Below are 72,089 nucleotides of genomic sequence, written 5' to 3'. Positions count from 1 at the left end.
GAAGGAAAGTTTGATTTGTCCTGCCATTCCAAGCCAAAACGTCTTACAGACTGGAAGGGGAGTACTGTAGAGTTCGCTAGATCAGACCGGCGGATCGGAATACCGAACCTGAGACCTCTCATCCTGATATTCTTTCTGCTGTCAGAAATTAACTGCAATTGACTGCAGGATACTGATGTCATAATTATTCATGGCACATTTTCTCCAGTATATATATGTATCTGTAAAACCACAAAACTACTACTACTCAGTGTTATACACTATTTTGAATTTTAATTTAATTTTAAGTTAGTCACGCAGCTTTTGTGACTCTATCATTTTTCCGGAAAATAAAAATGTTTATTCTTATCTTCTGATTGTTTTGATGTTGTCTTTGGTTCCGTAAAAATGAGAGAACGCTATGCCTCGTTCCCCACATAATGGTGACCCGGTGAATTACTACGGTTGACCGAAGAAAGATAGAACCAACATATGGAAAACAGTGGTATCCAGTCATTGGATAATTTTATCTACTAAAGTAGTGTGTTGAAACAACTTTCATGGATATTTAAAATTTTAAAGTAAGTGAGATTTTGGTTATCTTTCTTGACCGATTGTGATGACTTATGTGAAGATTGAAGTTTGTCATTTTCCTGTTAGCCTCTTTTGATTAAGTAAAGTATTTAAACTTAAGTAAATGTAGGGCTAATCTGGTAATTTAATAGTTGATAAATTCTTACGTGTGTCTTGCATAATTGACAGTAAGACTATTCTTCTCTTTTCAATAATTTTATGCATAGTAGTTGTAGACATTTATAATGTCTGTTGAGGAAAAGGACACCAAAAATTTAGAACTTTCTCGTGTTGCTTTTAAAACACCTATTTTTTGGGAAGCAGAGCCTGAGCTTTGGTTCCGCTAATTGGAATCACAGCAGGAATAACAACCGATGAAACTAAATACCATTGTGTAGTTTCCGCTTTGGACAGTAAGGCTCTATCTTCTCTAAGAGATATAATTCGTAACCCTCCCAAATCTAATGCATATGAGAGTTTAAAAACCAAAATAATCGAAACCTTTTCTCAATCAGAATCGGCTAAGTTAAAATTGCTGCTGCAAGATTTGCAGTTGGGTGATAAACGACCATCACAGCTTCTGTTAGAGATGCAAAATCTCTCTTGCCAAAAGCTTAACAACGATATATTGCGTACCTTGTGGCAACAACGTTTGCCAGTTCATGTGCAGCAAATTTTGTCTGTTTGCAAAGACCCAATTAATGAACTAGCTTTAATTGCCGATAAGATATGCGAAATATCTTGTTTCCAATCTGTATCTGAAGTTAAAAATTCTCAGGATAATTTAACTCTTCAATCATTGCGTGAAAAAATTTCGATTCTTAGCGCTAACGTTAAGAGATTATCTAGATCCGCTAGACAACGTAATTATGATAGAAGTCGCAATCGTCGATACAGACATTCAAATTCACGTAGTCGTACTCCTGACAATCTACGTACGGGTAAATTATGTTGGTATCATAATCGTTTTGGTAATAAAGCACACAAGTGCATACAAACATGCAAATTTTCGGAAAACTAAACGGCTCATCTGATGTAGCGACGGCAGATGTTAGCCAGTCTCACAGTCGCCTTTTTGTTTATGGTAAAATATCTGGTTTCAGATTTCTCGTAGACAGCGGCGCAGCAGTTAGCTGTTTTCCTAAAAATTTAACCAGAAATAACATAATTCAGGAATTAAATTTGTATGCTGCAAACGGTTCTAAAATTCCAACTTACGGCAATAAGCGTTTAGAACTAGATCTTGGTTTGCGTAGAAGGTTCGACTTCAATTTTATCATTGCTGATGTGTAAATCCCTATTATTGGAGCGGATTTTTTGGAACGTTTCGGACTGTTGGTCGATGTTAAAAATCGTCAATTACTTGACAGTTTGACAACAGTTTTTTCAAAGAGCATTTCATGTCCTGGACCATCATTTGGATTAACTTTGGTCTCACCAGAGAACCGTTATCATGATTGGTTGATCAAATATCCAAATATTTTAAGTTTCAATCAAAATGCACCGCGCCAAGACTACGGTGTGACACACTGCATTGAAACATTTGGACCCCCGGTTTTTTCTAAAGCAAGACGTTTATCGCCTGAGAAATTAAAAATTGTTCGTAAAGAATTCTCCGATTTAATAAAGCAAGGTATTGTTCGTCCATCTAAAAGCTCGTGGGCAAGTCCGATACATTTAGTACCAAAGAAAAATGGAGAATTCCGAATATGTGGTGCTTTTCGTCGTTTAAATTCCAAAACTATTCCTGATAGATATCCGATACTTCATATCCAGGATTTTTCGCATAATTTAAATGGAAAAACTGTATTTTCTAAATTAGATTTAGTAAAAGCATATAACCAAATAAGAGTTGAAACTTCCGATGTTCCTAAAACAGCAGTTATCACACCAATTGGACTTTTTGAATATATATTTATGCCTTTTGGTTTAAGAAATGCCGCAAAAACATTTCAACATTTTATTGATAGTGTTTTAAGAGACATACAGGGTGCGTTCTGAAAGTAATGCGCATGATTTTATTGTGACGCGACAATTGATAGCAGCGCACTCAGATTGGTCAAAAAATGTGGTGGGGGATTTATCCTTCCAAACAAGCCTGGTCTCAGGTCGCTCCGAGCAGTAGGAGCGGTAGGACGTGTCTTCGCGCAAAGTATTTTTTTCGATCGAGTCACGGCGTGGTTGAGTGTTCGTTCGCTGGAACAGCGGTATGCGATAAAGTTTCGTGTGCGACTTGGGAAGAATGTGACGGAAACTCATCCCATGCTTCAAGACGACTTTATGAAGGAATGCATTTCGAGATCTCAGTGTGGAAGGTGGCACAAGGCCTCCAAGGAGGGTCGGGAGAAGGTCACCGTCGAGCCTTGTTCTGGAAGCCCAACAACAGCCCGACCCGATGAAAACGTCCAGCATGTGACTGAAGTTTTGGTGTCAGACAGTCGGTTAAGCATTCAGGTAATCGCTAACACCCTAAACTTGTCAAAATGTGTGGTACATGGGATTGTGACGGAGGATTTGCAAGTGCAAAAGGTCTGTGCCAAAGGTGTTGACAGAGGAGCAAAAAGAAGCTCGAGTTTTGCGCAGTGAGGAATTGCTGAGTTGGTGCCCCAGCCTCCCTATAGCCCTGACTTGGTGCCGTGTGACTTTTTTTTGCTCCCCCGACTGAAAAGAGAACTTAAAGGAAAGCACTGGGAGTCGGTAGAGAACATGCAAGCTCATGTTACTAGGTTCTTGAGAGGCATTCCTATCGAGGAGTTCCAGGGTGCCTTCCAGACGTGGCAGAATCGTATCCGCAAGTGTAGTGATGCACAAGGGAACTATTTTGAAGAATTTTAACCATTTGTACCCATAGGATCAATAAATCTATTTTTCCCAGAAAATGCGCATTACTTTCAGAACGCACCCTGTAGATTGTTGTATAGCATATTTGGATGATATTTCATTTTCTCTGAAAACGAAGAAAAGCATAAATCGGATTTAGACAAAGTTCTTAAACGTTTAAACGATTTCAATTTAATAATTAACTTAGAAAAATGCGTTTTTAGTGTTAATGAAGTTAATTTTTGGGATATTTAGTTTCAAAAAATGGTATTCAGCCTCTACCTGAAAAAGTAAAAGCTTTAAGAGACTTTCCATTACCTAAATTTGTAGAACAATTACGCAGATTTTTAGCTATGGTAAATTTCTATCACAGATTTTTTAAAAATGCAGCTAAAATCCAATCTTGTTTACACGATTTAACTAAGGGTAAAGCTAAAAAAGATAAAACATGGACTGATAGGGAAATTTCTGCTTTTGAGGCAGTTAAAGATGCGATTGCAAATGCTGTTTTGCTAGCACATCCCTTACCAAATGCAAATTTATCTCCTGCTGTAGATTCTTCAGATTTTGCTATTGGTGCAGTTTTGCAACAAAAAGTAAACAATGAACTACAGCTTTTTTTACAGTTTTTATTCTCGCAAACTTAATGCTGCAGAGCAAAAATACAGCACTTATGATAGGGAATTGCTTGCAATTTATTCAGCAATCAAACATTTTCGGCACATGCTTGAAGGTCGAAATTTTCTAGTGTACACTGATCACAAACCTCTCATTTACGCATTTCAACAAAAAAGTGAGAAATGCTCTCCAAGACAAATGCGACATTTAGAGTTTATTAGTCAGTACACTACAGATTTAAGACATATTCCCGGTAGTAAAAATATAGTTGCTGACACTTTTTCGAGAATTTCTTCCTTTAGTTTTAATAATTCAAGTGATATCAATTTTGAAGAGATTGCGGAGGCACAGGTTAATGACACGGAGCTTCACTCTTTACTTGAGTCTAATTCCGGTCTCGAACTTAAACCTATGAATCTCCCATATTCAAAAATGATCTTTTGTGATGTTTCTACTGGTGATATAAGACCATACATTCCTGAAGACTTTCGTTAGAGTATTTTTCAGACTTTTCACGGTTTATCTCATTCCGGAGGAAGAGTAACTTTAGACCTCATCAAGAAGAGATTCGTATGGAAATCCATGACCAAAGACATAAAGCTTTGGTGCAAGACTTGCCTCTCATGCCAAAAATCTAAAGGTGGACGTCACACGAAATCCCCTCTAGGAATAGATAGAATATGGACTTCCTAGTGCCAGATTTTCGCATGTTCATATAGACATTGTGGGTCCTCTACCACCGTCAAGAGATTACAGGTATTACATGTATTGACCGTTTTTCTAGGTGGCCGGAGGCATTTCCAATGCAGAATCGGACAGCAAATTTTTTGTTTTAGACTTGAAGGACAGAAATCTAGTGTTTCAATCGACAGATTAAAGCCTGCCTATTTTGTATCTGATGAAGTTGCAGACTCTACCAATCAGTCTCCTATGGTAAAGCCAGAAGTAACTACTAGGTCTGGAAGGAAAGTTTGATTTGTCCTGCCATTCCAAGCCAAAACGTCTTACAGACTGGAAGGGGAGTACTGTAGAGTTCGCTAGATCAGACCGGCGGATCGGAATACCGAACCTGAGACCTCTCATCCTGATATTCTTTCTGCTGTCAGAAATTAACTGCAATTGACTACAGGATACTGACGTCATAATTATTCATGGCACATTTTCTCCAGTATATATATGTATCTGTAAAACCACAAAACTACTACTACTCTGTTATACTCTATTTTGAATTTTAACTTAATTTTAAGTTAGTCACGCGGCTTTTGTGACTCTATCATTTTTCCGGAAAATAAAAATGTTTATTCTTATCTTCTGATTGTTTTGATGTTGTCTTTGGTTTCGTAAAAATGTGAGAACGCTATGCCTCGTTCCCACAAAATAAATAACTGAAAAATAATATGTAATAACAAAAAATGTGTTAACTTTTATTTTTATTTCAAATATCGGCTTGATTACATCCATTTTCAATTTTCCTGTCCATTTTATCTTCAATGAAGAACGTTTTTCGTTTACTGCTCACCATAGTTTAATTTGTGACACTTATTTGCAGAGTAAAAACGAGTTGAAATTAGGGCCTTGTCATCACAGATTAGTGTCCACCCCATTAATGAATAACTATGCACTCTCTCGCTGATAGGAAATCGACCCCACTGGCCCCTTACAGGTGCAACATTTGCTGGTGTTGGCCTCTGCTTAGGGATGAGAAAGTGAGATAAAAGAAGCAAAGAGGAAAAAAATGCTTATTGATACATTCCATGCTATATATGGCTTTAAAAATCGCTATATGTATTTATTTTGAAGTAGAAATTTCAAAATTATTATTAAAAAAATGAAGCAAAAACATTAGTGGAAGTCGAAGACAGAAAAAAGTTCTTCTCTTTTTTTAGTTCACAAAAAATAACATTATGCGTGTATATCAATGCACGGGAGCGAAATTTTCGTTCCCTATATCCGGGAGTTCGCTATAAACCGTGTTCACTATAACGGGGTTTGACCGTATTTATAAAAATTTTTGCACCATATTATTCATTTCCTCCGGGTATCATGTTAAGTTGAGCGCATCATATTTTTCAAAAATACCCAAATGTATCAAGATAGAAAGGGAGTGTGGGGCATATGAATAAGAAAAAGCTCAAGAATAAAACAAAATTCCAGTGCATCGAGATGAATTAATGTGACGGAGTGAGCGTTGTTGAAATAGAATTTATACATTTGAATTATGCAATTGAATTTAAATTATTTCCACGTCAGTCGCATCACCTATACATATTCCCTTCCTCTCCGGATTGAAGCATATTCTATCGTACCTTCTATCGTAGATTTCAATCTCAGTCTATTTGTAGCCACACATTTTACGTCTTTCCTATTGTTTTCAACTTGTTTACAATCTTCCTGTTCCAAGTATTTTTAGGTCTTCCTCTTTTTCTATTTGCCGGGATGGTTCCATTCAAAAACTTGTTTTACTTTAAATTTTTCAGGTTTACGTAGAATTGGACCAATCCATTCCCATTTACGACTTTTAATTTTCAGATCAACAGATTTCTGCTTTGCTTTTCTAAGGATTTCTGCGATTGATGCAATTGATGCATCAACTGGATTTTGTATCATTCACATGAATACTGAATCCCTTTTTTAACGACATTAGTTCCTCATTTCCTGGGCATCAATGCAATTTTGACAATGCCAAGATTAATTTCACCCTAATTTTATAAAATACTTTGATGTCCTTGAATCTTGTTTTATGTACATTAATGACGATTCCCCTGCAAATGACATTAGTTCCTCGCCATTTCTCCATTACATGTAGAAAATGCATTTTACCCTGATTTGCCCCTCTTGGCCACTGTGGCTTTGAAAGCTTAGTTTTTTTTAAATCATTTTTCGCTCTCGGTTACAGTGGTTTTTCTATTTTTGTTTCTCTTTAATTTTTTAATTTTCGATGAACAAGTTAACGTTTTTACATTGCAAATCACTTTTGTTTCATCTCATTTTCGTCAGGCAAGTCTTGAAAAAGGCGTCTATTTTTGAGCGCTTGAAACATGTCGACTGTTATACCCTATCTGTATATTTTTGAAGCGAATGAATTTTTTAATCAAGTAATACCGTACTGTTTCAGTTTATTGGGATGATTTATTTAATTAAGGTGGACAATTTGCGAATTTTTTTATAGCTTTTTGCACCATGTAGTTATTTAGAAACTGATTTAATATTAAAATGTGGGTTACTTTCACCGTAAATACCCATGCATAACTATTATTTAACACTAGCTTAAAATTTTTTTTCCACACGCAATTGATTCTTTTTTCTTTCTTTTATTAAATCCAGGTAAACGTTCATTTTGTTACGAGTTACATATTAAAAAATTATTTATACATACAATTGAAATTAACCTTATATTTTACAAACAAAAAGATATTTAAAAAAATATTAAATTGAAGGAGAAAGGAAACAAAGATCAATGAGGCCGCCTTTGGGGTTGGTTCGAGGAACGAGCAGGGGGCGGAGCCTCCTTATATTAAAAAATAATTAAAAAATATGGTTTTACGTACGAGTGTGGTTATTTGGATACTATTTTTTATTGCATTCTAAATTTGCAGTTTTTAAAAAAATGTTTTTGCATTTTAATCCATATTACTTTGAGAATTATGCTTTATATACAAACTTGGTGCAACTAGTTGTCGTAAAACAAGCACTGTCTGAATGTTACTGAAATCATTTTGGGGTCAGTTTTTTGCTCAATATGATATTCAGATAAATTACTTGATATATTCCGGTGATTTATGTTGCAGTGAAAAATAAAAATCAGGAGAATATAAACTTTCATGGGTGAAAGTCGGTAGTAAAATATTAGCTTACCATACTTTAATATTTATTTGATGTTTCAATATCCGATTAAGATAGATTTCGAAAAATATCGGTGTTGGGAATGCAGGACAAATGTATATCGGGCACTTGGCACTTAATCAGTGTAGTGAAAGTTGGGAAAGTGTACGACCACCCTCCATCTATATCAATGGGCTCGCCCAAGTTTTCATGGTTTCTCGCCCAGGAACAATGTTTTCATGGGCACATTAGGACCCGTAATCCTTATAGAACAATTCCTGACGTCTGTAAGCTACTTGAACATAGTTGCAGACCAGGTTCACCCATTCCTGGCAACAGTTTTTCCTGCGGGGGATGATGTTTACCAACAGGATAATGCACCATGTCATAAAGGTCGAATCTTCATGGATTGGTTCGAGGAATATTCCAGTGACTTTCAAGTCATGTCTCGGCCCCCAAATTCACCTGACCTTAATCCAATAGAGCATTTGTGGTCCTACTAGGTAAACGAAATTCGTGCTACCACGCTACCCCCTCGCAATGTGAGGGAATTGCAGGACCAGTTGGTGAGCGCTTGGTACCCGATATTTCAGACTACCTATCAGCACCTTGCGGAATGCCATGGTGAGTGCTTTTGAGGGTTAAAGGTGGTCCTACACGTTGTTAGCAGGGTGGTCATAATGTAATGGCTCTTCGGTGTATTTCGGTTATCAAGCAAAGCAACTAAGTGATTGTTAACATTCAGTGATGAAAGTGGACAATCACTAATTTTTGTTTTTCATAGTGACAAATACTTTCTTACTTCTTTTCATTGTTGTCATCAGGTAGAAGTGATTTAACTGATAGAATTACTTATGTAGTAATGCATGATCAGGTTGATTCAATGACGAAATACAAAATTTTAGCGAAATCGATCGAATAGTTCTCGAAAAATCAAATTTGAAATATATGATTTGTTAAAATTAGACAGCTATGAAACTTCTCACCTGATTTTAGTTTTGTCATTCCAAATTGCATACTTTAAAATGAGAAAAATTGTACATCTAAATGTACATTTTTTTATTACTATTCTTAAATAAAATAATAACAGATAATTATTAATCATTATTTTTTGCATTGAATTATCTTGCAAAAAATTTTGTTTATAAAGTATGTTTAAACAAGCTTTATAATTGAAATTGAAATCTTCTCGAAAAGTACTCTAGATGACGCGAAGTGTTTTAAAAAAAATTCCATTAAGGGGGTCTAACTTTTGACCACACTGCAGCTACTATAAGAACCATATTTTCCAGATTGCGACAACCCCCTCCCCATATTTTGAGGATCAACAGTTCAAATCCTTCGAAAAAAAATTTTTATTGAAGAAAAACGTTTTATGTCTGGTTTTATAGTTAAAATAATTGTCTGTAATTAATCAGCATATTTATATTTTGGCTCTTGAATCTTCAAGTTTGAGTCCTATTACGTAAAAATCAGATTCAGAATAGCTAGTTATTCAAAATATTTTTGGTCACTGTACAAAAGATCCTGAATTATCAATAAAAAAAATTTCATACTTGTTGTATACAAAATTGTTTAAAAAGTATTTAACACTCTATAGACCTGTCTGCTTAAAACCTACAACTGAGAAACCTACTACTACTACTACTGCGAACAACTAAAAAAAGCCTACAATTAAAAACAATTTCTCAACGAATTTCTTTTTAAATTTTTATGGACATGGGAGGGGGGCAACAGACCTTGCTACTGCATAGTAGGTGATTCATCGCACATAACACATTTTTTTGTAAATCGTTTAAGGCTGTGCATTGCTGCCAAAGATGGTTCAAAGTGTGTTTCAATTTTATCATATTATTTACAGTTGTTATGGTCACTTATTATAGTAAACTTTTAGTATTTAGACTCAAAATGTACCATGTATAACAATCAAATCAAACAAATCTAATCAAAGAATGGAACTGATTTACAAATCCAGAAAAAGACAAAATACGTAAATAACAATAACTAAAATAATATAATCAAAATTTCAGAAGGGGTCAGCACTATTTTTAAAGTTTTCTTAATGATTTGGCAATTTATATTTTATTTTGATTTGGTTATTCTAACTTTAACTTTATCTTTATTTATTTTTCTTATATGTGAGAGTATCATTATTAAATCTTACTCTGTGTACCTTTAAATTGTGTTTTTCTGTCATTAATCTTTTTCTGCATTTACATTTCAATTTTTTTTAATTGCTTTTTCTTACTTGTTTTTCCATTATGGGACCTCGGGGCATTGTAAGTTTTTGATATTACCAATAACAGCAGAAAGGCTCTTGTGTGTTGGCAGGCAGTGTGTCCCCTGATGAAGTGCTGTCTTGTCAACACTCATATCTTAAAATTTTTGTATTTTTTCGGCTAGAATTGTATAACAAATTTATACCACTTTACCATATAAAATGTATGTAAGAGTAGAAAAAAGAAGAAAATTAAAGATAACACAAACTGTATTCAACAGAGCTTTAATAATTACACATGACATTCGGTTTTAAAGCGAAGAACAATACAGTGAACTATAGTTTTACAATTTAATTATATGCTAGGTATATACCTATTCTAATAGCTTTTCGTCATGAAACATTAACATTGGCCGATTTGTTTTTATATTGTCCCATGATAATTGTCTACTATGATTTTCAGACTGTTGTTTCATAATAATAACTCAAAAAGTTTTTTTGTCCCATTATAATAAACTTAAGTGATGTTTTGTCCTTTGTTGACACAATCTTTTACTCAGTTGTCTCAATAAAATTGTATGGTGTGTTTTCTCCACCTTGTTTCACAGTTGGCGGTAAAGCGTTTTTTTGTCGTCTCATAATGATTGACCAATATGCTTCTCTTTAGTTGTCCTATTCTATTTTCTTTTGTTATCTTAAGATTTTCTGAGACGAATAGTTTGAGTGTAATGATAAAATAGGAATAAAAGTGCTCATTGTATAATTTTATCACTGCAATTTGATCATAAATTGATCATCATGCCATAGCCTCATGAAATTAGCCATAGATACCAGCAACACATTATTAACCAAAAACATTTTTGTGTTTAAAATAAATAAAATAATTCTGTATATTATGCTAATCAGCTCTATCTTCAAGTTTCCTGGACAATGAATCATAAAAATTGACAATTTGAATTATAATTAATCTTTTTAGCACAGAAACTTTCATCACCATGACAACTAAACTATTTTTTGTTTTTGACAAAAATCGCATGATACTATTATTAGCATAAGGACAAAAATTTTGAGCGAAACTATGTAAACTGTACTGAGCGTTTTCGTACTCTTATGTGGCACTACATTTCATACAGTTTCTAATGGTTTGTATTCTGTAGTTTATTATATTGGATTTTTCAATTAATCATAGAAGCAGCATATTTAAGAAGCATTACTCCATTATCTTAAAAAACAGTGTCCTCTCTAGGTACTTGTAATAATTAATGTTTGTTTTCCCCAAATCTGTCACATAATTGATCTTTAGAATTTCAAATTCCTACGAATTGCACTTCTTCTTTATCATACAGGATTTTTTTTCCAAATCATCTGAAGAGTAGCTTTAATTCGGTTTTCCAGGACATATTTATTTTAGTTAAAGAAGCAGAGGCTTGGGAAATCTTCACATTCCGCGATACTTCATTCAGAATTATTGCAAGAAGAAGAACAAATAAAATAGTTCTCTTTTCATTGACCATGTGTTCCTCATTTCAGAATGATTTGAGGTTCGGATTATAAACCTTTAAATTATCTCACCATAGGAATATCACTTTATGCATTCAGAATTGTTTCAGAAATAAAGAATAAATTTCAAAAAATTAATTCAGACTGATTTGAGATACAGATTAGAAATTCTTAAAATCTTCTCCATCGAATCATCAGTAGTTTAACTTTAATTATGTTTCCCAGAACTCATTTATTTTGATTACAGAAGCAGAGACTTGGGTAATGTTCACATTCCGCGATATTTCATTCAGAATCATTGATAGAAGAGGAACAAATAAAATAGTTCTGTTTTCATTGTGCGTGTATTCTTCATTCAGAATGATTTGAGATAAGGATTAAAAACCTTTGATTCATCTCACCATAGGAATACCATTTTACGCATTCAGAAGTGTTTCATAAATAAAGAATATGTTTCAACAAATTAATTCAGAATGATTCGAGATATAGATTAGAAACTCATGAAATTGTCTTAATAATATTGGAATATCGTTCAACACATTCAAAATTATCACAGAAACATGGAATATATTTCACAAAAATTTATTCAGAATGATTTGAGATAAAGAATAGAAGCACTTAAAATTGTCTCAAGTTCATAATATCATACAATACATTCAGAATTGTTTAGGAAACAAAGAATAAATATAAGAAACTATATTCTGAATAATTTTATATGTAGATTACAAACCTTACAAATTTTTTAGTATGAGAACATCACTGAATGCATTCAGAATTGTTTCAGAAATAAATAATTTATTTCAGAAATTTCATTCAGAGTGATTTGAAATACAAATTATAAGTATTTAGAATTGTTTCCCACTAGGACTATCACACAATGCATTCAGAATAAGAAACAAAGAAAAAATTAGAGAAACTCTATTCAAAATGACTTTAGGTGTAGATTAAAGTCCCTTAAATTATCTCACTCTTGAAACGAGCTTCAGTGCACTCAGAATTTTTTAGAAAAAGAGAATAAATTACATAAACTTTAATCAAAATTATTTGAAATGTAGTTTAAAAACACTTAAATTACTACAGTACAAGAATATCGCTAAATACATTTAAATTAGTTTCAGAAAATTCATTCAGAATGATTTGAGACACAGACTGAAATCCTTAATTTATCTCACAATAGGAATATCAGTCAATGCATTCAGAATTGTTTCAGAAACTGTAAATAAATTTTCGAAACTTATTGTAAGGGTATTAAGATTTGAAATTTGAATAATTCAAATATAAGATACGCTATTTATAGGACGTTTACCACACTTGCATTGAGTCACTCAAAAGTTCAAAATCAAAAATATAAAAAACTAGTTCAATTTTCGCGATGTTATATTTTAAGGAGATTATTAACGCTCAGCTAATAAACTCGCTGGAATCGAGTACTGTAATCTGAAATGCCTAGCCGAATAAAATCATTTATTAACTGAAAGGAATATACTTATTTCATTTAAATATATAAAAAATAAGAATTGTGCTTAATTGATTTTTCATTGACTCATTTTTTAAGCATTATCAATCATGAAATTACAGAGTCTTTAATTTTACTGTACAGCTATTCTGTATGATTTACAAACAGACTTGATCAATTTATAAATTATAAAAAACAGTTTACTTAAAGAAACAAAATGATCACGAACCTCGTGACCAAAATTTCTCGAACCAAACCTTCGCAATCGATCACTTTGCAAATACAAAACTTCTCTGGCACAAAAATTCACGCTTATTTTTTTTTCTTTTTTGAAAATAATATTAATTATGAATTTCAAATTATTAAAATTACATTTTATATAAATTATTTTCATTAAAACTAAAGTATAAATAAAAATTATAAGAAAAAAAAATTTTTTTTTTCTCAATTTAAACGAACAAAAATTAAAGCTTTAAAACGTAGCCTTTTTCAAATTAATATTAAACGCTTTTTATTCTGTATTCTAAATTAAATAGTAAAACGTAAAAAATATTTAATTTTATAATTTTATTATTTTCTTTTTAAATTAAATTTTTATGACTTTGAACTTATTAAAAATGTATAATAAGGATAATATTTTTTATGAAAACTGATGCATAAATTAATTATTAAACTTAATGTTAATTATTAATTTAAAATTTTGAGCTTGCGAAATTGTTCGCGTGAACTTTCGTCCATGTGAAGTTTTGCTCTCAAAGCTTAGTGCGATGAGGATTCGGTCGTGAAGTTATAACCCATTACCGTTCGGCCATTCGTCTCTATAGAATCTTCATAAATTTGAACAGATGGTTGTTTAATTTAGATAAATAATAAACAAAGTGAAATCAATCATTTGTAAATGGTTGAAAGTAGGCATTGCAAATAAGTTTACTTATAAAAAAAGAGGTTTCATTACTTTGTTATAATGAAAATCTAATACTATTCAAAACAAAGCATTTTTCTTAAGAATCAAACTGTAAAGAATAGTGGAGAATTTCACTGTTACAAATCAGCAGTACAACAGTTTAAGATTGAACAATACTTTAACACTATACAAGTTCAGAGGTTACATTTTTAAAAATTCGTTCTAACTTTTTACAAACATTTGTTTATTACATAGCATATTTAATTATACACAATTAAAAGTATTGGTACCTTTAATAACAAATATGTAACATTAATTTACAGTTATATAATTATAATTTAAACTTCTTACAGTTATAGTTTTTCATGAAAGCACGTATTTATTGAGATGTGTTATATACTAAAACCATTATTCTTATGGGAGCATTATTGCTATCATATATAACAACAAAAAAGATAAATTTTGCTTTAACATAATGCATTCCATTAAAAAATACACATTGTATAATACTTTTTTGTTCTGTATTAATGCATAGATTTCTATTAATTAATTCATATAATAATATTTAATGACATAGTTTTATAAAAATTAGGCTTCACATAGTGACAGGAGATTGCTTATTGACATCTTTTCAAAGGAAATCAATCTCTAAAATAGATGAAATAATTTGCAAAATGATATGCCATCAAAATTTTAATTAAATATATAGCATAGTTGTTCAAAACTCAAGACAATTTTCAAACAGCAGATGAAAATCATTTCATATCAAACTATATTGAAAAATTGTATTGAATTTTGTTATTAAAAATTTATGAAGTAGTAATTAAGGAAAGATTATTAGGTAAATTATAAAGGTAGAGTATATGGTAAGGGTATTTGATAAAATATATTGGTAAATATTGATATGTAGCGTAGGCTTAGTGAAATGATATCATTACTTTTGAGATTTCAGTTTATTTTAACTAGGAATTTATATATTTTACCTCTTTTTTAGAGAATTTCAGCAAATATTTTTTTCCAATGAAGTATCCTATTTCTACATGATGGAAAGAAAGATAGCACAAAGAAACGAATATATGGGCCTAGTTCATTTTTCCCAACACTCGGAATATTGACAACTTGATTACTTCGTTTGCCCAAAAACTCATTTGTTCGACAATGCATTCGACAAAAAAAATTACGAAAACCCTAACTGATTGACACATATTATTGAGTGGATTAATCTTTAGTTTTTGAAAAATGTGTAATTAGTATGAATATGTCTTACAAACAATAGCGAGCTATATTATATAAACGATAACAAAAAATAACAAAAAAATTCTATTCATTTCCTTTACATGCCAGCCCTATTGGGAAAACGTACCCTTCGGTAAAACGGAGTCGGGCAATTCACCGGATCCGCAGATATATAAAAAAGTACATGTGTATTTTAGTCTTCTTAGAATAGATTATTTTATTTACCTGAAGAATGAATTTTTGCAATGAAATAGGGTACGCAATAATTTCAAATGGACAAAATTTAAGTATCATGTTCATAAACATAGTGAGTAGTTTTTAGGTGTAGTTTATAAATCATAATTTTATTTTTTAATTATATTACTTTATTTTAACCATGATTAAATTATCTTTATGCGCACCTATTTAAATTTGCCAGAAGTATTTTTACCATGTTTTCAATTTATTTTTGTTCCTATGCCCTAAAACTCGACGAAATTTATGTTATGTTTTTTTTCTTATTTGCAAGAAGCATATATCTATGAGGAACGTTAGATGTTATGCATTCTTAAGATTTTTGACAAGTTGTTGCATTAAATTTAACTAGTGCGAAAAATTTTTTTTCCTATTTATAGATGGTTTTTGAAATAACGTTTAGAATTTTGACGTCTTTGAATAGTATGTAATCTGAAATATGTCCAGATTGTCAAAACATTTTTGAAAAATTACAACAGACTTGGGGAAGATCATATTGAACCAAAAAAAAAAAATTAATAAGATTTGCTGAAGAATGCGAATAAACTTAGTAAAATAGTTCTTAACTACGTTCCAGATTAAATAATTAAAAGATTAAATTATTAACATACATTATAAGTGATACAAATCTTTTAAACTTTCTAGATAAGTGTTAAAAACACATTAATTTTAAAATTATACTTGTATATATGACTTCATTATTTATTTTTGTTTTAAAATGTTGAATAACTCAAACAAGAAATTAGTATTAGTTTTGGAAGTTGAAGAGTGTAATTCGCTCAAAAATATTTTTAAATATTTATTTAAAAGCTTAGAAATTGAAAAGGAAATAAATTAGAAATAAATTAGAAAAAAATTAGAAAAAATTAAGAATAAATTAGAAAAAATTAGAAATAAATTAGAAAAAAATTAGAAAAAATTAAAAATAAATTAGAAAATCAAAGCTAATTGTTTTTACTTATTTATTTAGATTTACTCATTGAAGCTGTATTATACATCTTTTATCTAAAAACGATTAAGATTACATAAATTTAAAAAATAAGAATTGTCACTGCCTTACAGTATTACCTTTGAATGAATAAATTATATCGATATCTATAGTGTGTTATGATATCTATCGTGTGCCAAATGGATACAATAAAAGTATATCTTATCAATAAGATTATCGTATTGTAGAAAAACCTTTCTTATTGACGATACAATTATTGTTACCAACTTCTTTTGGTTAAATACAGAAAAATTATAAATATTCTTTTTTCTTGTATTATTTTTTTATGTGTTTTCGAAAATTAGTGTCTATAGTATAAACTTCATGGACATAATGTCAAAATTAAAATAGAACAAAATTAATTTCCGAAAAAAAAATAATAATTACATGCCCCCTAACAAAAAAATTTTTTTTACTGCTATATCTATGGTAAAGATGTTTTGCGCTAATAAAAAATAATAATTTAATAAAAAAAAAAGCTCAAAAAAGTACCTATAAGGTTTCAAAATTTTCAGCGATAGAGATTTTTTAAATAGCTCATCCATAAACAAAAATAGCGTACTTCTTGATCATAAATGTAATTCATTAACGTAGAAAAACTGTTTTGTCGGCATTTATGATATTTACAAACAGATGTCCCCTGGAATTTACAATTCATTTTTCTTTTTAATTATACCTGAAATCTGCAAAAAAAATTTTTTTTTTTAATTATTAATATTCTCATGACGAAAGAGCTATTTAAAAATAAATTTAGATTCAATTATTTTAAAAAGGTTTCAAGCGAATTCAATGAGCAAAAATATCTATCAGTTCACTTATTAAACATAAGATTCAATGAAATTTACTTGAGCCCTATTAGTAGGGAATTTGTAATTTGACATTCTCTAATCAAATTCGAAATGTTTTCTCAAAGCAGGAATGTTCAACTAAACTTACCAGCTTTCTGTCGATCATATTTTTGGAAAACGTTAAATGTGGTTCATTTGGTAAAACCGCGTTTAGAATTCCCCTAACCTCTTCAGGCTTCAGCGATGCAAATTCGTTTATATAAGAGCATAATGTGTCCATAAGTTTACTTTCATTACCGGTATATATGGCTTTGTGTATCTTTGAAAAAGCATCAAAAGAGTCTAAATTTTCCAAATCTTTTTCATTTAATAAGTTATTCAATTTCTCGGTGATTTCCAAAGCCTGAACCGTCGCATCGTAAGGAGAGTTTACGAAATTCCAGTTTGAAGCATATTTCTCATTAGTAAATTTGCGAATGAGTAAATCTAACAAGAGCAAAGCACCACTGACATCAACATTCGCACGAGTTTTGAATTCCTTAACTTTCATGTCTTCATTCAGTTTGTCGGGATCAGCTAATAGCTTAGCTCCATTTTCGGTGTGATGTTTTTGGGGAAAGTGTCTACTATATTCCCTAAACTCCCCTGTTTTAGGCTCTACATTTAAACTCCTTTTTTTAAATTTATTCCTTTTACAGCGACCTTGCTCAACCAAATAATCAAACATGAAATTCTTTTCCTTCGCTAATTCACACGATCGTGTATCTATATCTCTGGTATAGGTGTCATTTGGCAATTTCTGAAAATAACTTCCCTCTAACGATGCTATCTGTTTAACAGCTTCGGTTTGTTTGTTAAGAATTGCTATAGCAAGGGGTGTATAGCCTTCAGCAGTCTTTTTGTAAGCTTTTGCATTGCCATAAAGCATTAAGCTAATAATACCTTGTTTCAAACCAGCCTGTGCAGCTAAATGCAGTGGCGTCTGCAGATCTACATCAGGCTCATCTGCAGAGATTTTTCCTTTCGTCCCTACCCACAGCATCAAACCATCTACCAGATCATCGTGTTCGAAATAGGCTGCAAAATGAAGAGGAGTCCATTTTTTATCAGAACCAGGGGAGTTTAGATTATCAATACCGAATGCGATGAAACCACTGAACATACCGTTATACCCTTTCATTGCGGCATAGTGAATGGGGGCCATATCGTTTTTGTCTTTCGCGTATATGTCGCAATTTTTACTGCGCATTAAACTAAAGGAATTGTCAATCGAATTTAACAAAACTGCGATGTGTAAGGCTGTTAGTCCTAACGTATCTTTGGCATTCACATTTACCTTATCACTATTGATAAATTGTTCAACAATTTTGTTGCTCAACGAATTATCTGAAACAGCGATGTGTAGAGCAGTTTTTCCTGATTTTTCTACCTCGTTAGGTTTGATTTTATCACTAGCTAATAAATATTCTACGCTTTTTTCGGACTGGAAGCGCACTGCTAAATGTAATGGTGTTACGCCATGCTCATTCGTTTTTGCATTGACATCAGCACCCTGTTTTACTAGCTCGCGCACGAAATCATCTCTTTTGTTCTCAACAGCTATGTGCAAAGGAGTGTAACCTACCGAGTCTTTCTGATTAAGGACTTTACGATCAACTTCTAAAATTCGCTTCAACATATTCACTCTTCCTGCAGCAGCTGCTGCGTGAATCACGCTTCTTTTGCTTTCAAAAACGGCAGAAACGCTGGCACCAAGGCTTAAAAGTTTATTCATATTCTGCATTATACTGTTGTCATTGTAAGAGTTTTTAGATGCTAAATCATATAAATCTCTATCAAGATCCCTAAACTGTAACTGAGATCCAGAAATAACGCGAACCACTTCTGGTGGATTATTATCAAATTTTCGAAAAATAATTCTGTTTTTTCGGTTGGAGTTTCTAATTGATATCTGAGGGTTAGCAATGTCGAGCACTTCTTGAGTCACCCATTTGCTTATTTTAGAATATTTACCATCTTCTTCGTACTGAAGAGCGTAGCTAACTTCGACTCCTCTTTCCCAATCTAAAAAGTTCGTTTTGCTTACTTTCCCACCAGTATTAAAGATAATATCAATTTCATTTGTCGGCGTTTCTTCTAGGATATGCAAACTCATAATATGAAAATTTTGTTTTATCGATTTCAAATTATTTGTTTTGCTTACTAGGGCATTGTACAATTCTTTTTTAGCGTTTTTGATGTCGTGTTTCTCCTGTACTTCTTCCATAATCTTTATGACATCGTTAACTATGCCATTGTTAGATGTTGTAAAAATGTGTTTAAAAGTTGTAAAATAAAATATGAGGCGATCAAGATATTTATTAAATTTAATAAGATCTCGTTCCTGGTAATAATATTCGGCAACGTAAGTATACTGATCTAATAAAGAAAGTACAATATTGGAATATGTAACGGTTCCGAAACTGAGTGCAGTTAGAGCATTGTAAGCATTCTGGTGGTTAATATCTTTTGGGACCGCGTACTTTTTGTCGATGATCGAAAATAGCGCTTCGTACAACTTTCCTCCCAGTTTAACGTAGTTAAATAAGAGATTATCTCCAATCTCTTGCTCTATAAAATTCACATATTGATCTTTTGGAGCGTTTCCTCTATTACTTTCACTGAACGTAAAAGATTTATAAGCTTTGTTTATAGTTGAAACCAATTCATTCACATCTTGTCCTTCTAAAGAATTTAAAATGTTCCCAAATCCTCGATCCATTGCAACTCTCATATTTTCTACTTCCGTTAAAGTTTTTTTGACGTTGTCAGAAATGTCTTTTAATATTTCCGCTTGCTGATCTAATTTCCGGTTTGTTTCGCCTAAAGTTTTGTTTAGTCTCACTTCTAATTCATAAAATGGTACATCAGCGCAATCTCTTTCAATGGAGGCGGACCCCAGAATTCCTTTGCCTAACGCCGCGCCAAAACACACTCCAGACAGCGCCAATCCCAATCCGGGCAACAATAGAATGCCAGCAACCGCTGCTGCTGTTCCGAAGAATCCCATTAAAGCATCTGACCAATTCATGCCACGATCTAATTCTTTGCAACCAGCGGCTAGTCTTTCAAGATCAGTTAATCTTCTAAAACGCATCAGCGTGTTTATGTCATTGAAAATTACCATTTTCTCGGCAGTAGCATTACTGTTTCCAAATCGCCCCACCATTTTGACATTATAGCTGGATTTTCCAGCAGCTAATCTTTTGAAATCTCGTTTTTTAAATTGCTTTGGAATATTCAAGTCCCGCGTAAGCTCTTTACTGTAATCGGCGGTCATAATTTAAAAAGAAAAATATCTATACTTACTTTCCTTTCCAATATTTAGCAAGAAAAAACCTTTCGAAAAAGGCTGTCTATGACTTTTCAGTTTGTCAATATATATAATTCTTTCAACAAAAGATGACAACTCGAAGGCGGACAAAATGACTGTTTTTAGAACATGACAACCCATAAGAAATTTAACAATGAATGAGAGTTGACAGCTCTTTTTTTTAGCTATTTGCACAGAACATCTGTTTGTTAAGACATTTTTTCTAAGGAATGCTCACGTCGAAGAACTTGATATTTTATTGAATACCGTAACATTTCTACATCTGTTTGGATTGTTTGCCATAACTTTTTTAAGATTTCCAAATCTGTTATGTCAATCAATCTGTGTTATTCTATGGCACGTAAAAAAGTATATCACCCTTTTTCCAACACATGTGTGCACTAAAATGTCATTCTCTGATATTTACTACATTCACATCGAGAAAAAGTTTTTTTTAGTGAAGTAAATTTTAAGTTAAAATTCGTTACAAGTACGGACAGAAAACCTGCTAATATTCTTCTAAATTGAATTAAGCAAAAATTGAATTTCACTTATTTGTTTAAGTCATTTAATTTAATTTATTCGGTTCAAAAAGCAATTGATTTCTGAAAGGAGACTAATGCATATGCTGAAACTAGTGAGTAAAATATTATTTTAAATTTTTTTATTGCTTTTAGTGATGTTAAAATCTTATAGTTTTTGAACGACAGGGAAAATAAAATCCGAGTTTTAGGGATTAAACCCGGAATTTTGGGGAACATTGGGAATTTTGAAGGAAAATAAAACTGCTCTAGTTCCGAAATAAATTGAGACCGATACAGCGCACTCTTTGTCCTAACGGCGGCTGATTAAAGTGGTCACCCACCCGCTTACTGACCGCAGATATTGATGCTTGAATTCGGCGTTCTACTAGGAATCGCGTCAGTACGATTAGTCCACTGCGGGATCACAGAATCTGAAGAACTAAATTTTAACTATGAGCAGTAAAAATTACATGTTAAGTACAATATTAATCCGAAATAATAAATACAGTCAAATCCCGCTATAGTGGACACGGTTTATAGTGAACTCCCGGATATAGTGAACGAAATGCTCGGTCCCGTACCTTGCTGCACGCGTGTAATGTTATTTTTTGTGGATACAGTGAACAAAAAAGTGAGGAAGTTGGATATAATGAACTTTTTTCTGTCTTCACCAGATTTTTTTCTTCATTTTTTTTTTTGTAATAATTTTGAAATTTCTACTTCAAAATAAATACATATAACGATTTTTAAAACCATCTATAGAGGTGAGTGTAGCGATAAGCATTTTTTTCTTGTTTGCTTCTTTTTTTACCACTTTCCCATCCCTAAGCAAACCAAGCTGCAGGCACATGATGCACCTGTAAGGTGTCAGTGGGATCAATATGCATTTTCTATCAGAGGGAATAAATAATTATTCATTATTGGTCAAAGGGTTGGACACTAATATGTGTTGATAAGGCTCTCATTTCAACTCCTTTTTGCTCTCAGTTCAGTTTAAAAATTCCTGCAAACAAGTGTCTCAAATTTAACTATGGCGAGCAGTGAACGTAAAACGTTCTTCATTGATGATAAAATGGGCATAATCAGAAAAATTGAAAATGGATGTAATCAAGCTGATATTTTCAGGGAATATAAACTATTCAAATCTGCAGTTTGTAACATGTAGAAAAATAGGCGATTAATAATTTCTGCTCATGAAAAAAATTTAGATGGACGAAAAAAGTTGAGAAAAGCAGATCACAAGGATGTTGAAGAAGCATTACTGAAGTGGTTCACCAATCGAAGAAGCCGCAATCTTCCAGTATCTGGACAAATGTCGATGAATTTGCTAAGCGATTTTATGTGACTACATTTATGTGCTCGAATGGCAGGTTAGACAGGTTTAAAAAGTGGAATAACAGAATTTCAGGAAAAATTAGCTGAGAGTCGAGAAGTGTTTCCATATCTGATGTTGAGGATTGCTCATCAGCTAAAGATTACTTATTTTTTCTTTTGTACGCAAGACGAAGAGTAATGAAAAGTAACACATTTTTTGCTACTACATAATATTTTTCAGTCATTTATTAGGAGTCATTTATCAGTGAGTTAGGGAACCATTAGTTAAACTGCCTGCGTAACGGATATAGTGAACTCCCGGTTATAGTNAAAAAAATTTAGATGGACGAAAAAAGTTGAGAAAAGCAGATCACAAGGATGTTGAAGAAGCATTACTGAAGTGGTTCACCAATCGAAGAAGCCGCAATCTTCCAGTATCTGGACAAATGTCGATGAATTTGCTAAGCGATTTTATGTGACTACATTTATGTGCTCGAATGGCAGGTTAGACAGGTTTAAAAAGTGGAATAACAGAATTTCAGGAAAAATTATCTGAGAGTCGAGAAGTGTTTCCATATCTGATGTTGAGGATTGCTCATCAGCTAAAGATTACTAATTTTTTCTTTTGCACGCAAGACGAAGAGTAATGAAAAATAATACATTTTTTGCTACTACATAATATTTTTCAGTCATTTATTTGAATAATGTGAGATAAAAGGAAGGAGTTAGGGAACCATTAGTTAAATTGCCTGCGTAACGGATATAGTGAACTCCCGGTTATAGCGAACCAAAATTTCGGTCCCTTGAAGGTTCACTATAGACGGGGGAAGAAAGCGAGAAAAATTTCGAAATTTCTCTAACCCTATCACTCTCAAACATCGGGGGGGGGCAAATCATTACTTAACGGGATCGGAGGGGAGGACTCAAAAATCACGTTTTCTATACAATTTCAAAATTAACAGCATTCAATTTTTTTTTCTAATGGCAGGCACTGAACTTTTACGTCCTCTGCCAATGAAGATGCCGGAAGTGGCCACAATCACACAGCCCACAATAGAGAACAACATACAGAGAAACATCCATGCCCTGAGCGGGATTTGAACCCGCTGCCATTGGCTTCGCAGTAAGGCACGCTAACTGCTCGATCATCTGGCCGGCACAGCATTCAAAATTAATTAAATTGCGTCTATCAGAAGTAAGTAGACTTTTGGTATTGAAAAAGAAATAAAGCACCGTCATTCCGCAAAACCTTTATTTTTTTCCCGCAATTGGAACAAAATTTTAATTTGTACGCTTTTGAATAGATATACAGTGTAACCTCTAGAAAAGACCACCTCTGTATAACGACTTCCTCTATTTACGACCACTTTTAGGAGGAAAGGAATTTTTTCACATATACTTCGTGTTGAAGAACATCTTTAGGAAATACTATCAAAACCTCTCCCAGACTTCAGGCGAATCTCCACACCAAATGCGGGAAAGTCAAATAATAAAACAAAAGCAAAAAAAAAAATGTTTACAAAACAAATAAGTAGATTCAAATGTATTCAAAATATTTGAGCGAGGTTCTTATTTAGGGAGCTCTTTTTGACGATCTCTGAAAGAGGCTCACAACCTTATGTTACAGTCAGGGTGTACTAAAGACGATTCTGTCAATGATTTATTTGTAGAGTTGAAAATTAAATTAGAAAAAAAAAATAGTTCTTTTAGTAACACATACAATTTTTTACGATGTTTGAGATAACAATTTTTATCAAAAAATTTGAAGTTCTAATAAAAAATCATTATTTATAAACTAAAAAATGTAAAATAAGGAAGATTTACGTTAAAAAAAAAAAAACGATTTTGAAAATTCCTCAGATTGAAATAAAAATCTTTCATATTGTTTCTTCTTTCTAGTCTTAAAGTTCTTAATCAGACGTAGAAAAACCATTCTGTAGAGAACTATCATCAAATTAGGAAAAATAAATTATTTTCAAGTAAGCTTTTTATTATAAAAATCATAACACTTACTTGCTATACAAATCCGGAGAATTCCAAACGAAATATTCTTCGTTAGAAAATGATATTTTTAAATAATGTATACATAGATTATTTTGAATGAATAATTCTTCCCTAAAATAATTTATTGCAATAAAATTCTTAGTCTTATTGAAGAATATTAATAGATGTTAGAGAGTCGCGATGGCTCAGTGGTAAAAATCACAGAGCTGTCATAGCAATTTGATCCTCAGTGTTGGCAAGAAGCTCTTCTCAATTGTCTGGGAAGTAAAGGCAGCCTGTGCGCAATGTTGACACCATTGCTACAGTCTGGCTGTTGGTATCAAAATAGAGGAACTTTATCCTGTATGATTCCCCTGGCTTAAACTTTTATTTATTTAATTCCTCACTGGGTACTTGTTGTTACACCTACCAGTATGGCCACAAATACTTAGGCGAAGAATCGCAATGTTCCAGTGGATGGAGTGCTCGAATCTCTCTCTCTTTGTATATATATATATATATATATATATATATAGAGAGAGAAAATGCGTAATTGAATTAATTTTTTTAAAATTATCTAAAACTCAGAAATTTTAGTTAATTTAGCTCTAGAATTTTTTAGATTTTATTATTATTGCATTTATTATTTTACTGCTTATTATATTTTATTCTTTGAAATTTGCATAGAAAAATGTGTTTTTTTTTAATTTTTTTTATTTTTTAATCTAGCATTGGCTCCATGATAAAAGTTAGAATTTTTTAAAATACTTTATTGAATGATAATATGGTAATTGTAGCTAACTACATTTATTCTGAACATTCTCAAATTGAATCCTTACACTCAATTTCAGGACATAAGTTTACTTTTCTAACTTTAGAGCATACATTAAAATTCTATCAGTGTAGCTGTCAAATTTGCCAATTTTTTGTATGGACTAGAATTATTATTTTTTTATAGAGTAGCTTTTTACCCTAATGTCTTTGGTTGACAAAAAATTTTGTATTCATGTTTTTTTTTCCTGTAAAAACTATTTACATCTTTAGAAATTTATATTACTTTCATTTTATTCAATGTAAAGTTAGATGTAATTGTTAATTTAAAATCTTTCATATGTTTTTAGCCTGACTCTGTAAAACAAGTACAATCCATTTCTTCAAAAGTTAGAAAAGAAAAGGAAAATATTGTGCAAAGGTATCTTTTGCTTTGAAAATATTTAACTAACCAGCTAAATGTAAATAATATGTTTTTAATTTTCTGGAATGTTGTGTATTATAAATCTATAACTATTAGTTTTTGTGTTAATTTGTTATTAATATGCAAGGTTCGTAGTTGTCCTGATATTCCTGATTTTTATGTGTCTACAGAACATCCTATTTTCTATGAATTCAAATGTGGATTTTTAATAATTCATTTGTAGAATTGAAAGGTTTAGATTTTTAATCAAACATCTTTTTATTTTATTTAATAATCCTAATAAAAGTAATGAAATTTGATAGTTTTAATTTTGGACTGCCCACTAACTATGGTTATGTCCATGTCTTAGACAAATAGCCTTACTTGCAAAATTTGTCAAACATCTTATGAATAAAATAATGAAATCTTTTTCATTTTTAAATTTTTATGGGGATGATTTCAGAGGTGATGCGCTTATTTATTATTTTCAGCAAATGCAGTAACAAATCTTGTAGGATTGAGTTTTTGCAGTTTCACAATTTTCGCTTCGACTCATTCAACTGATACTACAAATAATAGTTTCCATTCAACTAAAATGGAATTGTATTACAGAATTATTTAAATGAGTGAAAGAATCGCCCATTAAATTATTTTTTTACAAGGGTGTTTAGTAGCATATTTACAGTGCCTTCATTTCAAGATTATTGAAACCCAATTTTAAAATTATTTGTTAAAGANTTTAAATAATTGACCAAGAATGCTTAACTGGGGCTGCTCAGTTAAGACTAGAATTGCGCCCTGTTAAAAGAAAAAATTATATAAAAACTTAGAAACTATCAATCATATTATTAATGCTTTATCATGCAAACATTTTATCATTTTTTTCTAATACCAAGGCTTTTTTTTTCATTTTTAAATTTACGCAGTTGCTATTTGTTTCAATGGGCAATTTGAATTTCACTTTAAAACAGGGTCGGAAACATTATTCGTGTATCAGTAATTTGCTCTGAATATAAATTCTCAAGATCCAACTGCGAGGATTTAAATACATGCCACATAATTATTTTTTCAACATTAAACTGGTATTTTTTATTGACTCTCATTATTAATAAACAATGTAAATCTGCAAAGTAGAAGCAGAAAAGAATCGAATTTATAAATTACAGTACACTTTACAAACTGATTTCATTGCACTGAACAGAGATAACCATAACCTAGAAATTTTTAGAACGTGGTGGAAAAAGTTGGAGAAATTGTAATGTTTTAGCTAATTCCTTCTTATATTATAACCGTCGCTGTACAACCGATCCAATATTTGGGTTTACGACTACTAATGTTCAACCCCGTAGCCTTGCAATTTTGAACCCAATCCAGAAGACAAGGGAACCCCTGGATCAAATATTGAGAGAAATTTGCCTTCGTGGATGACTTTTTGATGAAACTAACCCGCATTTGCGTTACATGGACAGGAAGACCACGAGAACCTCCCGGAGTTAGCCTGACGGTAAAGGGTATCCAACTCATGATCCGCCTACCACTGAGGATATTTCCCGACAGTACTGTGGTCGGTGCAAGCCGGATGCTGATTCGTATCGACCAGCCATTGATGGGATTCGAACCCGGTTCACCTCACTAGAAGGCGAACGCTCTATCCCCTGAGCGATCGCTGCTCATTTCCTTCTTATAAGAAAAGTTACAGAAAGTTTATTTAGATGTTACAAATGTCGAGCTGAAATGTGATTGAAAATGAAAAAAATTTTAAATTTATAAAAGCCTCTACGAATATTTCAAATGATGAGGATTTCCCGATATGAGGAAAATATACATCAAAAATCTTAATTTTTTAAAGACCATAAAAATTGCCTTGAGAAATGCTAAAACGTAATGCACTGATTATTATCTTACCCAGGGATTATCTAATACAGTGTTTCCCAACCTTTTTTGTGCCAGGCCCCACCTAAGCCATTCTAAAATTCTTATGTCCCCCTATGTAACATATACATAATTTTTAATATTAAAAAATTTATTTGTTCACTTAAGAAACTTAAATGATAGGTTTTAGAAGGAAATCACTAGGAAATTGTTAACGAAACATAGTAAATAAATTTTCAAAACATATAATGAGAAACTAAAATTCAAATAGTTTTAATAAAGATTTTCCTATAATAATTTAATATTTTAATTTAGTAAGATCCTTGCTGCACAAAGATTTTATGTTAGGTTCCAATTTGGTTAGCTTCCGTCTCAAGTATCCCCGTTGTGTTATATCCAGACGATTTCTTTTTTTAGCAGTAAATCATTTACAGCACTAAATCTAAATTCAGCTAATTATGAAGATGGAAACGGTAGCAATAGTTTTCCTGCACATTTGGTTGAATTTGGGTATTTAATTTCCTCACAAAGCCATGCCATCACTCCCTTTATATTAAATAAGGTTTTAACTGACTCATCATTTTGCATTTTTGCGAGTTCCTCTTGATAATGCATATTTGATATATCAGACAAATCCACTAACTTTGGCTGCATCATCCATGTTGGAAAATCAATTTGTTTTAAATCAGAGAATCTTTCTTTTAAATCAGCCGATAGAATTTTGAGATGATCGACAATAACAAGTAAAGTGGTATTATTTACTTCACATTTTTGGTACCAATGTTGTTAATATATATCTGACATAACTCAATAAGGGTAATGAAACCAAATATCTTCGCTTTTGCATCAACAAGAGTTTTATTTGTTCCTTGAAGTTGCTTATTTAATATATTTTGTTTTTCAAAGATAACGAGTGAATAACTCACAAATGCTTTATCATCGACTGTTAACAGATACTTTACTTTAGGTTTGTCGCTTAAAAAATCATTAAGAATATCAAGAAGTTCCATAAATCATTTAAAGCAGTTCCCTTTAGAGATCCATCTTACTTCAGTGTGAAGTAAAAGTCTAACATGGTCTGCATTTTGTTCTTCACAAAATAGCTTGAAGAGAAGCTCACATTTGGCATTAGCTTTAATATCATTGATGCACTTTATTACTGAATGTAGTACTTCATTTAGAACAGGCAAGATGTTTCTAGCTACCAAGTTTTCCCTATGAATAACACAATGCACGAGAATCATTTCTGGATTCTCATCTTTCATCAATTTTAAGCGGCCATTTTTCTCAGAAGCACCATCTGCAGCACAAGATGTTATGTATTTATTGGTATATTATTGACATCTATATACTTTTTAGCTTATTATATATATATCGTTGGAGGTCATGGTGCTTTCTAATCTCTTACAGAACAGCATTTGTTCAGCAAAATGCCCTTTATCAATATATCTTACGTAAGTTATCAATGCTGCCACACTGTCTATCAAAATTGATTCATCCATTTGCACTGAGAATTTTCTTGTTTTCAGCATGTTGTTTTCAATATCTTCACTCATTTCGTCTATTCTTCTGCTAACAGTATTGTTACTGAGTGGCATAACTTTTGCATCTTTTTCAAGAATCGTTTTAAGAGATGCTGATATTGACGGTTTTATTAAATTCTCTCCTGTTGTAAGATTTTTCCAGATTTAGCGATGAATAAAAAAATTTGATATCTAGCCTCAAGAATACGATTATGAGTTGAAGTGTGAGCAGTAAATAGAGACTTTACTGTTGTCCTCTTTTCAAAATTTTTCTTTAAAGTTTGAAAGTCCGCGCGGAGACTGCTGCAGGGAGGTTACCTTGACGATGCCAAAAACCCAGTTGATATTCTGGTCTCGTCAAAAGAATTTATAATATTTATTGGCTGCAATTATTTAGGAATTTGATTTTTTCTTTCAATTTTGGCACAGAAATCTAGCATTGCATTTAAATGGTCCGGAGCAAAAGGGTTAAACTCGTGTCGAGTCCATTTTCGAATTGCCCCCATTAACAAACAAATTGCCCCCTAGTGGGGCGTGGACCCCACGTTGGTAAACAGTGATCTAATAAGACCACTTATTACCTGTGACAGTAAATGGCAAAAAATTTGAAAAGGTTGTTACAATATTTGTTTTTGTAAACACATTGAGCATTCGGTATGCATCAATTGATCTGCGAATTATTTTCCTTTATTTTAACTTTAAAAAATAATAGTATAATGATTGTAGATTTTCAAGTGGTATTAAAAAAATTTTAAAAAAAGTTTTGTAAGTTTTGATAAATTTCAAGTGAAATGCATGCTTGAAAGATATCAACCGATTTTAAAAAGTTTTGTATAATTTTTTTTTATAAAAGTCATCAGGACCTCAATTGAAAATGGAGAAAATATTTGAAATGTATCTTACTTTTTTCCTAAGTATAAAACTTGTAAATAAAAGATACTTAACTATTATTTAAAAAATATTGATGTAAATGCTTGTTCGATCAAAACTTTCATTGTTTTTATTACTAGTATACTTTTATTACTAATATACTTTTATTACTAATTTGACTACTTATCAATAATTATTCAAAAATAATAAGCATAATTACCAAGTGCTTTTTGGTATTTCTTTCCTAAATAAAACAGATCTATGTCCTTAGAATATATCTTTCTTTACTTTCAATTTATTTATTTCATTTAAATTATCTTTTAATAGGGCTTTATTTCTCGCGGGTCATTTCAACTCAAACAGCATTAACGACATTAGTTTCTCATTTTTTGGGCATAAATTCAATTCGGACAATACCAAAATTATTTTGAACCCAGTCTCATTAATTATTTCGATGCACTTGAATCTCGTTATATTCACATTTATGATAATTCCCTTGCAAACGACCTTAGTTCCTCGCCACTTCTCTATTGCACGCGAAAATGCATATTACCCTGATTTGCCCCTCTAGGCCACTGTGGCTTTTACTGTTCAGTTTTTCATCTTTTTATCGTCCCGCAGTGGACTGATCGTTACGACACGGTTCCCAGCAGATCACCGAAGTCAAGCATCACTGGCTGCGGTCAGTGTGCGTAGGGACCGAGGGTGTGCGGTATTGGTCTTCGTTAAACTGTGCTACCGTAAAGTGCTCGACTTCGCGCGCAGGTCGTCGGGCTACCGAAACGGGGGTGCCATCCCCTCCGCAGAGGATCAAAATTGTGATGGCATGTTTTCGGATCATCCTCCGGGATGTTTCCCAGACCGTCGCCAATAGCCCATTGTGCAGCTCTAGTGCGACGCAAATTAACAACAACATCATTTTTTTATCGCTCTCGGCTACTGTAGTTATTTTTTTTTGTCTTGTTTCTCATTTTTATTTTTTCATTTTTCGTTGGTAACTTAACGTCTTTATATTGCAAATCACTCTCATCTCATTCACATCAGACAAGTCTTACAAATGGGCGCCTATTTTTGAGCGCTTAAAACATGCCGACTGTTATATCCTATCTGTATATTTTTGAAGCGAATGAAGTTTCTAATCAAGTTATATCTTACCGCTTTAGTTTCTTGGGACTATTTGCAAATTTTAATAGTTTTTATAGTTCCTTAAAAACTGATAAAATATTTAACAATGGGTATCACATTTTCCTTAAATACCCATGCATAATTAGAAATAGTTAACACTTATTTTAAAAAAAATTTTTTTTTTCCAGTTACAATTAATTCTCTTTTTTTTCAGCTTATTTTGCTACGAGAAGCGCGTATAAAAATTGTTTATCTATGCAATTAAAATTAACCTCTTTATATATGCAATTAAAATTAACCTCATAGCAAAAAGATTTTTTCTTTGTTAAATATTAATTTTTAGGAGAAAGGAAACAAGGATGAATGAGGCCACCATGGGGTTTCTTCCTTTCTGGTGTAGTAAAATGTTTTTACTTAATATGGTATTTAGATGTATTATTTGATATGTTCTGATGATTTATGTTACAGTGAAAATTAGAAATCTGGAGAACGTCAACTTTCACCATTGTTTGTCGACAATCGCTTATCTAAATGTCTGAAATATTTGTTATTTCCGGTTTGATAATAATTTAGTCATTCATACTTTCATATTTATTTGATATTTTAATATCCGATTGAGGTAGATTTAAAAAAGAAACATCGGCTTTTTGAATACAGGAGAAATGTATATGGGGCACTTGGAACCTTTCAAATCAGTGTAGGGAAATGTGCATACCGGGGAAAGATTTTTTACCTTAAAAAGCACTGGGGTAGAGAATACCCATACCCGCCCATTATTCCCAACATTAGTGTTTTTCTGAATCCATCATAATTGTATATAAAGTATTAAATAAATAATTAAGTATTAAAAAATCAATTAATATCAAATAAGATCTACCATATACTTATTACGATTATTAATTAAAGCAACTAAGTGATTGTTAACATTCAGTGGTGAAAGTGGACAATCACTAATTTTTATTTTTCATAGTGACAAATACATTCTTACTTCTTTTCATTGTTGTCATCAGGTAGTAGTGATTTAACTCATAGAATTACTTATGTAGTAATGCATGATCAGATTGATTCAATGACGAAACACAAAATTTTAACGAAATCGGTCGAATAGATCTCGAAAACTCAAATTTCAAATATGCGATTTTTTAAAATAAGACAGCTAAGAAACTGTTGCCCAATCTTCATTTTGTCATTCCAAATTGCATACTTTAAAACGAGAAAAATCGTATATCTAAAAAATGATAACAGATAATTAGTAATCATTATATTTTTTGCAAATATCTTTGTTTGAACAAACTTTTATACTTGAAAGCAAAATTTCACTCTCCGGCCTAAACTTCTGGGATCATATTTTCCAGATTGCGATTACCCCCTCTCCATATTTTGAGGATCAAGAGTCAGTCGGGAAAATTTTTTTTTTTAGAAAAAGTACGTTTTATGTCTGGTTTCATGGTTGAAAAATTGTCTATAATTAATTAGTATAGGTTGGCTCTTGAATCTAGTTGGCATGGCTCCTTACTTCTTTGACTCTTGAATCATTAAGTTTGAGTCCTATTACGCGAAAATCTGGTCATTAAAAATCAAAAGTTTGTCAGAATAAAAATGTTTTTCAGAATATTTTTGTTCACTGTACAAAAGATAACTGAATATCAATAAACGAGGATGCTATATTTGGTGTATACAAAATTGTTTAAAAAGCAATTAACATTTTATAAACCTATTTACTTAAAAAAAAAAAGATTTCTCAATGAATTTAATTTGAAATTTTTGTATACATGGGGGGGGGGCAACAGACATTTTTACGCCACAGTAGGTGACGTAAAAATGTCTGTTAGACATTTCACGGCTCGTAGCAAAAATTTTTGTGAAGCGTCTAAGGCTCTGCATTGCTTCCAAAGGTGGTCACATTCGAAGGTTGCTGAGATTTTATCAAATTATTTATAGTTGTTATGGTCATTTATTGTAGTAAACTTTTAGTATTTAGACTCAAAATGAACCGTGTATAGCAAATTTATACCACTTTACCTAATAAAACGTGTGTAAGAGAAAAAAAGACGAAAATTAAAGATAACACAAACTGTATTCAACAGAGCTTTAATAATTGTATATGACATTCCGTTTTAAAACAAAGAACAATACAGTGAAATACAGTGTACAATTTAATTATATGCTAAATAGATGCCTAATCTAATAGCTTTTCGTCATGAAACATTCCAAAAAAATTGGCAGATTTGTTTATATATTGTCCTATGATAATTGTCTAATTTGATTATCCCTCTGTTGCTTCACACTAATTACCCAATAAGTTTTTTTATTGTCTCATAAGAATTAACTTAAGTAATGCATTGTCCTTTGTTGACACAATCTTTTACTCAGTTGTCTTAATAGAATTGCATGGTATTTTTTCTCCGCCTTGTTTCACAGTTTCCCGAAAAGCGTTATTGTTGTTGTTTCATATTGATTAACCAATATGCTTCTGTTTTGTTGTCCTATTCTATCTTTGTTCTAAGATTGTCTGAGTCCTAGGATTGTTTTAAGATTTGTTGTCCTAAGATTGTCTGAGACGAATTGCTTTACTGTAATGATGAAACAGGAATAAAAAAATGCACACTTTACAAATTTATCACTGTAATTTGATTATTAATTGATCACCATGCCGAACTTAAGCCATAGATACCAGCAACACACGATTAATCAAAAACACTTTTGTGTTTATAATAAATGAAATATTTTTGTATATTATGATGCTATGTAATGAGCACTATCTTCAAGTTCCTTGGGTCAGGAATCATGAAAATTGATAATTTCGATTATAATTAGTCTTTTGAGCCAAAAAACTTTCACCACCATACCAACTAAACTATTTTATATAAAACTCGCAAAATACTATGATTAGTCTAAGAACAAAAAATTTGGGCAAAACTATACAAATTGTACTGAGAGTTTCCGTACGCCCGTGTGACACTACAAGTGATTCACTCTATATAGTTTCTAATGGTTTATATTCTGTAGATTATTTTAATGACTTTCTCAATGAATCATAGAACCAGTATATTTAAAGAGCATTATCTTAAAAAACAATGTCCACTCTAGGTAATCCTAATAGTTTATCATCAATTTTTAGCATCATCATCATGCAGAACTTCTCTATCAAGACTTCTGTAGAGTAACTTTTTTAATTCTGTTTTTAAAGAACTAATTTATTTTTGTTACTGAAGTAGAGACATGTGATGACATAAAATAATTCAAATTCAAAAATATTTTTAAAAATTAAAATGAAAAAAATAATTTTGTTTTCATTGAACATATATTCTTCCTTCAAAATGATTTGAGGTATCGGTTGGAAACACATAAATAATGTCTCAATGCATTTGTCACTCTATGCAGTAAAATTTGTTTCAGAACAAAGATTATATTGCAGAAAATTTATTCAGAATTAGAATTTCAAACTCTTTCTAAAAGCACTTCTTCTTCATTATGCAGAGCTTCTCTGCCAAATTTTCTGTAGAGTTCTGTAGAGTTCTGTAGAGAGTCGAATCATCAGTAGTGTAACTTTAATTCTGTTTCTCAGGACTTATATATTTTGATTACAGAAGCAGAGACTTGGGAAATCTTCATATTCCACGAAACTTCAGTTAGAATCATTGCAAGAAGAGATATAAATTAAATAGTTCTGTTTTCATTGAGTATGGATTATAAATCTTTAAATTATCTCGTGATAAACATATCACTTTATGCATTCGGAATTGTTTCATAAATAAGGAATATAATTTAAAAAATAAATTCAGAATGGTTCGAGATACTGATTAGAATCTTTTAAAATTGTCTTAGCATCATAATATCATTCAATACATTCAAAATTATTACACAAGCACAGAACATATTTCATAAAAATTTATTCAAAATGATTTGAGATAAAGATTAAAATTGTCTCAATATCGGAATATCATACAATACATTCAGAATTGTTTGAGAAACAAAACGCTAATTTGAAAAATTATGTTCAGAATAATTTTATTTGTAGTTTAAATATCTTACATTTTCTTGGTATACTTAATGCATTCAGAGTTGTTTCAGAAATAAATATCAGAAATGCATTTAAAGAAACTATATTCATAATGACTTGAGGTGTAGATTAAAAACACTTAATTTATCTCCCTTTTGAAACGTCCCTCAATGCATTCAGAATTGTTTCAGAATCCAAGAATACATTTTAGAAACTTTATTCAGAATGGTTTTAGCAAATAGATTAAAAAATCTTCATATCGTTTTATTATAGAATATCGTTCAATACATTCAGAATTGTTTCAGAATAAATTTCATAAGGTTTAATCTAAATGATTTGAGATGTAGCTTTAAAATCCTTAAAATATTTCAGGGTAAAAAGATCGCTAAATTCTTCAGGGTGAGAGCGATCGCACAACCTGAGTCTCGCATTTAAAATAGTTTCCGAAAATTCTTTCAGAATGATTTGAGGTACAGATTGAAATTCCTAAATTATCTTCCAAAAGGAATATCAATCATTGCATTCAAAATTGTTTCAAAAACTATGAATAAATATTCGAAACTTGAAAGCAATAAGATTTGAAATTCAAATCATTCGAATATAAGATATGCTTTTTTTAGGAAGTTTACGATTCTTACAGTAATATTTGAGTCACTCAAAAGTTCAAAATCAAAAATAGAGAAAACTGATGCAGTTTTTTCTATGTTATTTTTTAATGGAATTGAGTACTGTAATCAGAAACGCCTAGCCGAATAAAATCGTTTATTAATTGAAAGAATATAGTTATTCCATTAAAATATTTAAAAAGTATTCTTACTTAATTGTTACTTAATTGGCTTTTCATTGACTAATTATCTAAACATTATCAATCATAAAATTACAGAGGCTGTATACGGTACAGTTATTCTGTACCATTCCACATATAGAATTGATCGATTTATGAATTATAATAAACAGTTTACTCAAACAAATAAAATTATCTAAAATAAAACGTTCTTCCCGGTTCGAGATTAAAACCTCATGACCAAAATTCTCCCTATGAAATCTTCTCAATCCATCACATCGTGGGTACATAGCTTCTCTGGTTCATAACTTCACTATTATTTTTATCAAAATAATATTAATTATAAATTTCGAATTATTAAAATTATATCAAGCATAACTTATTTTTATTATAACTCAAGTATAAATTAATCAATAAAAATTATAAGGAAAAAAAATTTTTTTACATATTAAACTAACAAAAATTAAAGCTTTGAAATATAACTTTTTCTAAATTAATATTAAGCGTTTTTTATTCTGTGTTCTAAATTAAGAAGTAAACCGTAAAAAAATATTTAATTTAATAATTTCATTTTTATTAAAATTAAGTTATTATAAATTTAAACTTATTAAAAAGGTATAATATGGAAAATACTTTTATGAAGAATAATATATAGATTAATTATTAAATTTAATGATAATTATTAATTTAAAATTTTGAATGAAGTTTCGTCCACGCGAAGTTTTGCTCTCCAAGTTTAGTGCGACGAGTTTTCGTTCGTGAAGTTATAACCCATTACCGTTCGACCATTCATCTCTGTAGAATCTTCATAATATTGAACAGATGGTTGTTTAAATTAGATAAATAATAAACCAAGTAAAATCAAATATTTGTAAATGGTTGAAAACAGGCATTACAAATAAGTTTACTTGTAAAAAAAGGGATTTTATTACATTGTTCTAGAACTAATCAAAACAAAGTATTTTTCTCAACAATGAAACAGTAAAGAATAGTAGAGAATTTCACTATTACGGCACAACAGTTTACGATTCAACAATACATTAACACTATACAAGTTCAGAGGTTACATTTTTAAAAATTCTTTCTAAATTTTCACAAAACATTGATTTATTACATAGCATATTTAATTATACACAATTAAAACTATTAGATATTTAATAACAAATTGATAACATTAATCTATAATAATATAACTATAATTTATAGTTTTTACAGTTATAGATTTTAATAAAAGGAAGTATTTATTGAGATGAGTCGTATATTGAAACCATTATTATCTGAGCATTATTGCCATCATATCTAACAACAAAAAAGATAAATTTAGTTTTAACAGAATGCATTTGATGAAAAAATATACATTATATATTAGTTTTTCGTTATTTCTATTAATTCATACATGTTACAATATTTAATGACATGACTTTACAAAAATTATACTTCACATTGTGATAGGGGATTGATTATTTATATATTTTCAAGGGAAAAATTGATTAATCAATCTTTAAAATAAATGAAATAATTTGCAAAATGATATGCATCACAATTTTAATTAAATATGTATATTACAGTTGTATAAATCATAAGACAATTTTTAAACAGCAACTGAAGCTCGCTTCAAATCTGACTATTGATAAACTGTATTTAATCTTTTTATTAAAAATTTATGAAGAATTAATTAAGGAAAGAATATAAGGTAAATTATAAAGGTAGAGTATAAGGTAAAGTATTAGATAAAATATATTAGTAAATATAGATATTTAGCGTAGGTTTTGTGAAATAATATCATTACTTTTGAGATTTCAGTTCATTTTAATTACTAAAAATTTATATATTTTACCGCTTTTTTTAGAGAATTAAAACAAATATTTTTTTCCAATTAAGTTTCCTTTTTCTACATTATGGAAAGATAACACAATGTGTTAAGAAACAAATATATGGCTCTGGCACATTTTCTCTAGCACTCAATCACCCGACGACACGAATTCCTGACTCCGTTTGCCCGACTTTTCCCGACACGTACGTTTTCGGGACTAGTTCGTTTGCCCAAAAACTCATTTGTTCGACAATGCATTCGACAAAAAAAAATTACGAAAACCGTAACTGATTGACACATATAATTGAGTGGATAAATCTTTATTGTAAATGCTAGCTATGCAGTCTACGCTCTTTAATACTATCCTCCATTCGAGCTATCTATCCATATTGTAACAATACATTAAGAATCGCATTTTATTCCACGAACGCAATGTTATTTGAACGTCTAATCGAACATTCAAACTGAACCGTTTATTTTAATATTGCAAATGGCATTTAGCAATTTGATTCGTCAGCAAATTTGTTTTTATTACCACTCATTAAATGGGAATCATCCGGATTACTTCTTTGAATGAAGGAAAAATAAAGCACCCTTCAAATTCTTTAAATAAGCGGACGAATTCTACAGTCAGAATAAAAACAGTGTAATTAATATGAATACGTCTAATAAACAAGAGCGAACAATATTACATAAACGTTAACGAAAAATAACAAAAATTATATGCATTTCTCTTACATCCTATCGGGTAAATCTGTCGGGAAAACGGAGTCGACCATTTGGGTTGTCGGGCTACCCAGTGTCGGGCAATTCACCGTTATACATGTATTAATAAGTAAATGTGCATTTTAGTCTTCTTAAAACACATTATTTTAGTTATCTAGAGAATGAATTCATGCAATAAAATATGCATCTGCTTAACACGTTATGCCCACGTAGGCAAAAGCTACAAAACTTTACGTGAAGGTAATAATGATGTGCTCGATTATAGTAACTGGATATTCATAAGATTTTTTCCAGCAAATTAAAGCAATTATTCGCCAAGAAAGAAAGCAAATAGGATATATCGTTAAATATAACCTATTTTCGGATCACGATTAAAAACTGAATTCTTCTTAAATTTTGACAAAAAAAAATTTTGTAGACATTTTTATATTCCATTAACAGAATCATGCAAATTTTGATGTAATTTTCAGCTTGCAATTAATAAAAAAAAATCGAGTAAGAAAGATTTTTCATGAGCCCGTCTCATCTCTATAAAAAAAACTTCAGATGATACATTATAGAAATTAGAGCTCGATGACATAATATCCGAGCCCAACCGAGTATGTCAGATTAAGAGATAAAAATTTCAGAGTTTATGTGCAATTCTGAAAGACTATATCATAATTATTACGGACGTTATGAGCGGGAGATCTTATGTAACATTCATAATTATTCTAAAAAGTTCATAAGACATAAATATTTTTTTAATTACAATACTTTCTTTTAAACCCGGTTGAATTGTATTAATGCACACTACTTATTTCTGTGAAAAGTATTTTTTTAATGATTTCAATTTATTTTTGTTCCTAAACCTTTTAACTGCATATGAAATTTATAATATGTTTATTTTCTGATTTGTTTAAAGCATATATTTCTGAAGAAAGTTTGATATTAAGCATTCTTAAAATTTTTAACAAGTTATTGCATTAAATTTAACTAGTGCGAAACATGTTTTTATTTATAGATAGTTTTTACAATGACGTTTAGATTTTGATATAGTTATGTATTATTTTGATATAGTTTGAATAGTATATGTAATTTAAAATGTGTCCTGATTATCAAAGCATTTTTGAAAAATTACAACAGGCTTGGAGAAGATCATATTAAATCATAAGAAAATTACGATACGCTGAAAAATGTGATTAAACTTATTAAAATAGTTCTTAATTATGCTTCATATTAAATAATTAAAAAATTAAATAATTACGTACATTATAAGTGAAACAAATCTTCGCAACCTTCTAGATCAGTGGTTACCAACTGGCGGCCCGCGAACTAAAATATATTAGTTGTCATTTTTTTGCGGACAATTTTCGTAAAAAAATCTGTGCGTATTTTCATCAATGAAATTTATAAAGAATAACAATAGAAACCGTCCTACTGACACTTCTTTACTCCATCTCTTGAGACTCTCAACAACTGAACTTGAGGTGAATATCCATTCTCTGGTGGTTGCAGCAGACAATCCTCAAATCTCTCATTTTGTATGCTACTATGCAAGTTTTAATACCAATCTTTTTATAGATTTATACCTTAACAATTTGATATCTGTTGCACATTAATTGTTTCACACATAGGTGCACATTAAAGTTATTGTAGCCAGAATTTTTTAATATAAAATTAAATATTTTTAAATATATACTTCTTATTTTAATTTGTAATTCAATACTGAACTTGATAACTGATAAAAACTTGATAAACACTTGATAAAACTGTATAACTTGATAAAAATCTGACAGTAATATTTTATGTTCCTTCAGACATAAAAGAGTCCTATGAAAAATTTTGATGGAGTTGCGGCCCACAATTTGAATAGTGTTTTAAATTGCGACCCCCGGCCTTATGTAAGTTGGAAACTCCTGTTCTAGATAAATGCTAAAAACACATTAAATTTAAAATTATATTTATTCCGTAATTAGAGCTTTAAACAAAGCACGATGACGTCCCTAATCTCAAACCTAGCCTAAATGACATAGATTATCTTATTATAATAAATATAATATGTTATAATCAGAATTTGCTTCAATTTTGCCCTTTTATTATTATTATTATTATTTTGAAAATGTTGAAATGTCACGTCACTCAAACAAGCAATTAGTAGGAGTTTTGGAAATTGAAAAATATAATTCCAAAAATTTTTTTTAAGTATTTCCTTATAAGTTACGATAGTTCAGAAATTGAAGTAATAGATAAATTAGAAAATTATTATTTTTTTTTATTATAATTTTTATATATTAATTAGTATTTTTAAATTAATTATAATTTTCTTTAAAAATTTAGACTGACTTATTTAAACTGGAATATACACCCTTCTCTGAAAACGATTAAGAATATGTAAATATAAAAAATTAAAATTGTTACTGTTTAACAATATTTCCTTCGAATGAATAAATTATATCGATATCTATCGTGTGTTACGACATCTTATGTGTACCAGTAGGATACAATAAGTATCTCTTATCAATTAGGTAATCGTAGTGTAGGAAAACGTTATTATTGACTATACAATTATTGTTTCCAACTGTTAAATACAGAATACTTCTGGTAAATACAGAAAAATTATACTCTTTTAAAATAATTCTTTTTTTGTTGTATTTCTTTTGATGTGCTTCAGAAAATTAGTATCCATAGTATAAAGCTCATAAATATAGCGTCAAAATTCAAATAGAACCGAGTTATTTCTCGAGAACATAATAGTAATAATTACATGCACTCCTATTAAAAAAAAGTCTTTCCTGATATACCTGTGGCAACGATATGCTTTTCTTTATGTGTTGATGAAAAAGAAAGCTCAAAAGAATATGTATAAGGTTTCAAAATTTTCAGTGATTGAGATTTTTTAAATAGCTCATCAACAAAATTCATAATCAAAAATCGAGAACTTCTTGATCATAAACGTAATTCTTTAAAGTAGAAAAACTGTTTTGTCGGCATTTATTATATTTACAAACAGATGTCCCCTGGAAATTAGAGTTCATTTTTCTTTTTAATTCTACATGAAATCTGTAAAAAAACAAAAATTCTTTTTTCTTAGAATTATGAATATTTTCATGACAAAAGAGCTATTTAAAAATAAATTTAGTTTCACTTATTTTAAAAAGGTTTAAAGCGAATTTAACCGGAAAAAATATTTATCAGTCTATCTACTAAACATAAGATTTAATGAAGTTTACTTGAGCCCTATTAGTAGGGAATTTGTTTTTTGATGTACTTTAATCAAATTCGAAATGTTTTCTCAAAGCAGGAATGTTCAACTGAACTTACCAGCTTTCTGTCGATCATATTTTTGGAAAAAATTATTTGTGGTTCATTCGGTAAAACCGCGTTCAGAATTCCCCTAACTTCTTCAGGTCTTAACGAAGCAAACTCGTTTATATAGGAGCATAACGTGTTCATAAATTTACTGTCATTACCGCTATGAATGGCTTTGTGTATCTTTGAAAAAACATCAAATGAATCTAAATTTTCCGAACCCTTTTCATTTAATAAGTTATTCAATTTCTCGGTTATTTCCAAAGCCTGAGCCGTCGCATCGTAAGGAGAGTTTACAAACTTCCAGTTTGAAACATATTTCTCGTTAGTAAATTTGCGAATGAGTAAATCTAACAAGAGCAAAGCACCAGTGACATCAACATTTGAGTGAGTTTTGAATTCCTTAACTTTCATGTCTTCATTCAGTTTGTAAGGATCAGCTAATAGCTTAGCTCTATTTTTGGTGAAATGCTTTTGGGGAAAGTGTCTACTATATTCTCTAAATTTTTCGCTTTTATGCTCGGCATTTAAACTTCTTTTTTCAAACTTATTTCTATCACAGCGACCTTTTTCAACCAAATAATCAAACATGAAATTCTTTTCCTTCGATAATTCACACGATCGTTCATCTACATCCTTAGTGTATTTGCCATCTGGCAACATTTGTATCCAATCGCCCTCTATAGATACTATCTCCTTAACGATTTCGGTTTGTTTGTTAAGGATTGCTATAGCAAGGGGTGTATAGCCTTCGGCAGTCTTTTTGTAAGCTTTTGCGATGCCATAAAGCATTAAGCTAGTAACACCTCGCTTCAAACCTGCTTGAGCAGCTAAATGCAGTGGCGTCTGCTGATCTACATCAGGCTCATCTGCAGAAATTTTTCCCTTTATCCCTTTCCACCGTACCAAACCATCTACTAAGTCATCATGTTTAAAATAGGCTGCAAAATGAAGAGGAGTCCATTTTTTATCTGAACCAGGAGAGTTTATATTATCAACACCAAAATACACGAAACCGTCAAACATACCGTTATACCCTTTCATCGCGGCATAGTGTATGGGAGCCATGTTGTTTTTGTCTTTAGCGTATATATCACATCCCTTCTTGCGCATTAAATTGAAAGCATTTTCTATCGAATTCAACAAAACTGCGATGTGTAAGGCTGTTAGTCCTAATGTATCTTTGGCATTCACATTTACCTTATTACTATTGATAAATTGTTGAACAATTTCGGTGCTCAACGAATTATCTGAAACAGCGATGTGTAGAGCAGTTTTTCCTGATTTTTCAACCTCGTTAGGTTTGATTGTATCACTACCTAATAAATATTCTACACTTTTCTCGGACTGGAAACGCACTGCTAAATGCAAAGGTGTTACACCATGCTCATTTGTTTTTGTATTGACGTCAGCGCCCTGTTGTACAAGCTCGTAGACGAAATCATCTCTTTTGTTCTCAACAGCTATGTGCAAAGGAGTGTAACCTAATGAATCTTTTTGATTAATAATTTTACGATCAACTTCTAAAATTCGCTTCAACATATTCACTCTTCCTGCTGCAGCTGCTGCGTGAATCACGCTTCTTTTGCTTTCAAAAACGGCAGAAACGCTAGCACCAAGACTTAAAAGTTTATTCATATTCTGCAATATACTGTTGTCATTGTAAGAGTTTTTAGACGCTAAATCATATAAATCTCTATCAAGATCCCTAAACTGTAACTGAGATCCAGAAATAAAACGAACCACTTCTGGTGGATTATTATCAAATTTCCGGAAAACAATTCTGTTTTTTGGGTTGGAATTTCTAATTGATATCTGAGGGTTAGCAATGTCGAGCACTTCTTGAGTTACCCATTTGCTAATTTTGGAATATTTACCTTTTTCCTCGTACTGAAGTGCGTAGCTAACTTCGACTCCTCTTTCCCAATCTAAAAAGTTCGTTTTGCTTACTTTCCCACCAGCATTAAAGATTATATCAATTTCATTTATAGGCGTTTCTTCTATGATCTGTAAGCTCATAATCTGAAAATTTTGTTTTATCGATTTCAAATCATTTGTTTTTCTCACAATATCACTATATAAATCTTTTTTAGCGTTTTTGATGTTGTGTTTGTCCTGTACTTCTTCCATAATCTTTATGACATCGTTAACTATGCCATTGTTGGCTATTGTAAAAATGTGCTTAAACGTTGTAAAATAAAATATGAGGCGATCAAGATATTTATTAAATTTAAAAAGATCTCGTTCCTGGTAGTAATATTCGGCAACGTAAGTATACTGATTTAATAAAGAAAGTACAATATTGGAATATGTAACGGTTCCGAAACTGAGAGCAGTTAGAGCATTGTAAGCATTCTGGTGATTTATATCTTTTGGGATAGCGTACTTTTTATCGATGATCGAAAACAGCGCTTCGTACAACTTGCCACCCAGTTTAACGTAGTTGAATAAGAGATTATCTCCTATCTCTTGCTCTATAAAATTCACATATTGATCTTTTGGAGCGTGTCCTCTATTGCTTTCACTAAACGTAAAAGATTTATAAGCTTTGTTTATAGTTGAAACCAATTCATTAACGTCTTGTCCTTCTATAGAATTTAAAATGTTCTCAAATCCTCGATCCATCGCGATTCTCATATTTTCTACTTCCGTTAAAGTTTTTTTGACGGTATCAGAAATGTCTTTCAATATTTCTGTTTGCTGATCTAACTTCCTGTTTATTTCGCCTAAAGTTTTGTTTAGTCTCCCTTCTAATTCATAAAATGGTACATCAGCGCAATCTCTTTCAATGGAAGCGGACCCTAGAATTCCTTTGCCTAATGCCGCACCAAAACACACTCCAGACAGCGCTAATCCCAATCCGGGCAACAATAGAATGCCAGCCACTGCTGCCGCTGTTCCGAAGAATCCCATTAAAGTATCTGCCCAATTCATGCGACGATCGAAATCTTTGCATTGAGCGGCTAGTCTTTCAAGATCGGTCAGTCTTCTAAAACGCATTAGCGTGTTTATGTCATTGAAAATTACCATGTTTTCGACAGTAGCATTACTTCTTCCAAATCGCTCCGCCATTTTTACATTATGGCTGGATTTTTCAGCGGCTAATCTTTTGACATCTTGTTTTTTAAATTGCTTTAGAATATTCAAGTCCCGAGTAAGCTTTTTACTGTAATCGGAGGTCATTATTTAAAAAGAAAAATATCTATACTTACTTTTCTTTCCAATAATGAGCAAAAAAACCTTTCGAAAAAGGCTGTCGATGACTTTTAAATTTGTCAATATATATAATTCTTTCAACAAAAGATGACAACTCGAAGGCGGACAAGATGACTGTTTTTAGAACATGACAACCCATGAAAAATTTAACAATGAAAGATAGTTGACTGCTCTTTTTTAGTTATTGACGCAAAGCATCTGTTTGTTAAGACATTTTTTCTAAGAAATGCTCACGTCAAAGAACTTGATATTTTATTAAATACTGTAACATTTCTACATCTGTTTGGATTGTTTGCCATACATTTTTTAAGATTTTCAAATCTGTTATATCAATCAATCTGGGTTATTCCATGGCACGTAAAAAAGTATTTCAAAATTTTTTAAACACATGTGCGCACTAAAATGCCTTTCTCTGATATTTACTGCATTCACATCGACAAAAATTTTCCTAGCGAAATAAATTTAAAGTTAAAATTCGTAACAAGTACGGACAGGAAAAACTGCGGATATTCTGCAAATAAAACAAAAATTGAATCTTACTTATTTGTTTAATTCATTTAATTTAAATTATTCGGTTCAAAAAGTAATTGATTTATGAAAGAAGACTGCTGCATATGCTCAAACTAGTGAGTAAAATATTATTTTTACGTTTTTTATTGCTTTTAGTGATGTAAAACTCCTATAGTTTTTGATAGACAGGAAAGAAAACTTCAGTGTTTTAGGGATTAAACCCGGAATTTTGAGTAAGATTGGGAATTTTGGAGGACAATGAAACTGGTTTAGTTCCGAAATAAATTAAGACCGATACCGCTCACTCTCGTTCCCTACTCAGGCTGATTAAAGTGGTCATCCACCCGCTTACAGCAGATAGTGATGCTTGAATTAATTTGGTGTTCTACTGGGAACGATCAGTCCATTGCGAGACCACAGAATCTGACTTTTTCAACTATGAGCTGTGAAGATTGCATGCTAAGTGCAATATTAATCTAAAATAATAAATATATAATGAGTAAAAAAATTCGAAATTTCTCTAACCCTCTCAAACATTTATTTAACGAGATCGGGGGGACTCAAAAGTCACGTTTTTATAGAATTTTAAAATTGACAGCATTCACAATTAAGTAAATTGCGTCTATCAAAAGCAAGCAGACTTTTGGAATTGAAAAAAAAAAAATACCGGCATTCCGGTAAAACCTTTCTTTTTTCCTAAAATTGGAACAAAGTTTTAATTTGTACGCATTTGACTAGATATACAGTAAAACCTCTAGGAAAGACCACCTCTGTATAACGACTTCCTCTATTTACGACTACTTTTGGAAGCCAAGGAATTTTTTTACATATACAGTGCACTCTCGATTATCCGGGTTAATCACCGGGACAGGTCACACGGACAATCGAAAAACACGGATAATGCGAAAACTTCTTTTCATTAAATAAGAAATCCCATATCAGTACAAAAAATATAAAAATTACTTTCATTTGCATCCCGTATAACATCAAACTAAGAATTTTCCTTTTAAAAAAATTTGTAATACGCCGCATATTGACACATATTTTACGAACCGTAGTTAAGTTACCGTAATCAAATACTCCTATATAATCTAATAAAGTTTCAACAGATTGTAGAGCAGCAGAAATTGAACCTGTGCAAGCAGGTCATTGATTCACTAATATGTCCACTTATAAGCCGCGGAAGTAAATGGCAAAAAACTTGAAACAATTTCTGTTTTTTTAAGCACATTGAGTAGACAGTGTGCATCAATTATTAATGACATTTTAACTTATTTCCCGTATTGATTCCATAAAAAATTATAGTACATTGATTGTACAATTTCAAGTGGTATTAAAAAATTTAATAAAAAGTTTTGTCAGTTTTTATAAATTTCAAATGAAATGGATGATTGAAAGAAATCAACCGATTTTAAAATTTTTTATATCAATTTTCTTTTTTTTTAAATTTTTATAAAAGACATCTTTTTCGCGCAATAAAGTTTTGAAAATAAAAACTTTTCTCTTCAGCCCACACTAACATATATATTCGCTCATAAAAACCTCCAAAGAAAATTGTAAAAAAATACAACAAAAAACAAAACAAAAACATTGTAAATGTTTTTTACTTTTTTCCGGGGATAAAATACGTAACTGTTATTTAAAAATAATGATTTAAATGCTCGTTTTTTAAAATTTTCATTCTTTTATTTTAATATAGTTTTTTTAAACATTCTATCAATATTTATTCTAGAGTAATAATTACCAAGTGCTGTTTAGTATTTGTTTCCTAAACAAAAATAGATCTATGTGCATTTCGTGAAAGATTGTTTTATTTTAAATTTATTTATTTCATTTAAATTTTCTTTCAATAAGACTTTATTTCTCTTGGATCATTTTAATTACTAAGGACTATAAGATTAATAAGATAAGTCGAGGACTATAAGATTAATTATTAGTCTTTAATACGACTACACACACTAATCCTACTCTGATCTAGGCTCATTACAATCAGGCTGATCTGTGTATCATACCTTTCTAATTAGCTTAAAGGTATCTAAAAAAATTTTTCAACAAGCCTAAAAATGACAGTCTGAATTGAAAATACTGGAGACTATTTAAATAAGCTTGGTGTATTGAAAAATGAAGGTGTTACTTTTAAAAGGTCTGTATTTTCCAATTAGCCAATGATGAGCCATGGTGATTCAGGGGGTAGAGCCCTCACCTCCCAATGTTTGAATCCCAGGGATGACTGTTTGATGCGAATTGTGCACACGGCTCGCACAGACCACAGTGTTGACATAAAAATATCCTCAGTGATAGATGGATCATAGATTAGAGTCACTATTATTTGTGAATTTGCTTTATGGTTTACATTCGCAAATGTTTTAGAATTTTTAAGCTTTCAAACTCGTGATCAGTTTTGGGTATATCATCCGATATTTATTGCTCATCTTCATTGTTTTCATCAATATCAGTGGGAGCAGGCATTAGAAGGAATTGAAAAGTAATCGGGTGCGCGTTGCAGTTGATAAAGTTGTCATGGACTTCGGAAGACTTCAGATATGCAATTTTTATTTTAAGAAGGGCCAATGTTTCTGTAGGATACCAACAAGCAATTAACTTCTTGAAGCTTTATTAAAGCTATAAGTAATGCATTTCTGTTGACACTGTAGAAATCAAATTCAAAGCTCCCAGAACAATTATTTTTGCGTTAGAAGCATCCTGCAGGTCACAGGAATCAAGAAAAAGAAATGATTACTCACCCATTCGTTTAGAGTAACGTTTTTTAAATTATTGGGTAATTCCAATATTCAAAGGTTGAAGCTTGTTGATAAAAATTACACTTGCAAGAAGAAGAAAAAAGTTTATGCAAGCTTTGTAGAGAAAAAAATTGTTTTGATGGGTTAAAAAAACATATAAAGCAGGATTTTCTTCAAAATATTAACACAAAATCCAGGACAATTTAACATCATCAATATAGGCAATTTTCATAAGAAAATGACATAGGACGTGGGATAATATACAAAACGAACAACGTAAAAGCGGGGTTTAACTATATATATATATATGTTCCATACATATATGTGTATGTATATATACAGTGAAACCTCGGTTAAGCGGACATTCTTGGAACCGAAAAAATGTCTGTTTATGAGTTGTTCGTTGACGAGAAGGTTACTCTAGTAACGAAGTTTAACACCGTATATTGTTTTTAGAATATTTTCAAAGAAATAGAAATAATCTACAATAACTATCTACAAGGATATTTATTTAATCTTTAAAGAATATTTTTTCGATAAAAGAAGAATGCATTAAAAAGCTTGATATAAATACGTGATTCTAGATATAGCTACAAATAAATGAATAGAAATTTCCTATTAGCACAGATATTAGAGTTAGACACATGATATCGAATATGAGCTTTTAGTCCTCAATCGATTTCAATTATTAAGTTTACAGCCCTTAAGCCCTACCTATAATTTAATAGGAAACGTGGCTAATACCTCCCGGGATTCGCAGGAAAAAAAAATGCTTACCTGTAGGTCATGAGGACCTATGGAGTTGATTATTCACAATTGATCATCTATCAAGTGTCTGAATAAATGTTTCATTTATATGAACACCTCAAAGATTTTACTTCTGCTCTCTTCTTTAAACCCCTGTGGTGTTAAATACAATCTTCAAATAGATAAGAAAATGAAAGAAATTTTCAGTGGGGAAGAAGCATTGAGAATCTTTAAGACATTTCAACTTGAGGGGTCTCATGACCTGTGGTGTCCAGATGAAAATATGCCATTGTCCGAATTATTTAATAAGAACAGTATCATTTTCTCTCCTTTCTTTGCAAAGATAAGGCTAGTGAACTGGAGTAAGATTGCTTCTTAAGTTGTAAAATAGCTTAACAATATTTTAGTTATGGATAAGGCAAAAAATTAACATGCTTTAAAAATGGCGAAATGTTGAATGTGTTTTTCCTAGCAATTTAAAGCAGAAATGTTTTTTTCTTCTTCAAATTTAGAAAAAGTAGTGTCCGGTTTGAAGAGATAGAATAACTGATTACTAACAATTCTAAGACTAGTTATTTTCCAGGTATGACATGGGAATTTTCTTGGTTTTTGTAAAAAATTATGACTTATGCTGAGTTTTGGAGTTAAAATAAAATTCCCTGACTATGTGAAGTTCTCCCTGAGGCAGGGAGCCTTGATATTAATGACGTATATTAGTACCACTACAAATATAATACAAAATAAGTAATTAAAGTAAATTTACCTGGCTGCGTTTTTTGTTCCAAATTTTTGGCACTGTTCTATCCACATTTAAACCACTTTTTATTATCGCACAGTCACCAATTTAATTCTAAGTTGAATTAATTGTCAAAATTTCCAGGAAAAATAAAACAATTATTTAAGTAAGGGGGGCATCTAGGTATAGATGACATTTCTTTAATTAAAAGAAGGCTGAAGTATTTATAAATAAAAAGTGTAGATCTTAGATATTTTTAGGAAATCTTGCATACATACTTTTAAAATATAATAACAAATTTAATTTATATATTAATAAGTTGAGAATAAACACTAATAATAACGAAAAATGTATTGTAATAATATATATAAAGAGAATATTTTAGAACACCACATAATGTTAGGATTTGGAAAGTTAGATAATTTTTTTTCAAAATAAAATTCCTACAAATAAATTTTAATAAAACTTTATTTTTTTGTCAGTGATATAATAATTTTCATTATAGAAAAGCTTTTGACTTCTACAGTTCGTGCACCAGGAGTTGGCACTTGGATTAATCTCCTTGGACGTAAGGTTCATTTCAGCTTGGGAGTAAGAGGAGAAACGTGTCCACTCTTAGAACTGAGACAACCCTTTATGCGCGCCAAAAGCAAACAGTGAATTCTTTTTCAGTCACTTACTTTGCTTTATCATCTGTTATTATACCTTTCGTTACTCCAGCTAATTAAACATATTGCAGCAAAATGGCTCAAAAATTACTAACTATTCAGTCAAAAGAGAGAAATATCATCAAATTTATGAAATATTTAATCTTAAATAAAGGCACACAAAGATTGCAAAATAAATAGTTTTATCAAACGATCGCCAAATAGCAACTTTGTTAAGGATTCTTTGCATCCTGCTCCCAAAAGTAACAAAGTGGTATCGTCAGATACGACGTGATGAAGGCAGAGCTGGGTGGCAACTCCTGGTGAACTAACTACAGTTGTACAAACTTTCAATCCGAGATTTATAAAAATCAATTGGTTTTTGAGCAAATTATTCCGAGAGAAAATTTTGGACATCTATATTTTCAAACTTTTTGTCACTTCAAAAATGTTACAGTAATCAGAATAAATGGAAATTGAATGGATTCATTGAGGTGGGTAAAATAATACCAAAGACATTAAGCAATTGTGAAGAATACAAAGGCAAATTTACTTAAATCAGAAGCTTGCTTTGCAAACTTTATGAGTTTATTCCACAAAATATATACAAGTTTTAAATTCTACAAATGATACATGATCTAATTGCTTTTGGAATAACAATATTATATTAGTTTATATAAACCAAAGTGTCTCAATACAAATTATTTATTCACATAAAAGTGTAGCTAAAAAGTCCTCCATTTGAACACATATTAAATCATCTTGCAGAGAAATCTCATGTTTATCATTTTGAACTCTTTGGGCCCCAACTTGACGACTCCATCGGCACAATCTATCGTCAAAAGTGTACCACATAACTCTCTGTCATCACCATAGATGACTTTGACCTATAAACAATAAAATTTCACTTTTTAATAAAATCAATGAACTCTTAGAAAAGAAATGTTTAAATTTAAAACGTAATGAGACTAACTTTTAAAAGATTATGCATTAAATCAAGTCAAATATATTTAGGATGTTAAAATAAAAATTACAAACAAAAATTTTCAATTATTTGACCATAGAAGAGTTCACCTTCAGTAAGTTTACCTTTTAGGTTCATTTTAATGAGGTTATAACACTGACACTTTATGTCTTTTTACTCAATGGCATTAAGCATATATTTATCTAATGCAACAGTGATTTTTATACATCAGTAAATGTGCTCTAAATTACTTATGTTGTAAAATGGTAGTTTATAACCATGTGTTATATAATAAACAATGTCATAATGCAGAATCTGTAAGGTGAAAGTGTCTAAGAGCTGTTAAAAAAATCTCTTGCAACAAAAAACAAAATCATGAGTGAAATTATCATTTTTTTTTAAACATTTCCCAATAACTTCAAAATAATATGAAACCTTTAATATTTGATGATCAGACAAGATAGTCCTAATTAATTTGAATATTCAAAATTCATGAAGGACATTTGACTAGCCAACTGACATTGGTTATTTAATGATGTTAAAATGGTACAAAGAAACAACATTAATTCAGATCNAATACAGATCGCGATATTGAATTTTTAAATTGAGTGAATAGGAATTGCTAGTACGATTTTTAAACAGCGTAAAAAAAGTCGCAACACATAAGTTTTAAATAAGTTAAATACGAAAATCGATGATTGATATTAAAATCGTCTGATTAAAAATCGCGATTTTAGCATATTCCAGCGCAATTCCTAATATTTAAAATTCCGAAAATCAGCCAAACGAAAAAAAAAATCATACATCGGTGGTCGAAACGAAACACTTAGACTCCTTTCCACTCTATAGCGGAAGTCGCAGGAATCCGACTATCGTTCCGGCCGCTTGGGTTTCTCTAATTGGACTCCCTAAAAATTTTCGTTTTTGGAACATGGTCGAAAATTTTAAAAATTGGGAGAAAAAAGCGGATTTCCGTGGAAGTCTTTCATCCCTTGGAGACGTGAACGGCAAAATGATCTCCAATGACTCACGGCAATGCGGATAAATATTTGAAACTGAATTCAGGTTTGCCAAATTTTGGACGTTTTGTCTCAGAATGGCGCAGCTTTGGCAGAAACTGAGCTGAATGTCGCAAAATGGCGCAGTTATGCCGTTTTGTCTCAGTTTGTCGCAAATGGCGCAGGCGTAGCATCCCTGTGACGTTAAAATGGTACAAAGAAACAACATTAATTCAGATCAGGAAAAATTTGTAAAACTTTGATACAAAGTTAAAAGGGAAAAAGTGCTTACCTTATCACCTCGTAGGGGAGTAACAGGTTCCAAATGTTCCCCCATGATATTTACAACACGGTCTTCTTTGGGTAAAAAGACAGAACACATTCCACCCTACAAAACACAAAGTACGGTCAATATAGTTCAGATAATCTAATTAAAATACTATTTGGGCAGATACTTGCTGTTAATAAAAAATTTCTGCTAGGTCAAGTTTCATTATAACATAAAATTATTGTTTTTACAAATCTGACAAGTGCACAAACAATAAACAAATAACAGTAGCTTAAAATTGTTGCATAAAAAAGTTGTGTGACAATGACCAATAGCAATTTACTTCATATCAAATGTGCAGTGCAGGCAAATCCCTTAAATTATGTATAGTACTTTGGACAATTTATTGCTTGCAACTAATCACATGGTTGTGCATGACATCTAAATGCTACAGCTTTAAGAGGACGCCATACCACGGGAGAAACTTTACATCGCAAATGCCCCTCCATAACTGATTTAAGGTATAGAAAAAGTATGTTCAGACAAACTTAGAGTAAGCCACGCAGTTTCATTTGGTTTCATAATATCGAAATGTAAACAAATTGTTGAAGAGAACTTCTTCATTGCATATTCCTAAGTTATCTTCGCATAATTTGTTTTCATTTAGATGTTTTGAGAATATCTTTTCAGTATCTGAAACATCATGACTTATTCTAGGTTTGCTTGTACTAACTTTTTCTAGAACTTAAATTACTTATAGAGGAGAAAGAGAATTTACAATAAAAAGATTCTCGCATGGTATGGCGTCCTCTCAAGGCTCGTTTTATTATCAAGCTGAATTTTTTTATTAGTTTTAATTGAATGCCTGGAAACATCACACGTTAATGTCGTCCCTTACAAGTATACAATTGAAAAGTTAAATCATACATTAATAAGGTGATAATTGACTGAAAATAAATTTTTCATACTTATCAATATCCAACAATATTTATCAGTATCTAACATAAATAAATGAGAAATACAGAAAATGAAAAAAGCATTAAGATAGTCAAGGTGAGCATGCACTAAATAAATTCATTTATGATAATATTATGTATATAAATAAGTTATTCAACTTATGCACTAAAACACGGCCAATAGGAGAAACATTGTTGAGGAAACAAGAAAAATAAGGAGTGATGCATTCCTGGGACGAATCTTTTTTTAAGCACTGAAAAGAATGCATGCTGATTTATGTAAGCAAAACTTCAACCAAACTTCCAATACATATTCACAAAAAAGAAGAGCTGAAAGAGAAAAGTAGCATTTTGGGTTTCAAACTTAATCATTGATTTTCCTTGATACAGGCCTTTAATCATTCTTACTTACGGCCTCAATTTTTCAAATATAATTCTTTTTGTTTTCTTAATTCCTTATTTTGTACGTCAAAAGCTAGAATAATTACGAATGTGAATATTAATATGAGGTTGAGAATTCATATTTCATTCTGGGAATCTTTTAATAAAAAGGGTTTCAGAAATATGGAAGTCCCAGGTACTTAAGCACCTGTAGTCTAATCGAATCACTGTACTGCTCTTTTATAACAAGCACAAAGGGACCCTAATATTTGCTTGTTATAACTGAGTGCTTATATGATGGAAAATCATGGTATATCATGGATGGAAATATCATCATGGCTTATATCATGGAAAGCAGGAAAAAAATCTACAAACTTACCAAATTACAAACACAATACCTAACTTATGTAATTCTCAACCTTTGTACATTTTACAAAAGAAGCTAGTTAATTTGCTTTAAACAGTCACATAGTTTCTTAGTTGTGATATATTATTCTGCAGATAAAACTATTGGCCCAAAAAACTCTCATTTGCAACCTGGCTATCAAAAAATAAATAAATAATGTTTTCGTTTTATGGCTCATCACTAAATATCCGGATAATGGCTTGTTATAAGCGAGTTCAACGGTGTATATAAATTTAGTACTTAATTTTTCCATTTTAGCACTTAAATTTTCCATATGTTATTTAGTATGAAATAAAACCTTCAGAAGAACTGACATTTTTATCATAAAATTTTACAGAATTATAATAAAAAACTGAGAATTTTTTTTTAATGAATTTCATTTTACATACTGAGATTCCTCTAATGATTCCGGTTTGACCGCTCAATCCATCGTCCGAATGTGTGTCTCTTATGACGACTTCTAAATCTGTGGTTTGCCATTCGACTGAGGTAGGATCCATCCCTGGAAACACGAAACATATAATAAATGCTGCATATTTAAAAGCAAATAAAGAAAAACAACCAAGTTATTAAAAAAAAGGAAACAAACACAATACTTCAATTAAAAAAGTCTTTTTGCATTTAAATAAAAATTGTCAGTTTAGATAAGCTTCATTATGTGCCTTTCATCCTATTAAAAAACTCATGCATAGCCGACAACACAGATAGGAAAAAATCCAGTAGATTTTACGAAATAATATAAATTCCATGATAATTGTTGCATAATGTACTAAATATTTTATACACAGGGAATTTTAAGGATTTTTACAGTGGACAAGATAAAAAAACTGCAATATTTTCTAGTTATGATTGACATTAAATGAACTTAGAATGTTATTTATGTACTATGTTCACTCTTAATTTTGAATAGTAATAGGCACTTAATTCATGAAAGATAGTTAAATTTTTTTAAATTAATTTAAAAAGGGGATTCTGAATAAGAATAAATTGAACATTTTAGAACAAAAAAAAATTTTAATTAATTTTTATAACTGAGGCTTGCTTTATTATATATTTTGTAATACTTGTTTAAATATTTAAGCAAATAATAATCTGTGCAAAAAATCTACTTTGATAAGGATTTTTTTAGGGAGCTTGTTCAATTTTGGGGAATTTTCTAAACTGTATAAAAACCAGGAGAATATTTACTAAACCAGTAAACCAGGGGAAACTGGCAAAATCCAGTAGTCTACTGGAAAATCCAGTAAGCAATAAGTAATAAACAAGGTAATAAACAAGGGCTCTAGGATGTTGTTGATCTAAAAATTCTTCAAAATAAGATTTAATTACTATTTTTAATTTTTTTTTTTGAAGAATATCAGAATTGAATTGATTTTTTTATATTCTCTTGATTGCCAATTGTCTAAAAGCAACTTCTTATATCTTAAAATCATAATCAAAATTTGTAATTGGAGGATATTTAAAACATAAGATTCAATGCAACATTTACACTAATTCATAAAGAAAAAAACTGATTTACTAACAAAATGCTCTTCAAATAAAAAATTTCATTCAAAATTTATAAAAAGTGATTAAAGAAAGAAAATCTAAAAATGACTTAACAAGGAAAAAATAATAATTCTTAGGAAGGGGGGAGGGGAACCACAAAAATGGATGAAAATAAAACATTTATCATCAACATTCTAGCCCTCATAATGAATATAACAATTTAGATTCAAATAATTTATTAAAGATTCAGAATTTTTAAATTTAGTTTAGACTTCAGAAATAAATTTATTGTAATATTTAAATTTAAAAAAACAAAGAAATGATTACCTCCAGGGGTGGGTGGTGCTCCTGGTGTCATCGGACTGTAACCATAACCCCCTGGTGATGGTGTTCCAGCATATCCGGAAGGACTGGGGGTGGCAGCATATGTAGATGGACTTGGTGTTCCCGCTATAAAATAATTAAGTTTCAAGACCATAAACCATAGCACAATATTCCGCAGCATGCAATAAATTTTTTTACTATGTTATGTGCCCTAAAGATTCAAAAAATTCAGATTTTATTCTTTGCACTGGCCATTAACAAGACCTTCAAATATAATTTAGGTATAATTAAAGTGAAATAAAAAAGTAGATAATGGAAAGATTTTTAAATGAAATTTTGTAAATTTCTATGCATACCAAGCACAGAGAAACAAAAAAATAAAAGTTACCAGGATATCCTCCAGGAGAAGGTGTCTGATAAGGAGAGTAATTATGGTCAGCGTAGGTGCTTCCAGGAGTTTGAGGGGTGAAAGGACCCTGGTCTTGTTGATAAGCAGGAGTGGCTGCATAATTAGCTGGTGACGGAGAAGGTTCCTCAAAAGGATATTCATCAAAATCACTGCTCCCTCTGAAAGTATGATTAATTTTGTATGATACACCAAAAGAAATATTAATAGAATCTCATTAATGTATTAAGATGACAACATTATGAACCAACATGTGAAAGAAACATAAATTCAACTCCAATTATCCAAGATTAGCCTCAATTAAGGCTATTAATCAATAAAGGACAATGTGTGATGGACACTATTTCATTTTCTGCAAATATTTGCCTCAACATTTGCTTGCCTACGAAGTCAGGAGATGTTAGCCTGGTTCTGTTATGTAAAGAGCTCTGCATGCAGGGAATGTTTAGCAAGGAAGAAATCTCAGCAACAACTTACAAGCAAGCTTCAGAATCAGTATATCTTTTGAATATGAAAAAATTTGAGACAAAAATTTAGGTTTTGGCAATAATCTCGGCAAACAGTTAACTTTGCTAACTCACAAAATGACATATCGTATGCTGTCCTCTAAAGAGTAAAAAGTTATTTAGCAGCAGTTTTATAAATAATGTATTAAATTTTTATGAAAAAAATAATTTGGTTTGCATTTGTGTAACATTTTCTACTGCTTTGAATAATTAATAATAGTATTATTCTTCATAACACTTAGCAAGAGTAGCTAATTTGCATTCTGAATCTGAAGAGATAATAAACCTAGCGAGCATCACACAGTTATCTTGAAAATTAGAAAGCAGCTTGCGGCAAAGCCTTCTTGTATAATAAAATCCATCCACCAGCAGTCATAATATTCATTTAAATATTATTCAAAATATTGAATGAGAAAGATAGAAAAACTATCAAATTTACTTCACTAAACAGGTAAGTAATTTCAAAACAATTCTATTACAATTAATTAAGAGCCCACAACCTAAGAAAACAATTTTTGTTTTTGTTTCGAGAACTTTAATTTTTATTGGTGACTGATTGTTAGGATAACAAGGGTCATAATTAAATCCACATTTACACAAATAAAGTAAGTCCTTAAATTCATATCATTTAAAACTTATTACTTAATTGAACCTAAGGTTGGTAATATTTAGGTGTCACAAAAGTTATGGTTTTCCACATCTTGACCAAAACTCTTATGCCTGTATCTAGATTTTTTAGAAGGTTTTTTTTAAAAGCAATATTTAAAGACTGAGAAAAGAGCTATAACCTATAGCACAAATGTAATCTAATATTTCAACAATTAAAAAATGTGGTTCTCATCCTACAGTCTTAAACTATCCAAAACAGGGTTTTATAGTGTAGTTTTAAGATTCAAACTAGGGAAAAAGCTATAACATCAAACTAATATATATTCTACATCTTTAAAATATATCAAAAATATAATTTAAAATATATATTAAAAAGGAATAACTGCTTTTGTTTAAATTATTCAATTTATCATGAATTTCAAGAGCAACATATTACAGATATTATTTGAGTATATAAAAAATGTGTACATTATTTTACATTTTATAAATATAAATAAAATAAATTATGGGATTTTAATTAAGATATTATTTAAAATTAGCAATACATAGCAAACAATACATTTAGAATTTCAGATGAGTTGGTTTTTTTGTTAGAATTATATTTTAAGGCAGTTTTGGGCAATTTTTAGACTAAATCAAACAAGTCATTTAAAAAAAAAAGGTTAAGATATCCAAAGAATCCCTGCCTTAAAATTAAGAAATTTTCACTTGATGGAAAAAAGATATATTTATGCTGCCCTATTATAAATTTAGTGTAAAAATGTAGTAAATACAGAAAAAATATGAAAAAAAAAAAAAATTGTACCTAGCTGGAGTGTTGGCGTTAGAGGGGTCCCAGGCTCCCCCATGGCTGGGAGTGCGGTTACCTTCATGCAATGGCGTCTGACTTCCATAGTGGGGTGTACGACTTCCAGCTGAAAATCAAAAATAAATTTCCTTCTAAAAAAATTTCTATGAAAGTAACAACATTAAATTTTTCTTCCAACCAGGTTTTAACTCTTGTATAACGCAAACTAAAAAAATTAATTTTGTAAAAACTGAATAATCATACGTCTTAAACATTTTATCTTTCATTGCTAACGCTATTATGATTTAAATATTAATGAACATTTTCATACATGTTTAGCTTCTGGAAAATTTAATAATGAAGAATTTCTCAAAGTGCATAAAGATTAAAATTGTTTCTATAATTGATTAGCCCAAAAACATGGAAAAATTTATTCCAGTTCTTAATTACTGTTTCATTAAAAGGAATGTTTTATTAAATGGAAGTCATTTTAAAAATCACAATAAACACAAGTAAGAACTCAACAATCCATTCTTTATTATAACACAATGAGAAGTATTTATAGACTTAAAACCATGATTTTAAAACGTCTATTTGCTTTGTTTTTATAACTGATTTGTCCCTAACCATGCAAAAAGTTATTCTAGCTTTAAAAAATTAATTCTATTTACAGTGTAAGTCACTTAAAAGATCCTAATAAACACAAATGCATAGCTGCCAACTTAAATAGGAAAAAATCTAGTAGATTTTAAGAAATATAAATTTCATAATAATTGTTCCATAATGAACTAAATAATTTACTCATAGGGAATTTTAGGAATTTTTATGATCATCAAAAAATAAAAGCTGCAATATTTTCCAGTCATGATTGGCATTAAATATGATTGAAATGTTGTGTATTATGTTTACTTTTATAGTTTCTCGAAAAGTTATGTTTACTCATAATTTTGAATAGTAATAGGCACTTAATTCATAAAATAATTAAGAATTTTTAATTAATTCAAAAAGCGCGTTCTAAATGAAAATAAACTGAACATTGAAGAACAAAAAAAAAAGTTTTAAACTGATTTCTATACATGAGGCTTGCTTCATTATATATTAGCAAAACTTATTTAAATATTCGAGCAAGCAATAATCGGTGTAAAAATTTTAATTTCAACAGAGATTTATTTAGGAAACTTACTCAATTTTAGGGAATTTTCTAAAATATTTTAAAATAAAGGGATTTTTCTAAAATCCAGGAGAATTTTTATTAAACCAGTAGAAACTAGCAAAATCCAGTAGCAAAATTGGTAGCTATGCAAATGAGAACTCAACAATTCGTACTTTATTATTACACAATAAGAAATATTTATAGACTAGTAAAGAGAGTACAAACAAATAACATACATTCGTATTGTGGTGTTTGTGAGCCGTACATGGGAGTTCTTGAACCAGCACCATACATGGGAGTTTGGCTGCCATAAATGGGAGTACGACTGTAACTGGAAACGCTACCTTTACTGGGTCCACTATGAGAATGAAAATATAATTAATGCATATTTAATCCAGTGTAAAATGTTAGCGTACAGAAAAATTAAAATAATATACCCAACAACAGCTAATCTAGTTCTATCTACTGAAATAGTTTGGCACTTGGAATGCAGTTCTACACGAGCTGTGGCTTCAGTAGCATCCTTAACAATACCAATGTGACCTATGGGATAAACAATTTTGACAAAACTGACTTTGTAAAATATATTATACATAAAAAATTATTACATAAAAAATTATTATGTGGCAAAACTAACTACCACTACAAATATTAAATAACAAATCACTACTATATAAAGCATGTTAACTTGAATCCATCTTGAGGTACCTTTAGATAGATGAAGGTTGACATAGTCTAAACTTAAATCCCCACGATTACATTAAAACAAAGAAATAACAACATAAAATTAGAATAGCAAACTATGAGCTATTTCCATGCAGCAAGATCATAGGAATTTAGTGGACGTTATACAAAAGTTAACTTAAAATTAATTTTAAAATCTTAAAGACTTTTTATACACAGAACATAGCAATGCATTTTGAATAGAACAAGTTTACTCAATCTCATCAAGAAATGGGAATACAGTCAATGTTAAATTTCCAATGCCTGATAAGGGAAAGCTTGTTTTTACCAAAATGCACTGCTGTAAGTTACAGTGTTTGATGTGAGAAGTATTTTATTCCCATTGAATTTTATACCCGTTTAAATTCCTTATTAGATTATTTTGCACACAAACTGTTGATTGCGAAATATAATAGAATATAAAAATGCTTTGAGAACTATAAATTTTTCCAATAACATTTAATATTTGTCTTTTCCTGCAATAAAATAAATGACCTTAACAGCTCAAAAATTAGTTGAAACGACATTGTTGGCATCGAGGGCAAAGGGTGGCGATTATTCTTGTTTTCCAGTGACGTTATCTATGGATAGACATTTCATACATTCGCAGATTATAATCTTTTACTGAACCAGAGAACAATCGATCTCCAAATCAGTACTCCCCAGAGGTATAATTTGTAATGGGAACATGGGGGACTTGTGACCCAACAGATTTATTAAGCACCAGTCACCATTTACAACACGAGGAGACTTTATCCAGCTAGATTCAAACTCCCCTTTTCATGAGCGTGAGTTCAGCGCCCAGCCAACCAGGATATACCAACCTAGTTGAAATGACTTAAAATATATAATCAGGCAACTACTAACAACACTTTAAAAGCTATAAGGCAGATCTCATCAATATAAATGGATTGAGCAGTGCTAGCTCAGGGTATTGAGCGTTCACGTTCCGATGAAGTGAACCGGGTTTGAATCCCAGAGATGGCTAGTCGATACGAAACCGCATTCAGCATGCACCAACGACAGTGCTGACGTGAAATATCTTCAGTGGTAGACAGATCATGGGCTAGAGTCCCCTTGCCGTCAGGCTAACAGTGGTCCCCTCCCAAAAATTGGATTGGCTGTTCAACAACGGTTACAAAATCTAACTGGATTGTTTTTTGATTGATGTAAAGCAAATTAAGAAAGTTATAAAATGTGAATGGAGACGAATGAAAAATACAATTTATTACCTTTGTAAGGCCCGTGAGTAATTTTAATGGTTTGACCGATCAATTCATTATCTCTCCTTCCACCTCTACCTCTACCCATTCCACCACCAGGACCAGGACTTGCTCCTCCCGTAAAGCCACTCCCTGGAGTTCTGCCACCAGCAGAGGGATGCATTGGACTGTTGATACGAGGGGATGCAGCATGAAAAGGTGAGCGCATACTGATTTCAGACACAGGCTATTGAAAAAAAGAAGATATGTTAATAAAATTTGTCTCTTAACTAAAAATGAAAAAAAATTAATTTCAAACTAAACTATAAAATTATTCACATACTCTTCCACCCCCACTTCCAGCTCCTGCTAGAGCAAGATGCCTTGTTTTACAAACAAAAATACCACCATTTTCTGTCATCATACGAGAATGAAGAAAAGCAAAGCTACGATACAGATGCTTGATTTCACCTTGTCTACCCTGTTAAAAATAAACAATTTGTTAATACCATGTGGAGTTGCTTTTTAAGAACGTAATATGAAATTTCTTTCAAGAAAATTATACATTAGCAAGAAAGTTTAGGGGATTTAATATTTTGAGAAAATACACCTCATAAAAAAATATAGTACTTCATGAACAGTTATAATAATAAACTTAATAATATAATGATTCCATACTTAGTACACACAGTATTGCATCGTTATTAACAGGAACAAAACTATTTCAACCAAATTCATATTCGCGACTCTTTCAAGAAACATTCTTGATCACTAAAAACTCTCCCCTTGATTTATGAAGAGTTTGAAATTTTTTTTCAATTCCAATTCTTAAATTTTTTTCCTTTTTTCTCGAACAATTGTATGAATAATTTCTTACAACCCTACAAAGGAAAATATTTTCACGTTTGATAAGAAACCCCCTAAATGATTCTTTCCTAAAGAAGTAGACAAGCAAGATTTGTGTATAGATAAAAATGCCTGTTCATAAAATAGGAAAAGGCTATGCTTCTTTAGAGAATCCAAATAAAATTGATATTTAGGAGGAAGTAGCTACGATAGACAATGTTACAGAATATAGTGGTTGCGAAGAATCAAGTAATAAAATATATCAATGATTGTGGCTTCATAGTTACCTCAACATGGTTGTTTAAATCTGTATTTTATAAACATTTGGCCAGGAACATGCACATGAGCATCACCTTAATGGTTTGCATAACAAAATCTTCTGTTGCAACAATTGTGTAATTCACAGCAAGACATATTGAGAACTTCAATTTTTCACTCTTCATCATTTATTAACATATTATTAAAATAAATTAAACTAAAGGAGAGGATTTAATTTTAGAAGTAATGGAACTCTCACACAGAATGAAACAATTTCTTTTTTGACTCAATAAAACAATTTATAGAAATTCTTGAAAAAATTCCTCATTAAATCCAAAATATGATGATAATAACAGAGTTATATATTATAAGTTATTTAACACTTAACAGACAATTTCCTAGTTTAAAATGGGATCTTATTAAAACTGGGTCACATCAAATCAAGGGTCGTAATAAGTGAGTCAATTATGGAACATTTCAAACTAAATATTTTTAAATTTTGTGTATTGACAGTACTTTTAATATCAACAAGATCATTTGCATGAAATGCAGAGTTTGCATGTCAATGATTGCATTTAAAATAATTTTTAGTATGTTACAACTGAAAAAAAGCTTTAATGTTTTCAAACGTCCTTTTAAAAGTTAAAAAAAAAAAAAANTTTAAAATCAAGGGTGAGTCACTTATGGAACATTTAAAACGAAATATTTTTGAATTTTATGTATTGACAGTACTTTTAATATCAACAAGATCATTTGAATGAAATGCAGAGTTTGCATGTCAATGATTGCATCTAAAATAACTTTTAGTATGTTACAACTGGAAAAAAAAGTTTTAATGTTTTTAAACACTTTTTACAAGTTAAAAAAAAAATTTCACAAAAACAACTGACCGAATGTGGGCCATCAATCACTTTCACAACATCTCGAGCTTGAATTTGATTTTGCTCAGAATCAAGAGAAACAGCTTTTCTGGTATCTTTTCTTTTAGTAATGCTCTGGTGCTTCACTTTTACCACCTGCAATTGCCAATGTTTTGCATCATTTATTTAATATTTAAATCCAAATGAAATTGTGAAAAATACGAAGAAAACTTACATTGCCATGCATATTAAGTATATGGAAGTTTTCTTTTTCTAATCTAACAATGACACCAACTGTCTGTGCACTGAAAATAAATTTGAAAGTCTGATTACTTGTTTCTTTAAGAATAACACATAGAGAACTATTAAGTCTAATAAAAATTTTTTTGAAAAATTACACTTTTGAAATCATAGAATGCAGAGTCAAATAATTATATAAGATTTGTTTATGAAGTATACAGATGCATGTGAGTGTTCGAAATATAATTATCTTAATATGTTTATATTATATGCACCATAATCCTGTTTATATTTCTAGTTAAGTTGGCAAAACTTGGGACAAAACATAAATGTGCTGAAAGTATTGTTGCCTTTTAAAGATATGAAAATACCCCACTTAATAAAAAACAACAACACAGATTTAATAAGAAACATTCATTCCTGTATAGGTATATTTTTAACGCCTCAACAAACATATTTTAGCATTGAAAATTGGAAATAATCCTGAAAATTAGGCAAGTGAGTTTCGAGTTTTGCATTTTATATAAAAAATTTTTAAAAAGAAAAAAAGAAAGAAAAGAAAAACATGGTGCATTCTAAAAATTCATTGAAACTTTTTCTCCATTTCCCCTTAAATTCAAACTCCACAGGAGCACCCTTTAAACAACTGAATATGATAGAGTTTTTAATCCTAAACAAGATAACAATTACAAAAGAAATTGTCAGATGAACAGTTAGAAAAAATAACCTGAATATCAAAGCAAGGATCTGAATCCAAATAGCAAAATGGAAATGTTGGAAGTTTGAAATTTCATAATTCTGATAAATGATGGGAAGTGCAAAATAAATTTATTTTAACTTTTTACATTATTTTTTAAAGTTGGTTTCTATAATTTAAAATGTAATTGTTCTTCACATCTCTGAAGTAAAATTCACTTTTCCTGTCAAGAAAAAAGAATGTGTATTAAAATATTTTATAATTCTGGAGTAAGCTAAGCAAGATGAAAAATATGGTGGTAAAACTAGATTGAGTTAATATTAATAAACTGAAAAATATTTCAGATTTGCAAAATATATTTAACGAATGTTGTGGCAAAAAGTTAACCTTATATTTTTTTAGCTTAAAATAACCGCTTTCGTATCACATTAATGAACAACGGTTTAATCCTGTCAAGAACATAAAACCAATCCAAGGTTACATCTCTCTCTCTCTTCCAATCAGCGACATTTAATTTTATATAACATATATTTTTTTTTATTAATTATGCTATTTATTAATATATAATTTTTGAGGGTCTGGCCCTTTGTATTTAATAAAATTATAATGTAACTTCTTTTTTATCGGTAACCACAACTACACTCAAAATCCATAATAGATTCAAAGCTTCTAGAGCAATAGTAATATTGAACTTACTCTAATAAAACAAGATCTCCCCATTGGAATTGTCCAAGAGAATCTACACCAGTGGCCATGTCTGTGCAGAGCTGTAGATCTTGAGGCCTGACTTTGAGCTGATAATACAACATTAATACATTTTATAAACTAACACAAACATAAAAACCATATTTTACAGTTATATACTTCTAACAATAAAATGGATTTCCTACTTAATAATTCTTTTTCTCAATGAAAAAAATTATGTTCTTATTCTTCTGTGTGGCCACTCAAATCAAGCTTCAAATTTCAGTGATTTTTCCAGGTAAAAATCTTACAATTTCCAGGTCAGCATATTTTTTTTTTTCTCATTAAATGTAGAATGGGTACAAGAAAAGTGTTAATACTATAAAGTATTTAAATTAAAACGTTATTTTTTTAATATAATACCTTAAAAAAATAATCAGACTAAATTTACTTTAACAATTTAGCAGGATTTTGTTTCTTATTTTTTAAATTTGTAATGTTTAAGTTGGGTTTTTTTTAGAAAGATTATTTCATATGAAAAAAAGAAAAATATGAAGAAAATTTAATCAAATAAAAAAAAAATTAAAGCAATAAAATAGAACAAAAATAAATTATAAAAAATTAAGGTTTAAACTAGGGTAGGAAAAAAGTTAGGAACATTGCTTTCTCTATACTCTGAATCTTCGCCAAAATAAACAAAAAATTAACCAAAATGCAAAAGTATCAATAAAATTCACTCTAAGAACAGTAATCTGAGCAGGATCAAAATGAAAATTAAGGCCCTGTTGATAAAACTAGAGCTTTTAGAATGCTTTAAAAGAAAAACAAAAACTTCTTAGATTCTCTTAAAACAATTTTCAAATTAACTACCTCATAAAAAACAACTAAATAAAATACATGTTGTCGAAAACCATTTAAGAAAATTTTTCACAACTTCAATAGACTAACCTCGTGCATCGTCAGATCCGAAAATAACAGAACAATCTTTTCTTCCACTCTTACAATCAGTCCAGTATCTCCCTCATATGTTCCAGCAATTACTTTGACATGGTCACCCATTTTGAAATATTTTCTCAACTCATGTGCAGGAAATTCAAGTGGATCCTAGTCAATAATTAACATTAATTAATTGAAATAACATAATTGAACATAAGAATTTACACACAGTCATCTATAAAATAGAATAAAATGTTAGAAAAAATCAAAACGAAGACGGATCATTAAAAAAAAAAATTATAATTACCTTTAAATCCTCGTGGGTAGGTAGCATAGTGACTTTGTTACCATCCACAGTAATGACTCTACCCTGTAAATGTATCAATTCTCCCTCACAGACTTCAACATTATCACCAGGAGAAAAACTATGGCTTCCATCGTCTTGTCCTGTTTCACTCACTATATCTTTATTAAGGTCCAACAAAAATAATTTTAACAATGTGTAAATTTTTTTTAAAGAAATTACAGAATTGACTAATGAATTTATAATTAATGCAAAAAAAATATATATATTTATTATATAATTTTAAAATTTTAATGACCAGGGGTCTGTCTAGGTTTTTTTGAGAAGTACCTATTTTGTGAAAATTTAAACATAATATGTAAAAATTCAAAATTATATTAAAAAATCAAGACTATAAACATGGATTTATCGTTTCTTATGGAATACAAAAATAAAATTTTAAGAAGAAATATTGTTGAATTTGTGAGGGTACCACTAAAGGGTAGTAAATTTGGCCTGGACAGACCCCTGATAACATTACTAAGTTTATTTCCCTTTAAAATAAACTGTTTATGGGTTTAAACTAACTAAACTTAATATTTTTTTAGCTTAATACAGGATAGGGTTTTACAGCAAGAGGCCTAGGGGTAAAAGTTTTTGAATGGTTAAAATGTAGTTTGTTTCAAACTAAAAATTGGAAAAAAACTACACACAAGTAACATGAGAAATTAATTACTATTTTTGAAGCAAATTTCAAAAAATTTAAAAATAGAGAGATAGTAACATTAAAAGTGCAAATTAAAGAAATTAAATTAATTTTCAATAAATCAAAATATAAAACCAAAATAATCTAAATAAATGCAGCTCAAAAATTTATTTAATGAGAATTTATTTAAATTGTAAGTTTTAATGTTATATACAATACCTTTTAAAGTAAAGGCAAATGCCTTATTACACTATGGAATTACTTAATTATTATCAATTGAAATCAAAACTGAATTCAAAGTATAAATATCCCTNAGCCAATTTTCAATCATTCAACTGTCTTATGCAAAAAATATTCTTCAAAAAATTTGGATATAGTGAATCATCGGTTATGGTGGACACATTACTGAGTCCGCAGACGGTTCACTATAGCGGGGTTCGATTGTATATAAATGATATGATACTGACAGACAAAAATGACAACAAAGTTTATTTTTCTAACATTTATAATTAAAAAAAAATTTTAAAAAGTGCTAACATTTCAGATGTATAGAAGAAAAAAAACAGGTTATAAGATCCCCTGCGCCAAAAAATGCCAATACCGATAAAAAAAAATTTTAAAAACTGCAACACCATATATATGTTAGCGAAATTGCAAACTTTTAAAAAAAATACAAATAATTTAGTGTTTATAGTAAAAAGAAGAAATGAAAATACTCAAACATTAGTATCAAAGTATATGATTGCTTCATGCAGGTGTTTGATTGATCCTAATTATTTTTCCCTGATCAGCAAAACATTTACTTTTCATGTATACCTTAAAAGTAGAGATTTATATTATATTATTTTAAAAAGGAAAAAAAAACATCATTAGTTAGAAAGGACCCAGATATATGGAAGTCTGGGATCCCAGGGTCACATACTTTACAAAGTCTAGCATAATCACTGAAAACTGCACTTAGATACATTTTAATTTTTTGTAAATAAAGACAGATATTGAATTGAAAAATAGTACAAAGAATGGACATTTGCTACAGAATTGACATTTGCTACAGAATTGACATTTGCTACAGAATTGACATTTGCACATAAGTCTAAATTATCAGAGTAAAAATTTAAACTAGTAAAAAGGATACACTCTATTTCCATGCCCTTAGCATCATTCTTCTCTGCAAACTTTTCCAATTCAGATAAAGTAGGTTTCACACCATCAATAATCTAAAAGCAAAAAATAATTAATGAAAATATATCTTTAAAAACTTTTGTAAAAAAATAAATTTTCCACCTAGATATTATATATTCAACTAATGTTAATTCAAATTCCTATGTCGAAGAAGTTTGTCTCAAAACCTAGTTATGTCAAATTTTTCTCGAAATAAAAAATGAATTTTTTTCGGAAAATCACAATAAGTTTGTTGTAAACCGATTTTTCTATTTAATGCATAATTCAGGGTTGCCACAAAAAAAAAGGAACAAAATAGTTGCTTTTAGTAGTCTAAAGCATGAAAATAGTAGCCGAAAACTATGAATTTTTGTTCTTATTTAGGCAACCTAAATAAGAACAAAAATTCATCAAAAATGTGACTAAAATTTTGTNTAAAAAAGTCAACTACATCCGAGTGTTCACTATATCCCAGGTTCACTATAGCGGGGTTCGACTGTATATACATATATATATATACATATATTGTGAAAAATGATCAGTCAAATTCAAAATTCAGGCATCGTAATATCGTTTTAAAAATTGTTTTTTTTTTTAATCAAGCATGCAGAATTACATAGCCGTCAAAATATAACCATTGAAAAGGCAATTGAGAAACGAAATAGACTTACAATGGAATCTGTGCAGATTGAACGAATTAAAAAGTGAAGACTCAAATTTGCAATTCAAAATTTTAAACTTTTTTTATTTTTTAAGAAAAAAAAATCTCAATGTGTTCAGAAACTATTGCGGACTGCAGATTCAGTGATGAGATTGGCCAAAAGGCAAAAAAGCTGAATTTCCAAGTACGCGCAATCGGTTAACAATAAATTCCAGACAGTTTAAGATAATAAATAACAATTTGTTGACATAAAATTGTGTACTAATTTATTATTATATAAATGATTACATCGATACATTTAGTAAAAAGAAAAATTACCAATTGAAAAAAATAAAGTTAGAAATTATATTTTTCTTCAGTTCACATAAGAGACAATTATTACTTGAGAAACTGCCTGGTTTAGCAAATTAAAACTACTGAGTACATACATTAACATTCCATTTCTGTTAATAAATACTGTTACTGTTAATAAATACTGTTAATAAATACTGTTACATAATTTAAAGCAAATATATCAGTAACATGACTTTTTAAATTATTTTGAAAAGAAAATCAACTTTTACAATTGGAAAATCACTATGTTTATATTATAATCTGATCTAACTGGAGCCCTGTGAAACATATCAATAACTGTGAAGTAGAAATATATAGTAACTCCTTAAATACAAAAATTGCTATTTTAGTTTGAAAAATTACATGATAATCAGCAACTGTTTGGATAATTATTTTTCATTTGATAAGAACTTTGCATTTCATAGCATAAATAACAGCAACATTATTTTTTAAATTTTGCATTTTGATGCTGAGTTAATTAACTCTTTTTCCAAAAAAAAAAAAAAAAAATGAATCACTTTTTAAGTGCTATATCTTTTATGTTTGCTATATTTAGTCATTAGCCCATCTTCAAACATCGTGTGACAAATCCTACTTTTTCTTCTTCGCAAGCCCAAAATAAAAGTTTTGAATATATTCTATTCCAGTTTTGCTGATGTTGTAACACCTACATATACTAATAAACATCAATAAAAAACAGTCACGTTTAGAGTAACTAAATCAAGAAAAAATTTACTTCTTACAAGAATCGCAATAGTTGATCTTAAAATTGCGCGAATGCAAATTGCAATCCTGGATTCTAAAATAGCGTGAATATGAATCAAGATTATGGATTTTGAAATCACGTGAGTATGAAACTAGATATACGATTTTGAAAATTAAAAAATACGAACTGCGATATAAAATTTTTAAATAGCGTAAATAAAAATCACGATTCATAATTTTCAGATCATGTAAATACGAATCATGATGCATAAATTTTAAATTGCATAAATAAGAATAATGAGGCATAATTTTGAATGCAAATCCCAATGCCTTATTTTTAAAGCACATATAAGACGAAAATCGATGTTTGATATTATAACCGCATGAGCGAATCACGACATAGGATTTTAAACTCTTGTGAATACGAATCACTACATAGGTTTTTAAAAAGGCGTAAATACAAATCACGATATCGGATTTTAAATCTCGTAAATAAGAATCGCAACACGCAACTTTTAAATCACGTAAATACGAAAAGCTATGCTTGATATTAAAATCGCATGATTAAGAATCGAGATATTAGCAAATTCCAGGCTTGCGACTTCTAAAAGACTTGTCCGAAGCAGCGTCGTTTGAATTACGAAAATACGAGCTATCTGGCTGGCGGGTAAAAATGCGGAAAATCTTATATTTTGTGCATAAAAGCGGAGAAAATAGCTAAAATAAATAAAAATGCGGAAAGGGTTGGTAGCTTTGTAGTTTGAATTTTCTGTTTACCTTTGAAAATCGGAAATAAAAATAATTATTATATTTCAGTGGCTGAATTTTCTGAAAAAGCGGAATATTTATTATAAAAAAAGCGAAATTTTTGATAAAAAGGCTGAAATTCGAGAGACAAAAGTGAAAAAGAGCGGAAAAATCTCATCCCTGTATCTTTTTCCTGAAAATAGTTGCTTTTAAAGCCTTTTCAGGCAAAAAAAGTTGCTATAGTTGCCTCATGCCAAAAATAATTGCAAATAGTTGTTTAGTCGCCTGTGGCAACCCTGATAATTGTTTTTGTCATACTTTTAAAAATAAAATTATCATTGTTGTATTTAGATTTATCAACTATCGATTTGAAATATATTTTTCTACTTTTTAGAACATATTCAGTTCTTTGAGATATTTAGAGTATACAGGATATCTGCAGTATTTTTGTTTTATTAATATTTGTAATTTAACCTACACTGATGATCTTATATGCTTAAAAATTATATGGATAAATTACCAAAGCTGATTTGGCGAAACTCTTGAAAAGAAACCCTTTCCGGCTAAATCTGTTTCCCTCAAATATAAGATAGTCACCATCAGTAGATACTTCACCACCCAGTGCTCTAAATAAAATAAATATATGGAGGTAAATTTCTAGTAAAATAAAATCTGAAAGGTAATTTAGAAAATATTTATATAAGTGAAACAATACCTGATGGCATCAACATCAAATAGTTTGGGAGGGGGTTTTCGGCCTTTCTTTCGCTTTTCTGGTTCCTAAAATAAAAGCATTTTTGAGGAGAGAGAAAAAAAAAGTATAAACTTTTTTTTCTTTACATAAAAAAAATTAAAATAAGTTGAAAATTCAATTTTGTTATTTAACTATTTATATTATTCTTATGAAAATATATCAGAAAAGCATAAATAAAAAAGTGAAATTTTTTTTAAAAAAATATGCACTTAAAATAATTTTCAATATGTTTAGAGCAAAAAGAAAAAATATATTTTTAAGATTAAAAAAAAAAACATAAGTTTTAAAAATCATAATTACAAATGATCATAATTAAAAATTTATTTTGTACAAAAATTTAAATATTGTAATAATTATTCTTAAATTCATTTCTGTTAAATTATAACTCTAAACATAAACTCAATATGTTATGCTACCATAAAATTGAAAAGTGTGTAACATTATAATAATACAGTTTCATAAAATAATGATGTAATTAATTACCGAAGTCCGCAAAGCACCCCTCTTTTTTGTGTAATCTATTCTTGGGATGAGTTTCAAATGTACGAAATTTTGAGCAACATTGACAAAATCCACCTAGAAAGAAAATTCAAATAAATTACTGATTTCAGAAGATTTATACTTAAATGTGTATGTTAACTTTCAATATAAATTAAATATTCAAAAAAATATTGACATCGTACTTGTGCTAAATCATCTTTGTATAACCCTCTCTTCAATCTGACCCATTGTTTTGGTTTCAGTTGGGTTTGCTCCTTTGTGACTCGAAGGACATCGGTCATTTCTTTGATGGGAACCATCTAAAACAATGTGCATAAATTATGTATATTAAATCAATACAAACCATATAAATGTAAATGAATGATATGCGAAAAAAAAAAAACATTAAACAGTCAAACCTCAACACTCTGAAATCGAAGGAAGATGTTAAAATTCCTTGACATTGAAAATTTTATATTG

General features: G+C 30.3%; 4 protein-coding genes across 5 annotated transcripts in view; all 4 read right to left on the bottom strand.

Annotated features, from left to right (window-relative positions):
* Nucleotides 1-17,005: 17,005 nt before the first annotated feature.
* LOC139426407 (alpha-latrocrustotoxin-Lt1a-like) lies at nt 17,006-21,120 on the bottom strand. Its single transcript, XM_071185196.1, has one exon. It carries the CDS (start codon nt 20,453-20,455, stop codon nt 17,237-17,239), a length of 3,219 nt encoding a protein of 1,072 aa, XP_071041297.1. The 5' UTR covers nt 20,456-21,120; the 3' UTR covers nt 17,006-17,236.
* A 716-nt stretch (nt 21,121-21,836) lies between these two features.
* LOC139426511 (protein FAM200A-like) lies at nt 21,837-28,911 on the bottom strand. Its single transcript, XM_071185726.1, has 4 exons — nt 28,764-28,911; nt 28,405-28,655; nt 27,389-27,469; nt 21,837-21,902 (listed from the first exon to the last, which is right to left on the bottom strand). The coding sequence occupies exons 1-4, from the start codon at nt 28,909-28,911 to the stop codon at nt 21,837-21,839; spliced, it is 546 nt and encodes a 181-aa protein (XP_071041827.1).
* Nucleotides 28,912-41,410: 12,499 nt separating this feature from the next.
* Nucleotides 41,411-45,688, bottom strand: LOC139426409 (delta-latroinsectotoxin-Lt1a-like). Its single transcript, XM_071185205.1, has one exon. The coding sequence runs from the start codon at nt 44,671-44,673 to the stop codon at nt 41,455-41,457; it is 3,219 nt and encodes a 1,072-aa protein (XP_071041306.1). The 5' UTR covers nt 44,674-45,688; the 3' UTR covers nt 41,411-41,454.
* A 4,947-nt stretch (nt 45,689-50,635) lies between these two features.
* Nucleotides 50,636-72,089, bottom strand: part of LOC107436722 (Transcription elongation factor subunit Spt5) — a 36,926-nt gene continuing 15,472 nt past the window's right edge. For both annotated transcript variants that reach the window (XM_043043273.2, XM_043043274.2), the window contains exons 8-27: nt 71,813-71,929; nt 71,613-71,705; nt 71,091-71,155; nt 70,896-71,001; nt 67,904-67,985; nt 66,087-66,238; nt 65,792-65,947; nt 64,856-64,953; nt 63,458-63,527; nt 63,253-63,378; nt 61,602-61,739; nt 61,289-61,505; nt 59,771-59,876; nt 59,570-59,691; nt 58,199-58,307; nt 56,261-56,439; nt 55,876-55,998; nt 54,450-54,562; nt 52,342-52,437; nt 50,636-50,974 (exon numbers count right to left, since the gene is read on the bottom strand). In XM_043043273.2, the coding sequence (XP_042899207.1) occupies nt 50,840-50,974; nt 52,342-52,437; nt 54,450-54,562; nt 55,876-55,998; nt 56,261-56,439; nt 58,199-58,307; nt 59,570-59,691; nt 59,771-59,876; nt 61,289-61,505; nt 61,602-61,739; nt 63,253-63,378; nt 63,458-63,527; nt 64,856-64,953; nt 65,792-65,947; nt 66,087-66,238; nt 67,904-67,985; nt 70,896-71,001; nt 71,091-71,155; nt 71,613-71,705; nt 71,813-71,929 (2,403 nt within the window). In that variant the 3' untranslated portion in view covers nt 50,636-50,839. The remainder of the gene's footprint in view (nt 50,975-52,341; nt 52,438-54,449; nt 54,563-55,875; nt 55,999-56,260; nt 56,440-58,198; nt 58,308-59,569; nt 59,692-59,770; nt 59,877-61,288; nt 61,506-61,601; nt 61,740-63,252; nt 63,379-63,457; nt 63,528-64,855; nt 64,954-65,791; nt 65,948-66,086; nt 66,239-67,903; nt 67,986-70,895; nt 71,002-71,090; nt 71,156-71,612; nt 71,706-71,812; nt 71,930-72,089) is intronic.

Source organism: Parasteatoda tepidariorum, chromosome 9, assembly GCF_043381705.1.
Source record: "Parasteatoda tepidariorum isolate YZ-2023 chromosome 9, CAS_Ptep_4.0, whole genome shotgun sequence".
Lineage (NCBI taxonomy): Eukaryota > Metazoa > Arthropoda > Arachnida > Araneae > Theridiidae > Parasteatoda > Parasteatoda tepidariorum.
Note: the sequence above shows the minus strand (reverse complement) of the source record. Positions and strands in the feature narration are given on the sequence as shown.

What these genes read in the sequence shown, in the direction of transcription:
- LOC139426407 (XM_071185196.1), bottom strand. Translation starts at nt 20,455, where the DNA reads ATGACCGCCGATTACAGTAAAGAGCTTACGCGGGACTTGAATATTCCA.
- LOC139426511 (XM_071185726.1), bottom strand. Translation starts at nt 28,911, where the DNA reads ATGAGTGAAGATATTGAAAACAACATGCTGAAAACAAGAAAATTCTCA. An exon ending in TGCTGAACAAATGCTGTTCT is followed by an intron (nt 28,656 to 28,763) that starts GTAAGAGATTAG and finishes CTTGTGCTGCAG; the next exon opens with ATGGTGCTTCTGAGAAAAAT. An exon ending in GACTTTTACTTCACACTGAA is followed by an intron (nt 27,470 to 28,404) that starts GTAAGATGGATC and finishes TATGTTACATAG; the next exon opens with GGGGACATAAGAATTTTAGA.
- LOC139426409 (XM_071185205.1), bottom strand. Translation starts at nt 44,673, where the DNA reads ATGACCTCCGATTACAGTAAAAAGCTTACTCGGGACTTGAATATTCTA.